The sequence below is a fragment of the Cajanus cajan genome, chromosome 9 (genome assembly GCF_000230855.2).
Source record: "Cajanus cajan strain Asha chromosome 9, NIPB_CcT2T_4, whole genome shotgun sequence".
Taxonomy (NCBI): Eukaryota; Viridiplantae; Streptophyta; class Magnoliopsida; order Fabales; family Fabaceae; genus Cajanus; species Cajanus cajan.
The window spans coordinates 25,052,906-25,124,994 of NC_138525.1; the positions used below are offsets into that span (position 1 = coordinate 25,052,906).

At 30.7% G+C, this 72,089-nt stretch overlaps 5 protein-coding genes and 1 long non-coding RNA gene across 6 annotated transcripts in view; 5 read left to right on the forward strand and 1 right to left on the reverse strand.

Annotated features, from left to right (window-relative positions):
* The window catches only part of LOC109787657 (FAD/NAD(P)-binding oxidoreductase family protein), a 4,722-nt gene extending 1,500 nt beyond the window's left edge, over window positions 1-3,222 (forward strand). Inside the window, exons 1-4 of the mRNA XM_020346199.3 lie at window positions 1-258; window positions 1,030-1,328; window positions 2,035-2,245; window positions 2,495-3,222. The exon at window positions 1-258 is cut by the window's left edge and continues 1,500 nt beyond it. Of these exons, the coding sequence (XP_020201788.1) occupies window positions 13-258; window positions 1,030-1,328; window positions 2,035-2,245; window positions 2,495-3,010 (1,272 nt within the window). The 5' untranslated portion in view covers window positions 1-12 and the 3' untranslated portion in view covers window positions 3,011-3,222. The remainder of the gene's footprint in view (window positions 259-1,029; window positions 1,329-2,034; window positions 2,246-2,494) is intronic.
* A 547-nt stretch (window positions 3,223-3,769) lies between these two features.
* Window positions 3,770-6,126, forward strand: LOC145952035 (uncharacterized). Its single transcript, XM_083064255.1, has 3 exons — window positions 3,770-4,269; window positions 4,561-5,122; window positions 5,959-6,126. The coding sequence occupies exons 1-3, from the start codon at window positions 3,770-3,772 to the stop codon at window positions 6,124-6,126; spliced, it is 1,230 nt and encodes a 409-aa protein (XP_082920381.1).
* A 3,910-nt stretch (window positions 6,127-10,036) lies between these two features.
* LOC109818277 (uncharacterized) lies at window positions 10,037-13,442 on the forward strand. Its single transcript, XM_020383721.3, has 4 exons — window positions 10,037-10,419; window positions 11,693-11,997; window positions 12,086-12,296; window positions 12,745-13,442. Exons 1-4 carry the CDS (start codon window positions 10,168-10,170, stop codon window positions 13,270-13,272), a joined length of 1,296 nt encoding a protein of 431 aa, XP_020239310.1. The 5' UTR covers window positions 10,037-10,167; the 3' UTR covers window positions 13,273-13,442.
* A 1,924-nt stretch (window positions 13,443-15,366) lies between these two features.
* Window positions 15,367-21,008, reverse strand: LOC109792468 (V-type proton ATPase subunit c''2). The gene is made up of 4 exons (XM_020351887.3): window positions 20,761-21,008; window positions 20,601-20,678; window positions 15,964-16,134; window positions 15,367-15,847 (listed from the first exon to the last, which is right to left on the reverse strand). Exons 1-4 carry the CDS (start codon window positions 20,883-20,885, stop codon window positions 15,679-15,681), a joined length of 543 nt encoding a protein of 180 aa, XP_020207476.1. The 5' UTR covers window positions 20,886-21,008; the 3' UTR covers window positions 15,367-15,678.
* Window positions 21,009-24,311: 3,303 nt separating this feature from the next.
* On the forward strand, window positions 24,312-26,973 carry LOC109809096 (HXXXD-type acyl-transferase family protein). The gene is made up of 2 exons (XM_020372323.3): window positions 24,312-25,000; window positions 26,016-26,973. The coding sequence occupies exons 1-2, from the start codon at window positions 24,578-24,580 to the stop codon at window positions 26,907-26,909; spliced, it is 1,317 nt and encodes a 438-aa protein (XP_020227912.1). The 5' UTR covers window positions 24,312-24,577; the 3' UTR covers window positions 26,910-26,973.
* An 8,950-nt stretch (window positions 26,974-35,923) lies between these two features.
* On the forward strand, window positions 35,924-42,790 carry LOC145951827 (uncharacterized). Its single transcript, XR_014429766.1, has 3 exons — window positions 35,924-36,480; window positions 37,441-41,145; window positions 42,106-42,790. It is a non-coding gene; the product is annotated as an uncharacterized LOC145951827 (long non-coding RNA).
* The last annotated feature ends 29,299 nt before the right edge of the window (window positions 42,791-72,089 follow it).

Genomic DNA, 72,089 nt, shown 5'->3' on the forward strand with positions numbered 1-72,089 from the left:
TCAACAGAAGTTATGGTTGAGGAAGGAAAGCCAAGGGCAGTGATTGTTGGTGGTAGCATAGCAGGAATATCAAGTGCACATGCTCTTACTTTAGCTGGTTGGAATGTCCTTGTGCTTGAGAAAACCAATGCACCTCCTTCAGGAAGTCCAACTGGTGCAGGTCTTGGACTTGACCCTCTATCTCAATCAATCATTCAGTCATGGCTTCCACAGCCACAACTCCTCAACAACATCACTGTACCACTAACTATAGATCAGGTACCACCCTCTTGGATTTTGGTTTCCAATTACCTCTATCTTTACCCTTTCTTCATTTGTGTACCTTATCTTGTTGTCTCTAGTGAGGGTGAATTATCTTTAGTCATGTCTTAACTCAAGTATCATTTTGGAGTCCCAAGAAAGTTGTTTAGTTCTGAATCCCCCTTTTCAAAATGTATTATATAGTGGGTCTCTTTTGAGTAAGCTTTTCTATAAGTACTTTCAAGAGAGAAAAATAGGAAAGAAAAATGAAATGAGCTTTTTCATAAGCTAAAATTAACTTATGTATAACCTAAATCGTAGAAACTCTCTCCTATAAATTTCTCTAAAATCTTAATTTTAACTTATACATAAATTAGTTTTAGCTTATGGAGAAACTTATTTTGATTTCCCTTTCCATTTTTACTTCATGGAAGTGCTTATGGAGAAGACTATTCAAATAGGGTCAGTATCTAGTATCTTCTACAACTCCTTCAGTGTTAAATATTATGTCTGTTTTAGTGGATGCACTGAACTAAATCTTGCAATGAACATATGACATGTAAAAGGGACAGAGCAATAGATTGATCTAAATTAACTTATGCTATGTTTGTAACTGTTCTGTGTTTTCTCTCCATTTGTGTGCTGAATGAGTGGTGGATCATAAATTAACCCTTTAGATCTTTATGTTTAGAACCCCTTGATCAGGTGCAATCTTTCTCAAAATGTAAATAGATAGATAAATAAAAGGAAATAGAAGAATAGCTTATTGAATTGTTGTTTCCTGAATAGAATCAGGCAACTGATAGTGAGGTCAGTAGGACATTGGCAAGAGATGAGAGTTTCAACTTCAGAGCAGCACATTGGGCTGATCTTCATGGTCTTCTTTACAATGCACTGCCATCAAATATAATTTTATGGGGCCACCTTTTTCTCTCTTTCCATGTTCAAGATGAAAAGGGTTTTGTTATAGTAAAGGCTAAAGTACTAGAAACTGGCAAGGTTGTAGAGATAGTAGGGGACTTGCTTGTTGCAGCAGATGGTTGTCTCTCTTCCATCCGCCACAAATATCTCCCTCATTTTAAACTCAGGTTTGTATCTCACAATGGTGCTGACTTTAACTTCCTCTTTTCTTCTGAGAAATGTCAGAAACTCATTCTCAAATACACTCTTTTGAATAAACTATTTCTGATCGGTTGAAATTTATTGAAAGTTACAGAAGGGGTTTAATAAAGCTATCTTATGATTTTACAGTTTTTAATGAATTTTAACCAATAAAAGTGTGTTAAGAGGAGTATATCAGATAGGATATTATTAACTCTTGTCTTTCTTCTATTAGGTGCATGGTTCCTCTTCAAACACAAATTGAATATGCATTTAACTTGAAGCTACTTAGAATAGCTTCTACGTTCTTAATGGATTATAAAAAATAAAATAAAAAAAGAATGAGGAGATGCACGTTTAAAATGTCAATCCAAACAAACTAGAGAAGCAAACCAATGGTCTTAGTTATATTAGTTAATAGAAGTGGTAGTTAGTGATAGATAGTTTTGTCACTAACTACCACATCCATTAACTAATGTAACACTGATCAGTGACTTGCTCCTCCAGTATTGTCTTTTGCATGAAGAAGGAATTAAAAATTGTAAGCATTATTATAGTATATAATCCTTTGATGGTTATCTTTATTGATTTTAATTATTCTTAGTTTTATTTTTGAAAACAATTTTGAGTGTCTTCATTTCAATGAAAGTAGTACATATTACAGGTCCTCTAAGGCTCTAGTGTCATTTGTAGATATTCAGGCTATTGTGCTTGGAGAGGGGTCTTTGATTTTTCAGAATCTGAGACTTCAGAAACCATCAAGGGCATGAGAAAGGCCTACCCTGATTTAGGAAAATGCTTGTACTCCGACTTGGGCTCATGTACACACAATGGTTTCTATGAGCTTCTAAACAAAAAGCTCAATTGGATTTGGTATGTGAATCAACCAGAGCCTGAAGTTAAGGTAACTTTGTTCCTCTCATCATCATATACTTTTATTATGAGATGAATTGATTGATAATTTCCCTCAGCTTCTCCTAAATTTAATTTTTATACCCTTTATCATGATTCATGTCAAAACATATTCTCAACATGGTTTAAGTTAAAGTCACTTGTTAGGAAAATAGGAAAGCTTAGTGTTCATTTTTACCTCAAATCTACACTTTCTCTTCCCTTGTCAAATATATTGATATTTGGGAGCAAAAATTTTCAGGGAACCTCAGTGACCATGAAGGTAAGTAGTGACATCCAAAAGATGCATCAAGAAGCAGAAAAGGTTTGGATTCCTGAGTTGTTTAAGGTCATGAAAGAAACACATGACCCTTTCTTAAATGTCATATATGATAGTGAACCCTTGGAAAAGATATTTTGGGACAATGTGGTATTGGTAGGAGATGCAGCTCACCCTACAACTCCTCACTGCCTTAGAAGCACAAACATGTCAATATTAGATGCAGCAGTCTTAGGCAAATGCCTTGAGAAGTTTGGAGCAGAAAAAGTGAGATCAGCTTTGGAAGAATATCAGTTAATTAGGCTACCAGTAACTTCAAAGCAAGTTCTTCATGCAAGGCGTCTAGGTCGTATAAAACAAGGTTTGGTTGTCCCTGATAGAGAACCTTTTAACCCCAAATCAGCCAAGAAAGAGGACTATGAGGAACTTCTACAAAGGAACACTCCTTTTTTCAATGATGTGCCTTTGCTGCTTTCTTCAATTCTGCCCTCCACATAGTTTGTTGTGTTTTGCAGTATTCCAGGCGGCAAGAAGTCTCACATTGTCTATTTTTGCCTTTGTTTATTCGGTTATATATCAACTTGTGATATAAGTATACAAAGTAACTATTAATGGTTGTGAGGTTCATGCACATTAATGTATATGTAGGACAAGTATGCAAGCAGTACCTCTATTTATCTATTTATTTCCTGGTTTTTAACGATTTCTAATATATATCGTCAAGCAGTTCCACTTTAATGCATCCTAAAGAAATTTTCATTATTAAGAGTATGACTGAAATATGTTCTCTGTGAAAGGAACAACTTATGATTTTGTTTTTTTTTTATATTAGATTTATGAGATTTTCCTTTATTTAAATTTTAAATTTTGAATAAATTTTAGATAAAATATTTGTTATTGTTACAGTTTTATTTATTATATTTTATTTTCAGTTATTCAATATAATCTCATCAAGTAGAGTTGTTAGTAGATGAGATTTGTTAGGAATTTTAAATTGATTGTAAGCCTATACATAGGCATCCTCTTCTATGAATTTTAATGTTAATTTAATGATAGTTTTCCATCTTCAATTTTAATTTTAATTTGTCTGCAAGATTCAATTTTTCTATATTTTTTACAAAATATTTTCAACAAGTGGTATCAGAGCTTGCTTCTTACGGGCTGTGAGGAAAAAGTTTATTGAGTGCTAAACACATTGAGGTTGAGTGCAAACACTAAATTGAGTGATTTATTGTTCAAACAATTTTTGGTGCAAGGATGTCTACTTCCACCAATTCACCAGCAATTCCAATGTTTAATAGTGAAAATTATCATATTTGGGTCATCAAGATGAAATTTGTTTTAAGATCTCAAGGTTTATGGAATGTTGTAATTTCTGAAGCTGATCCACCACCATTGAGAGAAAATCCAACCATTGCACAAATCAAAGCTTATGAGGAGGAGAAGCTGAAGAAAGATAAAGCCATCACTTGCCTACATGCAGGACTTGCAGATCATATTTTTACTAAAATCATGGACTTAGAAACACCTAAACAGGTGTGGGACAAGATTCAAGATGAATTTGAAGGCAGTAGCAGAGTCAAATCTGTTAGGCTTCTCACATTGAAGAGAGAATTTGAATTGATGAAGATGAAGGATAATGAATCTGTTAAAGATTATTCTGGCAGATTAATGGATGTTGTGAACCAAATGCGACTTCTTGGTGAAACATCATTTACAGATCAAAAGGTTTCTGCAATTGAAGAGTCTTGTGATTTGTAAACTCTCACAATTACTGAATTGACCAGTAAGCTTCACGCACAAGAGCAAAGAGTCTCCATTAGAAGTGATGAAGCTGTTGAAGGTGCCTTTCGAGCAAAACACAATGGAAGGAATTTTGGAAAGTCACGAACTTTCAATAAGAATAAAGGAAAAGATGAAGGTTCTTCGAGAAAAGAAATTTTTTTGCCTTGTTCTCATTGCCAAAGAACCAACCATTCTAAAGAAGATTGTTGGTTTAAAGATAAACCACTTTTTCACTGTAATTTTTGCAATAAAAATGGTCACAGTGAAAAGTATTGCAGATTTAAGAAGAATCAACCGGAACAACAACCAGAAAAACAGGCAAATGTGATTGAAGAAAAAAATGATGATGAAGATGAATATTTATTTATGGCATCTCAAGAATTCAATTCACATGAAGTGAATACTTGGCTCATTGACAGTGGTTGCACTAGTCACATGACTAAATATTTATCATTTTTTACCTCCATTGACAAATCAATTAAGCCAAAAGTCAAGATGGGAAATGGTGAAATTGTACAAGCCAATGGTACAATTTCTATTGCAACCAAGAAAGGTATGATAATTGTTAAAGATGTTCTCTACATACCAAAATTGGATCAAAATGTTCTTAGTGTTCCACAAATGCTAAGTAATGGTTATGGAGTCTCTTTTAAAGAGAATTATTATTTTATCATGGATGAACATGGTTTAGAAATTGCAAAAATTGAGATGACCAAAAACAGTTTTTATTTGAAATTTGATTTGGTTGAAGATCATGATTTTATTGCTAAAATTGATGAGAGTAATGTTTGGCATGGAAGATTTGGTCACACTTTTATGCATGATGTATTTGATATGACAAATTCCAACAAATTGATGGAGGAGGCCCATGGGCTAAAGGCCCAATTACTAGGACTATGGCAAGGATGATGCATGAAGAGTGGGCCCAAGCCCAAGGAAAGCCCACCACTTTATTTTGTTGGGCTTTGTCTCAAGCCCATTAGATTAAGGTTAGTATAGGATTGGGCCTTAGTGCCTTGTATTTTCTTTTGGGCCTTGTATTTCCGGCCTTGTAGTTTAGGAATTACATTTAGAGGCCATTGAAATTTAGGGATAATTAATGTTACATGTGAATTATCATTAGCATGTAATTAGCTTGGCATTTGATAAGCATTTACGGCCATGTGCACACATGCACATGGTGTGACCTAAATGCAACTCAAATGAAAAGCTAATCACATGCCAAACGACAATCACATGGGAGGTTCCGGGTTTGGCTCCCAAAATTTGAATTTTGAATTCAAATTTTGGGCGCCTAAGGTTAAGTAACCATACCATGGTTACTTAACCTTAGGCTAACCCATGGAACACTTTAACCTAATTTTTTCCTATATATTCTATATGGCCGAGCCTTGTACTCACTTTGGATGATATTGATGAGTTGTATTCTCTCTAGAATTAAACCCTCCGAAGTCACTTGTCTCCTTTCTCTACCCTCCTTGAGTGCTTCTCCTTGTAGAGTTAGGATCTTATTCTTCTTTGGAGTTAGCTACACGCTAGCTTAGGTCACCTTGAGCCTTGTGGAGTCTCCATTCCTTGAAGCCTTTTCCCAAGGAATTCCGTGAAGGCTTGAAGAGTTCATGTGTTTCCAAGAGGAATCACATCACAAATGGTATTCAAAGACAGGAGGAGGAGTTAGACTGAATGACTATGAAGACAATGAGTTGGGTCAAGAAATTGATGTGCAACAACTTGATGACATGGCATTTCAAAACTCAATTTTTGGAGTTCATGAAACTAAAATTTGTGATGTTCATGGCAAATCTCAAGGAGGAGTGTTAGATTTATGAGATTTTCTTTTATTTAAATTTTAAAATTTGAATAAATTTTAGATAAAATATTTGTTATTGTTACAGTTTTATTTATTATATTTTATTTTCAATTATTCAATATAATCTCATCAAGTAGAGTTGTTAGTAGATGAGATTTGTTAGGAATTTTAAATTGATTGTAAGCCTATACATAGGCATCCTCTTCTATGAATTTTAATGTTAATTTAATGATAGTTTTCCATCTTCAATTTTAATTTTAATTTGTATGTAAGATTCAATTTTTCTATATTTTTTACAAAATATTTCCAACACTTTTAATATATATATTTTTTTTCATCCCTTCAAAATGTGGAACTGTATGTAATTCTTTTAGGCTATGTGTTTATTATAAAGTTAAGTAATTAAGTGATATTCATAATTATGTGTGATACTTTATTAGTATTTAACATCTCTAAAATTTCTTATATATCTTTAAAATAAATGTTATTGTTATTTTTTTTTGTTTATAAAAGCAGATTTGTTGAAATGTTAGGTATCAGAGGAAAACAATGAATAAATTGAGATTGCGGAAAATATAGTATTATTCTGATATGGAACAATATATTTATAAAACAAAATAACCAACTCAAGAGCTCTTAATAGATAGATAATCCTATTAGATAACGCCTAAAAAATGCAACTGAAGCAGTTCTTATCTTATCGGTTAACATGACTTATTTTCCTAAAAAATAGCATAGAAATATGATCTTATGCAGTTTGGAAGCAGCTTCCAACAGTCACATTTTCAACAGTTATTTATATACCTAAAAATGATCATTAGGATCAATTATAGTGATTTTAGATGGATGAAAATCAAAGAAAAATATTTTAGAGGGATAGAAACCAAAATGTTCTTATTTTACCTGGAGCAAAAACAATGTTTACAAATTGTAAAAGGATGGAAAACAATTTTTTTTTATATGAACCAAAACTAAAACTAAGTCCATTTTATAAGATTTAAGAACGTTTTTTTTAATAAATTAAATGGCAGATAGAGGATGACACCCTATAATTACTGGATAGAGAGTCAATGACATGTTAAGACCCTCAAACCAAACACCTATGTCTACTTAGTAATTAGGCTATTGGTCTCAGCTTACAAGAATCTAGAAGGGGGTTGAATAGATTCTATCCTAAAATGACTCACTTTTTCGACAATTCTTGATAAAGACCTATCAAGATATCTAAAATACAACTTTTATTCAATACAGAACAGAAGATTACAAGGTTTATTACCAACATATTAGAATATCAATGTTAATGTAGCAAAACAATCACTTGTAACCAAGGTTGATTTTATATTACCTTCTTTTTAATAAATTTTAATTACAAGAATAAAGATCAAAATTGATACTGTAATTGAAATTTCATATCTCATAAATCTTTATATTCTTTAAACAAGAAATTAACAAGATTTTTTAAAAATAGGGTAAGAAGATAAATAACACATAAATTTATACGGGTTTAGCCATCACTTCGCATACATCTAGTTTTCCTTGATTTAGCACCCCACTAAATCAAAGATTATTTACTATAATATTGTTTACAAATACCTTGCACACACAATATTACAAGAATTCAAACAAACATCAATCTTGACACTCCAAGATTGAAAACAAAAAAAATTTATGTACCCCACAGAAATTACTTAAAAAGCCTTACTCAAGATTTCAACATCTCTTATTGAGACACCCTATCTCAAGAAATATACCAATCAAAACGAAAATACAAGTTTAAAGATCAGAAAAATATCACCTAATTTCGTGTAGATATTAATCTTTTACTCTTGAATACACTTCTTGAATTTCTTCTTTCAAGAATTCATGTTCTATTTTTACACTTCTTGAAATTTTAGAAAATTTTTTTGATAAGCCTTGAATCTTGTTTCTGAAAAATAATCTTTTTCTTTCAAAAGATTTTCAAAGTCTTTAAAAGTTCTCTAAAAGATTCTTTTTAATTTCAAAAAGATTGATTTTATAGAGTGCAAGACGTGATTCAGTTATAAAGAGTAATAACAGAGCTAACCTATTAGTTGATATGTTAATCTGCTACTAACTCTTTAAAATGAACCAAAAACACAAATATCTCTAGGGTAATCGATTACGGGATATGGTAATCGATTATCCCGAGCTTTTTAAGATCCAGGATTGCCTTTCATTCTGTGGTAATCGATTATTTCTAGTGGTAATCGATTAATACAACAAAAACTTTGATTCTTTAGCCTTTTCTCGAGCAAGAGAGTCTGTTTTAATTTATTACTAACTTTGATAATCTATTACTTTAGAGAGTACTTGAAAAACATTTTCTAGTAACAAACGTGGTAATCTATTAACACAGAGGACATTTGAATATCTTTTTCCAATAACAGAGTTGGTAATCTATTTTCCTGAACGGTAATTGATTAACAATGTTACCTTGAAGATTATTGTTTGAATCAAGTCATATTTCTATGTTTAAACACTTGGCAGTAAATTACCCTTTTTAAGATAATTTATTACTTTATGTTTACTCATGAAAATACTAAAAAAAATCAAATTCTTGGTTTCTTAAAAAACTTGATTAGTTCTTGAATTAAGCATTCATTATCATCATCAAACATAAACAAACACACATACAAGCCTATATCTATTACAATCAATACAATATCTTTTTGCATAGGCTCAAACATCACCTATACATTAACATCATCAAAACTAAAACTTCTTGAGGAGTTTTCAAGTCATCTTAATGATCTCCATCATCTCAACATAGGTAAGTTCAATACACCTATGTCTACTTAGTGATTAGACAAAGTTCAATAATATTTAGTTTGGCTCAGGATTTTATTTTCCGAACTGATGATCAATAAAGACTCTTACCTTCGGCACCAAAGGGTCTTCTTGAGATAATATACCCATCAATATACGATTCTAATAGTAGTAGGAGTATTAAACTCGCGTTATAAGAACACAAGTTTAGATTGGATCGTAAACTATTTGTGTCGATCTGCGATGACAACTAAAAACATATTTAAGTCTTAAGAGTATTTATAAAAAAAATTAAAAATAATTTTTTTTTATATTAATTCTTATAAAAAAGATAAAGGCAAATTTCTAATTTGATTCTTAATAAAAAAAAAAACTGAAGGGAATAACAACCTTTTTTTTAAATGGGCAAGTAGATACGCCTCATAATATTTTTGCCTCCATGACGATATTTTCTGTCTCCGTCCCTTGCCAAAAAGTGTAAATCAAAATTTTACAAAACAAATAGATGTGTAAATTAGTAGAAGTAATTCACTTTTTAATTAAGAATACAAATTTGATTTCTGAATTGTACATTCATGATTACCAAATATCGAATCCTATAAAAAAAAAGGTAATATTTTCATTTTATTCATATTTCTACGGTTAATTTTGTTGGCATAGAAATAATGTTCAATACAATTGTGAGTTATAAACAAAGTTTCATATAATTGATAGAGATTAAAAAAAAGTCTCACAACGTTAAAATAATAAGAAAAATAAGTTAATAAAATATATATGTTCTAAAAGATTTTTAAAATGATAATAAAAAATAAAACTGTAAAATTCAAAATTCAAAATCAACAATATCTCACTACTATAGAGAATAATTCAATAAAATAATAAAATATAACTCTCGTCAAACAAGTAAAAAATAACCATTACAAATTGTTGATTAAATCAGACTCGAACTTACAAAATATTTAATTTTAATAAACTTCAAATAATAATAATAAAAAATAATGCTAAAAAGAGCTAGCATTTCTCATATAACAATCTGCCAAAAATATAATTTCTCACTGTCAACGATAAATTTTCTATTGGATTGGACTAAACAATGAGCATCATAAATGGGCTTTTGTTAGCCAGGTTCGATCCAGTTAGATCCTCTCCAACTCCAAAAGATCATCAGAAGGGTAGTTCATCACAACTATCTTGTTCAGTAATTTGAGTTATATGGACCATACACATACATGTATGTCATGTGTGTGATAATTTGGTGCTTGAATAGAAAAAAATGGTTGGTGAAGGAGAAAAACCAAAGGCAGTGATTGTTGGAGGAAGCATAGCAGGGATATCAAGTGCACATGCCCTTACCTTAGCTGGTTGGGATGTCCTTGTGCTTGAGAAAACCACCTCACCTCCAACTGGAAGCCCCACTGGTGCAGGTCTTGGACTCAACTCTTTCTCCCAACAAATCATTAACTCATGGCTTCATAACTCACAACAACTCCTACACAACACCACTTTACCACTCACCATTGACCAGGTGCCACCCCTTTTTGGTTTCATCATTTGTATTACTTACTTTTCAACTTATGCTAGATTTATGAGATTTTGCCTTATTTACATTTTGAATAAATTTTAGATAGAATTTCTTATATTTTCAGTTTTATCTTTTATATTTTGATTTCGGTTAGTTAATGTAATCTCAAGAACTAAGGGTGTTAGTATATGAAACTTATGGAGAACTTTAAATTGATTCTAATTCTGCATATAAGCATTCGTTTTTAATGAATTTTAATGACAATTTTTCATCTATAGTCTTAATTTTAATTTTTCTTTGCGAGGTTCAATATTTCTATGTTTTTTACAAAATATTTCCAACAACATCCACCCTTAATTTTCTATTTTTTTAAAAAAAAGATTGTCCTTTTTTTCTTCTTTAAAGCTGTCTCATTGTCTCTAGGTAAGGTATTCTCTTACTCATTTTTTATGCTAGAGTGTGGAGTCCCTAAGCTATGTTTTAATTATGAGTGATCAGCTTGAGTTTCTCAGGTATATGTAATTATCTTGCCAAATATTAAATTAATTCAACTAGTCTCTCTAAATTCTGATAAAGATTTGTTGATGATCTGAAGTGGATATTGTTCTCCACACATGCCATTTAACAGATCAAGGAACAAGAGAATGATGAAATTAACTTGATCATGTGTTTCTCTGAATGAGCGCTAGTACGTTTTGCTAAGGAATTTTCCAAGGATAAGCCAATGAAAGGAGCCCTTTAAATCTTGATGTATGGCTGAAGCAGAAAACCTAAGAGAAGCTGTAGTTTTCCTTGTAGTTATCAGAAAATCTTATTATTAATTTAACAACCTACCAATTCGTGTCTCAAGATCAATAATTTTGTATCTTAAGATACATGAATGAATCTATGTAATTTCGCATCAATGATACGAATCATATGATTCATTATTATTATTATTATTATTATTATTATTATTATTATTATTATTATTTTACCTTTCTTTCACCAATTCTCGTGAAAAATGAAAAGTCATATAAGCTTAAGTTGTTAAATGAAAAGGAACTGAAGGAACACTTCTTATATGTCATATATATATATATATTATTTTTTTTATTATTATTATGAATCTTCTAACTCACATTACGATTCAATTCATGATTCAGAAAATAAGCTTTCTGATGCACCAATTAATGATTCAGAAAATAGGCTTTCAGATGCACAAAATTATATCCCGATTCAACTACCATGGTTTTTCTCACCAAAAAAGGGACTTGTTATTATTTTACCTTGGCAGAACCATGCAACTGATAGTGAGAAGAAGGTTAGCTGCACATTGACAAGAGATGAGAGTTTTAATTTCAGAGCAGCACATTGGGCTGATCTTCATGGCCTTTTGTACAATGCATTGCCATCAAATGTATTTTTATGGGGTCACCTTTTTCTCTCTTTCCATGTTGCTGATGATAAGGGTTCTGTCATAGTAAAGGCTGAGGTTCTAGAAAGTGGCAAGGTTATAGAGATAGTAGGGGATTTGCTTGTTGCAGCAGATGGTTGTCTCTCTTCCATCCGCCACAAATATCTCCCTCATTTTAAACTCAGGTTTGTATTTCAAAATGTAGCTAACATTGTTTTTTTCTCAATCCTTCAATCTGAAAAAGGTCCTCTAAAGCTCTAGTATTTTTTACAGATATTCAGGCTATTGTGCATGGAGAGGGGTTCTTGATTTTTCAAAAATTGAGAATTCAGAAACCATTATTGGTATGAGAAAGGCATATCCTGATCTAGGAAAATGCTTGTACTTTGACTTGGCCTCAGGTACACACAGTGTGTTGTATGAGCTGCTGAACAAAAAGCTCAATTGGATTTGGTATGTGAATCAGCCAGAGCCTGAAGTCAAGGTAACTTTTTTCCTCTCATCCTATACTTTTATTTTGAGATACCCTTCATTGATAATATTCGTGATGTTTTATTTTTATGTCATTTTGCTCCTCAAAACATATTTCTAAACTTCTCTATCAGTACTTTTAGGAGGAAAAAATAGGAAAAAAAATTGAAATAAGTTTCTTCATAAGCTAAAACTAGTTTATGAACAAGTTAAAAATAAGATATTGGGGAAGCTTATAGGAGTAAACTTCTACTAATTAGTTTATGCATAAACTAGGTTTAGTTCATGAAGAAATTTATTTCATTTTTTCTTTGTTTTATCTCTCTTAAAAGTGCTTCTAGAGAAGTTTGTCCAAAAAGACGCTCGATCTCAAATCTAGAGGGTATTCATCATTCCTTTTGTTGCCACATCATCTAGTGCTGATTATATTTTGATATTAGGGGGCATTTTTTTTTTTTCAGGGAACATCAGTGACAATGAAAGTAAACAGTGACATGATCCAAAAGATGCACCAAGAAGCAGAAAAAGTTTGGATTCCTGAGTTGGTAAAGGTCATAAAAGAAACAAGGGACCCTTTCTTAAATTTCATATATGATAGTGATCCTTTAGAGAAGATATTTTGGGACAATGTGGTATTGGTAGGAGATGCAGCTCACCCTACAACTCCTCACTGCCTTAGAAGCACAAACATGTCAATATTAGATGCAGCAGTGTTAGGCAAATGCCTTGAGAAGTTTGGAGCAGAAAAAGTGAGATCAGCTTTGGAAGAATATCAGTTCATTAGACTACCAGAAACTTCAAAGCAAGTTCTTCATGCAAGGCGTCTAGGTCGTATAAAACAAGGTTTGGTTGTGCCTGATAGAGAACCCCTTAACCCCAAATCAGCCAAGAAAGAGGACTGTGAGGAACTTCTACAAAGCAACACTCCTTTTTTCAATGATGTGCCTTCGATACTTGCTTCAATTCTTCCCCAAGTTGATTGCCTATAGTCGTAAATTTTAGCACTGCATTGAAAATACATTTCTTACTTACTATCAATGCAACTATTTGCACACTGATAAAGTGATTCCTATGACTGATGTGTTGCCTTTAAGCTCCAAACTTTATTTTGGTACCTAGAAATAATTTTATTACCAAAGGAAATTTATTTGGCATCTCATCACAAGATTTATTCATAAAGAACAAAATGCATTTAATTTTCAAAACAAAAGCAGAAAATTACTACTTTTAAAATAGAACCAACAGTGGAGTACCCGCATGCAAAATATAAAACAAAAAAATTCTTATCTTCTTAACAAAGTTGATTATGGAAGTATAATGATCAGCAATATTAAGATTATGGAATTGAGGTTATGTACGAGATTCTTATCCCTCACAATTTTATCATGACACCATTCAATACATAGCTTCACTAGTACCACTACATTTCTGCCCCATAGTTTGCTGGAATTGAAAGATTAAAGCACTCTGGATCATTCTTTGATTTGGTTCAAGTATGTAATGCTTAACATTTTCTTAAACTGTTTAATTGATACTGTATTTGTTGATGGCATCATTATGATGGGTATTTCTCTCCAATTCAACCTAACATGTGACACCAGATCTTAAGGAAAGAAAGATCTTAAGCTGTTTGTAGAGGATATTAAAAAGAATGCGTTAAAGATTATATTACTAAAACTGCTCTTTGCATGTAGATCTCATTATATGCTCCAGTTCTATCGAAATTAGTTCATTAGGTGTAAAGACAACTAAATTAATACTCGGATATGCAACTAAATCTAAATTAGTACTAAAACTGTTCATTGTTTATTTCGTGGAAGGAGAATGGAGAGAAGAGATTTTTAAAAAATTTTCTTATTTGGTTCAATTTTTAAAGAGGAGTAGAAAAGGGGATAAAATCTTTCATGACCCAATTTTAACTTACCTCCATTATTGAGGGGTTCTAAAGAGAGATAATTTTAAAACATTTTAATATAATATCCAAAATATCTTTATTTATATTATTAAATTTAAAATTATAAAAATATAAAAATAAATTAATTTTTAAAATTCTTTCCCATCTCCTGTGAACCAAACAATAAAGAATTATTACCTCTCCTTCTCCTCTCCTCTCCTCTCAACCAACCAAATAAACTTTCTAATTTCTTCCATTTCCTCTATTCTCCTTCCTTCCTCTCCATTAAAATCCCTTTTATCTTTTTCCCGCTTTAAACCAAAGGACCCTTAATTACCTTTTAATCATAAGACTCATAAAAGAGTATTAACATTTTAAAAATAAACCAATAATTGAAGTTTACTACAGCCTAAATTATATATCTAAGGGCGGTTAATTGTCATTTAATAATATTATTCAGAAAATCATTATTGGGAACAATATGTTCAGACGAACACTCGTAATAACAACCTTTCTGAAACTATTTCTTCCGCTTGAGTTGCAAAACAAAAACCAATCGCATATTAACGATTGGTGAAACTTATATTTAAAAAAAAATTTCAAATTGTTCATTAAATAACGCTGTGCCAGCAGAGAGAAAAACAACGGATTTAGATTCTCTAGGTTTGAAATATGAAAATTACAATAACTTAATACATTTAAATCATTAAATTTATAAAAATAAATCAGATTGTGACACATGTACAATAAATATTTTAACTTAAATATACACATGCCACAATCTAATTTATTATTACAAATCCAACGGTTTAAATACATTAAGTTATCATAACTTTTTTTCCATAAAATAAGAGTATCCATACATAGGAAAATAAAGGTTTACTTTAATGAGACAATAATTATTAATCAATGCAAACTTTTCAGATGCCATTCTATCAAATTAGTATGGCGCAAACCATTAAACTTGCCCTAACAAATGAAGAGTTACGATAAATACACGAATACTTAAGTTCAATTGAAGAAAACTTTGTGCTTTTTTTACACGTCCCAACATCGTATTGATCTCATACACATCCCTGTTAAACACAAATGCATTTCAATCCCAATATTAAACATGAACGTTGTTCTTACACATCAGAAGAAACGAGCTTCACTGGCACATCTGAGGAACCAAATAGAGACCCCACAATTCCACAAAACTGCTTGTTGACTTTATTCACAAGCCCAAATAAATTCACTTTTCTTATTAATTAATGAAAGATTTAGTCGTCCAAAAATATTGAAATTCAACCAACAGAGCGATATATCTGATGATACACAAGACCTTCTAACAACTCATTGGTAAATAATACAGCCTAAAGTAGTAATGGAGGCAAGCTATTACGCTGGATTTTACATTTCTACCAACAGGAAACAGAAAATTTTAATCCCTGGCAGTACACAAGATACATGGCGCTCTACCATAATTGCATTCCCACACCACATTCTGATACAAGGGAAACTAAACTTTTGATGGCCATGTTGCTTGAGCTGACATAATAATTCCAACAATAACTCCAAATAGCCCAAGTGCGCTACCAAAGATCTCAATCACAAGAATTTTCACAAAGAGGGAAGAGTTCTGGGCATCAGACAATGCACAGCTGCTTCCAATTATTCCTACACACAACCTGCCAGAGGAAAAAAAGTTTAATATGTTAATAGCAGGATGGAAAAATTTGCCCCGTGCATTCATCAGGAGAATTTCCTGCAAAGTCACGAGAGGTAGGTAAAAAAGAATACACACCCACAAACAAGATTTGCGAAGCCCACTATTAGTCCTGAAGCAAAGATTGCATATCCAGCCCTCAGAGACTCTGGTGCATAGATACTTGCTGTAGGAACACTTTCTAATTTTGTTTGAAGAATAATAGCCACAATAACACCATATATAGCAACAGCTTCACAGAAGATTACACTGAAATACCGCAAACATCAAGAACCATATTGTCAAGATGGCACAAATGTTTATACTCGAAATTTGGAACTATATCAGCTATGCCAGGATATTTTATGCAGATAATACATGCAAAAAAAAACATTAACGTTCACAACACAAACATAACAATCTTAAGATCAGACATTCAAAATGACGATTTTGAAGTTCTCATTAAAATCAGGGTGTACCAATGTTATTTTACCATTTAAGTTGAGTCAATGAATCATTATTATATGATCAAGTATGTTTGGATTAGTTTATTGTGCATTCAAAACAGCTTACAATCAAATATTGTTGACAGAGCTTATAAAACTAAAAGCTCTACCATACTTGAGACAAATCGTGCACTATGAAGAAAGCGACAAAAGTATCAGCAATAGCCCCGAAGGTTTTATGGCTAAAATGAACAACCACTAGCTTCGGATTGTATGATCACTTACTACACATGATGAAGAAAGATTATCATTAAATATTAGCCAAAAAATAATGCCCAAACGATAGTAAAATCACATCACACTTACAGCTAAAATCATAGGTATCATAATTGACAAAAGAGCAGTTCTAGTTTGATTCATCATCAAAGACTATTTTATCATACCTTTCTTATTTCCTTTCAGAAGAAAAGAACACAACCCTTCAGAAGAATTAAAAAAAAAAAAAAAAAAAAAAAAAACTGGGGTAAGCAAGCAAAACATATTAAAATTAACACCACCTTTTTTTTTTTTTATATTTTGTGCATGGTTGTCAAACTCGCGAGTCAACTCGTACGAGTCTACGAGTCCAGGGTAACAAAACGAGTTGACTCGCGAATAGACTCGTTTTTGGGTAGACTCGGGTAGACTCGGTCAGAATCGCGAGTCTAAGCCCGAGTCCACGAGTCTGGGTACGTTTTTTTTTTTAGCCCTAAATGGCCCAAAACGACGTCGTTTTTGCCTAGGGTTAGTTAGTGAGAAAACCATTTTCCCTGCGCGCGAGCTTCCTTCACCATTCTCACATTTTTGAGTCTCCCTCCGCACCATTGGAACACCCATCTCTGCAGCAACAAACGCGCAGCTCCGCCTCAACGAACGCGCATCTCCGCCGCTGCGAACGCGCGTCTCCGCCGCTACGAACGCGCGTCTCCGCCGCTACGAACGCACGTCTCCGCCGCTACGAATGCGCGTCTCCGCCGCTGCAAACGCACGTCTCCGCCGCTACGAACGGTGCCGCAATCGAACGCCACCGCATACGAACGTGCATCTGGGAAGGACGCGAGTCTGTTTTCTCTCCCTCCGCCGCATCTTCTGCCGCATACGAACGCCTCATTGCAGCTTCCAGTGTCATCGTGAGTGTTAGTTCTCAGTTCTGACTCTTAACATTTTTTGATTTTTTGGTTTGTTGGTGTTATTCACAATTTACATACTTAGTCTCTTACTCCTATAATTGCAAGATGTCTGAAACCGGTGGTGGCTCAAAGTCTTCAAGCAATGCAATTTCTTCTTCCAGAGCAAGGAAAAATGCCCTTGGAAATAGGACTGACATGGGTTGGAAGCATGGGACAGATGTTCTAGGCAATGGAAAAAAGGTGAAGTGCAACTATTGCACAAAAACTGTCAGTGGGGGAATTTTTAGATTTAAGCGTCACCTTGCTGGCACTAGAGAAGATTCTGAACCATGTGCAGTGGTACTGGAAGAAGTTAAAATTCTAATTATGAAAATTTTTGATTTGTGGACTTATGTGTTTTCGACTTTTGGTTGTTCATGTATGGTTAAGATTTGTATTATGACATTTTATTGTTGTTATTTGACTTATTTCAGACTTAGAATGTTAAAATAGTAATATCATATTGTGTGTGTTTATGTTTTTTAATATCTTTTACTATTAGGTAGATTCTTACGAGTCTACGAGTCGAGTCTACGAGAGCTCCACGAGTTTGTGTAGACTCTCGAGTTTGACAACCTTGATTTTGTGCGTGTGTGAAAATTGTGAACCACTACTATGCAATTGCAATTTGCAAGCTCTAATAATAACACAAATCTGCCCAATCCTCTCCTCTTAACATCAACTAACAAGCCTATGCCTCCATGTCTTTTTCTAGTGTTACATCCCTTTCAAGCCAATGAAACTATGGGAACCATGGATTTCTTTGAACTATGCTTTGAATCTTCACTGATCTTTGTCTCAGTTTAATGTAAAACATATATAAATGTGCAATCATCCTTCAACTGCTGATAAAAATATGGTCGTATTGACATTGTTGTGCATTGTGTCACTGTTTTTGGTGTAATCAAAAGTTTGAATTTTGCAACTATTAGTGGTGAATGAATGTGTCAAAATTATTTCTTCGGTCTTTTGAGTAATAGTAAGTTAATGTGCATTCATATTTTGTTGCATTAAGGTTTAAGATTTGAATTTTTAATGTATTGTCTCATTCATTGTTTCAACTTCCAAGTATTGAAATTTGTAATATCTTATAAAGCTGCTAAGCCCCCCTTGTTCATTGCACCACAGAATGAAGACACTAGTGGAATACTTCAAAATATCTTTAGATTGGGATTTTGCTGTGCGGTTTGTTGTTGGAAATGTATGGATCTTTGGGGGACATTCATCTGCAGATAAAGATCCTAACTTGTACAGGTATACTCTTTCTTTCTTGCAGTTAATCTTCTGATTTTTCAGAATCTTGAAATTATACCTGCTTCATTTCTCTTGGCAGGTTATATATAGTGTTTCTTGCATTTAGCTGTATTGGTCATGCTATGCCCTTCATAATCTGTTCAACAATCTGCTGTTGTCTCTGTCATATAATTTCCATCCTTGGGGTTAATATGTCACAAAACAGAGGGGTAACAACTTATGAATCCGTTAATGCTTTTCCAACTTACTAGTTCACGATGCAGAAAATAAAAGAAATGGCAAAGGCAACTCAGATGCTTCTGAAGGTGGAGTAGTGACTGCAGGAACTGAAAAAGACGTGTGATATCTGGAGAAGATACGGTAAGTACCATCTGATCTTTATAAATATGTATTCAGGGTGCTTCATTAAAATTCTAGAGGGTAAATTACACTCTCCTTTGAGAAATGCATAAATACACTGCCCCTCCCCCCAACTATTTTTCTATAAATAACACTCCCCTTCCTCAGTTAAGAGATACTTTAGAGTCCGTTTTAATATAATTCAGTTTTAGCAGTGGTGAGTGTTAATAATCCCCCACTTAAGTGTATTTAGGTGAAATAGAGGTGAAGAAAGAAGTACAAAGCCTGTGATAGTTTCTGTTAATGCAGTTAATAGTTAGTGACCTCTCTAACTGAACGAGTTGGTATAACGAGGGGAAATGGGGCCTCTAATTGAAGTAGCTGGGAAAAAGAGTGAAATAAGAGAATGGAAATGAGGTGGAGAGTGCATGATATGACAGAGTTTGAGGAAGGAAGAGGGGGGAGCAAACAAGGGAGAGAGACTTTTGTAATTCTCACCAGAACTTTGTCTCTAAGATCAAAATATAGATCCTGGATCGAGAGAAAATTGCAATAAAATTCCATTATTTAGTTATTTCACTTTCATCATTACAACAGCTCACAAATCCTGGGAGATCTCTCATGGTTTACTCAAGAGTGGAAGCATGCCTGTTGCATGTGGAAGGAAGCACACTGACTTTGCCTCCAAGAAGCTGAAATCTGAGCTGAGAGTGACTTGGTGAGCACATCATTAACTTGATCTGCAGCAAGGACATGAGAGACAACCAGAGACTTGTTCCACATCTTTTCAGTTTCACGAACAAAAGGGATGTCTAATTCTATGTTCCTAGTGTGGGCATATAGCACAAGATTATGACATTATTTGGCTTCACTTTGATTGTCGCAATAAACAAACAAAGCTGGAACTAAAAGACCAACTTCAGTATGGGCCATGCTTGTATAATGAGAAATAGAACTTGAGGATTAGATCCTCTGTATTAATTCTTCATTGGAGATTGAAATTGATTAAGTCAAGGTAGTGCCGGAATGGAACTGAAGATAATCATGCGGTGGAAAAACGTAATTCGAAGAAGGATGATGCCGACTCTAAGTTGAGGATATGCCACCACCAAAATTATGATCAAATCGGTGATAACACACTAGAGTATCATTCATGGCAAAACTTATTACAAAGCTGGTCTTAGAATTTGGACTTCAAGGCATAACTAAACTAAAAACTCATCTCCAACTTCCAATCCTCAACCGAAGCAAACTAACTATCCTCTCTAACCAAACACATCTAACATATCCCTACAGAAACCAACGTCAAATCAACATAAACAACGTAAAATTTCTCACCAACCTCATACAGTACAACAAAAATTACTGAAAAGAAAGAACAATAAAAAACCTAAATTAAATATAAATACAAATACAGACTCCGATTTTAAACGCGAAAAGAAAAACATAAACCGTGCAAAAATAAAAAAAATAACACTATTAATTTTACCTAATGAGATTTTTGGAAGTGATTCGAGGAGCCTTAATTGCAGCGCCGATCAAGCTACTACCGGTGATGTAAATCCCCCTGCACGTGTCACCGAAGCGAACTCGCACGTGAGAATACCGGTATCGGAAAAGGAAACGGAAAACGGAGATCGAAGGCTTACCAGGCGGCGCCGAGGACGGAGACGCCGATTGCGACGGCGATGCCGATGGCGGAGAAGGTGTAGGGCGAGATCGCGACGAGCGCTCTGGCCCAAGAACTCGAATGCGCCACCATCGTCGCAGACATAGTGTTCGTTCTTTCTTCGTGTTGCGAACGGTGCAAAAGAATGAAATGAATGAACGTGATTGGATCTCAGGTTGCTCTGTTAACCAGACAGAGAGAAGGAACGAAACGCACTGCCGTTTAATTGCTGCCAAATTATTGAATCGGAAAATAAAAACAAAACATTACGGATTGACAAACTTGCGTTCAAAACGCGCGTCGTTTAGGAGGAGGTGAATGGTTATATATATTCGGTTTAGTGATACTGGAGGCCCAAATGCAGGCCCAGGCCCAAATGCAGGCCCAGGCCCAACTAACATTGGATGGATCTTGCTGGGTGTGAACGAAATAAAGGTTCTTGATATTTACACCTCCTTTTTTCTAAAAGTACACATCCTTTAAAAACAAATAATTAAAATTTTAAAATATTCTTAATTTTTTGTTTTAAATTTTTTAATTTTATATCTACAACATTTAATTTAGTACTTTTTTTTCACATATCTTTCTTTTTTTTTTTTTAATTTTTACATGCACTCTCTTATTTTTCCTTCACTCCACTTATTTTGATAACATGTGAAAATTGAAAGAGAAAAAAAAAAGTGTGTGAATAAGAAGATTAAAGTAACAAATTGAAATTTAAAAGTATAAAATTAAATTTTTTTAAAAAAATTATAATATTTTATAATTTTTTTAAAAGAAAGAGATGTTCTTATAAAAAAATGGAGGTATATATATCATGAACCTAAATCTGTTGGCCTTTGTTTTCATTAGATGATTAAGATCGTGTAGAAGTTTAATAGTCGTAGAATCTAATTTTTTTCCTATTGTTTTTAGTTTCTATATAAATTAAAAAGGATAATATTATTCTCAGTCCCTCAAATCAAAATTAATTTTATTTTGTTGTTCATTTATAAAAATATATTATATGTAAGGTTAAAATATTTTCTTTTCCTATAGTTAAAAATAAATTTTTTTAGTTTTTATATTTATCCTTTTTAATTCTTCGGTCTATGTAGTTTAAAATTAATTTTTTAGTCTTTAAACTTGCAGTTTTGTAATATTTTAGTTTCTATCGTTAATTTTTTTTAACATTGTTTCTTTTATATTTACATAATTTGTGTATTTAATTTTAAATTTATTTTATTAAAATTACTTTAAATTACATCTATCATGCTTCATGCTTCTTTTCTACTTTTATTTACAATATATCATTTTTTTATTAGATCAAAAGTAAATAAGATCTTATGAAAGATACGAATCATATGCAACACATTTTCATAAATGAGAGGCTTGTAGGAGATGATTTATTTTAGGTGTGAAAATGAAATTTGTCCTAGAACTAAAACAATAATTAATCAATTTTTATTATACACAAATAATAAAAAGTATATATATATATATATATATATATATATATATATTAAGTACATTATTATTCTTATTTAATATTATTTTTTGAAATAAAAAATAATTAATACAAAGAGATAATAATATTATTAAAAGGTATAACATTATTATTCGTCTAGCAATGATCCTAACTTGTTAATAATACACTTTTTGGGTGAATTTAGTTTCACTATTTTTATATATTTTTATTATATAACATTTATAAATTAATATATATAATAATGGATTTAATATTTTATTATAATTAATATATATATTAATAATATTATTTTATACACGAATCTTTGATAATGAAAATTCTATTATGAAATCACATAAAGTTAGTTCATGTACATATTTTATCAATTATTTTAATTCCTATACCACAACATACAACATTATTGTGATAATGAAAATACAATATTAATGTCTAATATATAAACTTGTTAAAAAAAAAATACTAATAATCATCTTACAAGAAATAATTACATGACAAAAGTAAAAATATTCGGTTAAATGAAAGATTATATGCATGTTATGCAATCAAAGTCTTATTATTTGGTTTTACTAAAATTGAATGTATTTAAAATTTTTAAATAGTGTTAGATATGAAAAGCTTAGTTATTTAGAAATATTTAATTGACACTAAACTTTTAAAAATATATCTATATATGCCATTGTAAAAACTAAATTATACATTTATTATAGTATAGTGGTTGATGCAACGTGAGAATAACATATTTATAAGGAAATTACGCATTAAATAGTCATCATTTAAGAATAAATTATTCTATATGGAGAATTTAAGAAAAATTATCTGCCGTATTATAAAATAAAATAAGATGTTAACTAAAAGAAATAATTGTAAAAAAAAAAAGGTCTACATTTTAAAAAAAATATTTATCATTTAATAAATTCAAATAATTAATATTTACTTTTTTAAAATTTATTAATTAGTTTCTTAGAATTGTGATTAATGAATCAATCAATAAAAAAAACTTTCATTAAAAACTATGATGGATATAAATTGGAAAGCATAATCAAATTGCATTACTAATACTTTCACTTAAAAAAATCACTTTTAATTCCTTAATAATTTATCGACATTCTCTCTCTATATATATTTTAAATAATTAACATATATAATAAGGCATATTTTCAAGAAAAATAATTTTAATTTTATAATAAAATTACAAGAGTTTAATAACTATGTAATGTGAATATAAAAAGTATCAATCAACTAAAATTTTTAATATAATTAATAGAATAAATTACACTTACACTGAAGTTTTATAAAATTGTATTAACATCCTTTGTTTATTTTAAGATTTACAATAGTCTCCTTTATAAGTGGTCACAATGTAATTTTTCAAATAAGTAAGGAAAATTAAGGTAATGTATAAGAAGTTCTTGTGTAATATTTTTCACACAATTAAGGGAGATTATTATAGGGGTAGAAAAAAATAAGGGATGTTAGTGCAATTTTGTAGAACTTGTGTAATTTATTCTAATTATTATTACTAGAGGAGTCGAAACACTTCGTATCTCTAGTAATTATATATATAGACAAATATTAGAAGGTTACGGATAGTTATTCAGAAAAAGAAAAATATATGAAGATTTTTTTCTTTTATATTTGAGGGGTATAATAACCCACTAAAGTGGAGATAAAAAATAATTATATATCCTAATATCCTTTTTATAATAGATATAAATAAATGTTGATGAGCTATAAATCTCACTAACTTTTAAAGGCTGTATCTCTTCATAAATACTTACAATTATGCATTCCCTCTATATCTCAATGATTGTTTTAGTATTTAAAAAATGTCTTAAAATGAATAATATTTTCACATTTTAATGTAATATTAATTAACTTTTTTTAATTTGTCTCTTGATAAATTATTCAACCACCATGATTCAAATTAATGCATTTATTGAAAAAATAAATTATTTTAGTAAAATTGTATTAAAAGTGATATATTTATTATTCTTTTTAATCTCTATATAAAATGAAAGGAATATGAAAGTATTTATTGTAGTGATACAATTATTTAAAATCATACATTCAACACATCATATTTCCAATTGCACGCATATGTTGTAAACCCCAATTATGCCAACATTCATGGATCATGAAAATATCATTTCCTCATGTATTGATGTGTTGCTTTTCATGGCACACATGAAAATTTTGTTTCCCTAGGAAAACGATTAACTACATGCACCTTTTCATTTCATTTTCACTAATATAATGCTGTGCCTAAAACCAACACATGTATAAAACCCACATAAACATCATTACCATAATATAGTAGCATTAATAGAAAATGGCAACAGAAGTAAGTTATATTTGCAAAAGAACCGTGGTGAGCACCAAGGCAGTGGAGCCAGGAAGGTTCTTCCCCTTATCAGTTTTGGACCATCACATGGAGAAGAACCACATAAGGATGGTGTACTATTACCAAACATCAAGAGAAGTTGAAGTTGGAGGAGTGACCAAGAAGTTGAGAGAGAGCTTGTCAGAGATGCTCACCCATTTTCCCATAGTGAGTGGAAGGTTGGTAAGAGATGATGAGAGAGGGCATTGGAAGATCAAGTGCAATGATGCTGGGGTTAGAATGGTGGAGGCCAAAGCCAAGGGGAGTGTGGAAGGGTGGCTAACAAACCTTGATAGGGAAAAGGAACTCCAACTTGTGCATTGGGAGGAAATGTTTCATAAGCCTTACTATTGGTCCACCTTTTATGTCCAGGTTAGGGTTTTTAAATGATACATTATAAGATATGGTTATGGTGTTCATAATTTTTACATAACATGTTATTAAATTAAGTTTTCTTTTTTTATGTATGTTACACAATGATTGGTTAAAATTATAAATGTGTATTAGTTCTGAATTATGTAATAATTTTATTTTTTTAAAAATTGCTAATCACGTATTTTATTATTTAAAATTTATGTTTGATTTCATTTAATATTGTGCCTAGTGGGGTGGGGACTTAGTGAAATAAGGTTAGTTATCGGAGAATTACTAGATGTACAAATTAGTCATTGATAAAAGCATTCTAAATTTATATATAGTAACTCTTGCACTGTAACTTTTGTCTATTTCCAGGGTTCACTATTTTTTTAATTTAAATTTTAACCAATGACATTAATACGTTGCTTTATAACATTTTATATTTGAATTTTAGTTAATATTATTTAACAGTTCTCTGATTGTTGTTGCTCATTAAATAGTATGAATTTCATTTAAAATTTAAGTGTTTTTTTTTATTCATAAATACTTGTAGAAAAATGAAATAAGTAGGTAAATTCAATTAAACGCCTCTTATAAATTGAAATCAACTTATCAACTTTTAGCAAAATTGGATGAGATAACTTTTAAGTATATAAGTTTATTTTAATTTATGAGAAAAGTTTAATTTATTTTATTTTTAATAAATATATATGAAGAAATTTATTTAAATAGGCGTTAATAAGTTTTATTTTTTTTAACTTTTTTTAAATTATAAAAAGTATATCAAGTAAAAAAAACTTGAGTGTATTAGGGAGTGTATTATGTTTTCTTTTGTGTCATTGAAAAAGATAATTGCTACATGACTATAGTAAGAAATTAAAGATTAAAAAATGAACGAGTTTGTAATAATAAATAAATAGCTAAATTAGTCTTCTTCATTTCAAATTGGTTGATTTTAATCTTATTATTGTCATTGTTATTTTTAATAATAATAAAAATAGTTCATTTGGAATTTTAATCTTAATTTCAGTTGACTGAATTTGAAGAAGGTGGACTAGCAATTGGTCTTAGTTGCATTCATCTCTTGGCAGATTCCACATGTGCAACCACATTCATGAAAGCTTGGGCTGACATTTCATTGTGCAACAAAATGATTACTCCTCCACTATTCCACCCTTTACCTCCTCCAAGACCAAGAAATAGAAACCCTAATCATCACCCCCACATGGAATTAATACATCACTACAAATCCTTAATTGAGAAACCCATTGCTTTGAAAGATGTAAGGTACACTACCATTTCCCTGGGCTTCTCAGACCACATGGTCCAGGCTTGCATGTCCATGGTCCAACCCAATGGCCCAATAACACCATTTGAGGCACTAACAACATTGTTTTGGGTCTCTTTGAGCAAAATCAAGGGATTGGGAAATGGGCTTGTTGACATGTCCATATGTTTGGACATGAGAAAAGTGTTAGGCCTAGATTATGGATTCTTTGGAAATTGCATGGTGTATAATAAGGTGCATGTAGAAGGTAACAAATTTCCACAAGTTGTTAAAGCCATAAGTGATGTTGTGACTAAGATGAATAGTGAGGGAATCATGGATCTAATCGAGTGGCTAGAAAACAATGATACAAGTTCACTTACCATGATGAACGGTCACGATTTGGTTTGTGCTAGCTTAGAGGGTGTGGACCCTTATTTAGCTGTGTTTCAAGATTGGTTCAAACCCATTCATGTTTCATATTATGTGGAACCTGTTTTGGGAGAAGGGCAAGTTTTGATTCTCCCTGGCAAACAAGGGGAGGGTCCCTTAAGCAGGGTGGCCATGGTGACACTTAGGGAAGAGGAAGCAATTAAGCTTTGTGAAGATGATGTCATTTCACAATTCTCTCCCTCTATCTTGATGAAATGTCAATAAACAATATTTGTGTTTTATTTATATATGTCAATAATGGGGGATTAGGTTGAGAGAAATTATTTCATTTGCTTCATGTATTTGGTATGTATCATATATATATATATATATATATATATATATATATATATATATATATATATATATATATATATATATATTATATGGGATAATGAAAGTTATAAGTGAAGCATCTATGTATTTAAAATTTATAAACAAAAATTTAATATAGTGACATATGAATCATATAGAATTGAGTATATTTTAGTAAAGCAATAAACATTTCATCAAGATAGATGGCTACCAAGGATCAGCTTTGAATTTTTTTTAATGCTTTGGAACAAGTTAAAAAATAATATTTTTATCAATATTTGAATATTATTTATATTCTAATTTTTTAAACTTAAAAACATAAACATACAATAGTTAAACATCCAGTTGCATAAAAAATGATTAAATATATGATATATTCGTACGAAATTATGAGTTTAAAAATTATTATATAAAAAAAAATGGATCAGTAATAGTGATATATTACAAAGAAATTAATGAAAAAAAAATTGAAAGCTCATGATTTGATAGCGAGACTTCAATAAAATAAGATAGGTCATAATTTAAAAATAGAAAGAAAATCAAAGAAATTAGAGATGAGGAGGGATCTGTTTACTCCATGAGTAAGTCTATCTAGACTTACTTCGTTCAATAACTCATATACTATATCAAATTTCAACAATTCAATCGTTCAATTTAAAGTTCTTAATGCATAGATCAAATCTATAAGTTTTTTAAAAAATTGAAAATTATTTGATACTTTATTTCATTAATTCAAATTAGTGTATAAAATAATTTTATGATTATTCGTCAATTTGAATTAATGAAATGAAGTATCAAATGATTTTTAAATTTTTTAAAAATTTGCTGACTTTATCTATGCATTAAGAACTTTTAATTGAACAGTTGAATCATTGAAATTTGATGTAAAACATAAGTTATTAAATGGAGTAAGTCTAGATAAACTTACTCTTAGAGTAAATGAATCTCTCCTCCTTAGAGATAAAGGAAAATGATAAAATTAAAAGTAACTTTTATTTATGATTTTATGTTAACTCTTATGGAAATTCACACCAAGAAAGACAAAAATAAGTGAATAACCTATCACACTTTCTTTTTTACATCTAATATTACCAATTTATTTTTATAAAATTATTAGTAGTTTTTATTAACTAATGAAAAAATCAATTATTGATTAATTGTTCATAATTAATTTATTTTATCTAATAAAATTTTAATAATTTAATTACATAATTTTTTAATTATATAAACTAAACAATATTATTTTGGTCTCTCTAAAAATTTTAGGGAATAGAAATTAATGAAGATGATGTTATTTCGCAATTCTCTCCCCCCTATTGGAATGCCAATAGAGAACACTTTAATTATATATTTATACATCAATAATGAGATATTAGGTTGAGAGATCCTTTCATTTACTTCAAGCATTTAATATCCATCTTATATTTTATTGATAATCTTAATTAGATACTGAATTGTATACGTGAAGCACCAAAGTATTTAAAAAAGTAAAAAAAAAAAATCAATATAATTGCATATGAAACAAAGAAGCAAGTATAATATAAAAATATAGGAATATTGTTTATTTTTCTCTAAACATTAAAAAAATGAAAAATTTCAATTTATTTTTCTCTCATTGCTTCAATTCAACCTCACCTTAGCCAACACCTTGCACACATTACTAGGACACTGCACCACGCAGCTCAACTTAGCTACTCAATATGAAAATTCTGAACTAAATCATCACTGGTTTCCTTTTTATTATCATTATATTATCAATATAAAATATTTACTAATTTTATTAATAATTAATTTTCATAAAAAAAAACTTCTTCAATCATTTTAGGGAAATTTTTAATTATATATTTTTTTATATACGAAATTTGAATTCAAATTTTAACCTATAATTTATCGATTAATCCTATTAATTAAGTTAGGTTGGTTCAAGCTGTGAATTGAAAAAAATAGGAAAAATTAATTCATTTTAATTATTATTGTTCCAACTCGTGAGCAACCTATTCTATAATATATATATATATATATATATATATATATATATATATATATATATATAAAATAATAGTATGATTTGTTGTACATATTTTTTTAAATAATTTTACAATTTAATTTTTAAATAATAATAAAAATATTAAAAATTAATTAATCTTACAAATACAAGACTTGAACCTGCAACTTTAAAATTTGAGGACTAAATGTAATATCAATTTGATCAAACAAATGGTTATAATTTTTTAAATATTTTTATTAAATAAAATATATTATTGTACATATTCTTTAGATAATTTTACCTTTAAATTTTTAAATATTAAATTCAAGAACATCAAATTTGAGAACCAAATTTAACATCAGTTGGTCTAATAAATATTAATAGTTCTTGATAACATTCTTATTAAGTAAAATATAGATGCACCAAATATTTCGAACCAACTATATCTCATAATCTTTTATTCAAGGAATTTTTCGAGTTGATTTTTTTTTCTATTTAATTCTCACAATTTAATCATATTAATTTCTTGATACTCTATAAATAGGAAACCTAAAATAAAATTGTACATTTTAAACTGTGTAGATCCACTTTGAAGTATGATGTCGAGGAAAGAGAGAAAATTTGAGTTAGAATATGTTGATAGTGTGCTTGGATGAGGAATTATAAATTCAAGGAATTTTAAATTATTGGTATTTGAATTATTTTGATTTTAATTTCTATCACTTTTAAAATATTTTGTTTGGGTAAGTCAATTCAAATTTCTTAAATTTTAAATTGTTAGGTTGAATATGATAATTTGATTTCACCATAGTAAAATTGATTTTAAAAATATATTTATATGTTGAGACTTTTAAATTAAATTTTATAAAAATAAATATTAATCCATTTTTAAGTATTTAATAATTTTAAAAATTAATATTAGATAATATTTAATAATTTTAAAAATATTTTTGAATATTCAATAATTAAAAGAATGAAGAGATAAGTTAAAATATATAGCTGAAACAAGAAAAACAAATATGAGAAATTTCAAATTCTTACTTTTTTGGAAGAATTTGAAATTCTACTATTTTAAGAAATTTCACAAATACTTGAATTTTAATTTTTTTGTAAATTTCTCATCCAAACAAAACATTTCATCTCAAAGAATTTGAAAATTTTCAAATAGATGAATTACCCTATATAAATTTCCCATCCAAACACACCATGAGACATATTTTTAAAGGAATTATTTTCTTAATAAGCTAATATAAATAATTAGGTAACTATTAATTCTATTTTTAAAAATATTTTTCGTGAATAAAATTACTTTTTAAAGAGTTTAGAAAATATTTTACGTGCTTCCAAATTGGACCTTTTTCCCCCTCTTGTTAGGATATATAAAGAAATTGAAAATCATGAAATTTAAGATCTCTCTATTAATTATGTTATTAGTGATTATGAGTGATTAATATTTTTTTAAATTACAGAATTATTTTTTTAAAATTTAAAAAATCAAAATAATAATTTTATATTTTTAAGAATTAAAAACACATATTTTAAATTTAAAATATACATAAATTAAAGATCTAAAGACATTATTAAGTCATTTTATTATGTATGAGTGCGAGAAAGTATTATATGACTAAGATATCATCATAAGAGCATCTACAATGAGAATTATTTATAAGCAACTCTCATCCACTTTAAATGGATCCCACACTGCCATGTTACTCATAAGCAACTTATATTACATTTTTATAATTTTTACTCTAATAAAAGTTGCTTATAAGCACCTCTACTTTTTAATCACTCATACTTCATTTTTAATAAATTTTAAAAAATTTAATTATTATAGTTATTAGCATCGGTAAAAGAAAGAAATATTAAATTATTTTTTTATTCTTAAACAATCTTCTCTTATATAAGTAACGGTGCTTAAATTTTAACAATTTGACTTGTGATGCCAGCATGCTCCAATGCAGATTTCTTATAAACAATAAGAACTTAAACTTAAGTACTAGATAAAAACCTATCATTGGAAATGCTTATAAACTATAGTACTTTGCTATTATTTTATTTTATTTTAACATTAGGCTGATTTAAGGAATTGAAGTTAGATTCCTTTTGTGAAGCATACACGCATTCTGAAATAATTAAGATTCCTAATGTAAGTTGGTGCGAGTGCCTATAACTATTTTAAAAATATTTTACTTAAAACATATGAGAGGCAAAATCATGAAAGCCATTGTGAGTCGCATTATTATTTTGAATAACATTATTTGAAAACAATTGTACCAAAATAAACAAGTTAAAATACATTCATTTATAATTTTAAGATTACATTATAATTTTGATTCATTTATTTTTGTCAATATGTAATTTTATCTTTAATTTTAAAATATAAAAATTTAGTTTATTTACTTTTAAAGATATAAAATTTCAATTTTATCATTAATTTGATATTTATTAATTATTAAAATTTAATATTAACCTATGATTTATCATAACTTAAGTAATATGATATTTAAATATAAAAAATTTAAGAAAATATAAAAAATATTTATATTTATTTTAATGAGTGTTATTTTATTTTATTAAATTTTACTTGTATATTTTTACTTTTTTTTTATCTCTAAATATTATATTATTAAATATCATATTACTTAAGTGATGGTATATTATGGATCAACATTAAAATTAATAGTTAACAAGTGTCAAATTAGTTATATGACCAAAATTGTTTATTCTTAAAATTACAAAGACTAAATGTCTTTGTTTAAATATAAAGAACTAAACATTTATTACAAAAAAATTATATAATGACACACACTCCATAGTAACACAATATGTGCCATTAAAAGTTATTTTTACCAATATAATAAGTATAATATGTTGGTATATTGTTAAAAAGTATGAGATAGAAATATAAACTATAATGACACATAAAATATGTCGTTAAATTTCATTCAAAATTAACATTAAAATTGTATATTAAAATTGTATGTAACTATATGTCAAATAGATATATACTTGCATATATTATATTTATAGTGACATTTTTTTTATATATATCATATGTAATATTTTTTATAATATATGAATTAAAAAATAGAGAATTAAAAATATAATTTAATTATTTTTGACTTATTTTAAGAATAAATTTGTCTTTTTTATCGGTGGTTAGTTTCTGCTTTTTGATTGTGGGTACCATGTTTGGGAAAGTGCCTAGAGAGAGAGAGATTAATCAATTGGCATCAATAGATTTGTTGATAACATGATATTCTTTTCTATTCCATGCGGACAATAGATATATCAAAATAGATTATTAAAATAATAAAAGGAGTGATTTGTGTGTATAAAAAATTGAAATATTGAACACATGAGTAGACTATAGTTGATTAAAGATTGCATGGAACAACGAATTTGGTACACATAAGTCAATGAATTGGGATCCCACTTGCAAATCATTGACCTTAATGATTTCCCAGGTTACAGATGAGTGGTAAAAATAATTAACTTTAATTTCTATACTTTTTCCTTTATAATGGCCCATATAATAATTTCCACACTTTTGTTTCCATGAATGTTATTACAAACCTCTCACCATGATATATGCATGCTTGGGGTATATTGCTAACCAATATACCCATTTTGATTGGATCAGCAAAAGAAAGTAAAATGTAACAGACTTACTTTAAATTTTTTTCATAAAAAAATATTTCCATTTTTTAAAAATTGACTTTAATAAAAGATTATTGTGTTTACTTAAAAATTTAAAAATCAGGATTTGTAATTTTTTAAAATGTTTATTCGAGTGGTTTGAAAACTGTAGTCATAATAATTACTTTTTAATATAAAAAGCATATTTTTAATTATAAACTAAATAAAGATTTTATTTTAATTTAAAAAACACATAATTTTTAATATATTAAAATTTTAAGTTTACACGTCCTATATATAAATTTTCATTAATTTGTGAAACAATAAAAACTTATTAGATTCACCATAAATGAGGACTTACTAGTGGTGAAAGTAAAGATAAATGCATGAGGATTAGATCTGTGCTCATTTTCATTATCATAATATTTCATAATGATAAAAAAATAACATAAAAAATTTGCATTAAATGAAAAAATCAAATAAAATGTTAAGCTACGTTCATTAACATAACATTTGTTTTATACAACATTAAATTATGTAACGAAAACTAATATGTTAGTATCCACATTATATATTTATTTGTAAGTAAAATGTAATAACCCGTCTTAATCCTTACACTAAGTGACATAGTTACTAAAAACGCACAACAAATAACTTATGATTATATACTTACAGATACTAAAGTATATAATATATCATAAAGATGTAAAGATGAAACAACTAAATAAGTATGTACAATATACACATAGTAATCCAGTAAATGTAAATATATAATTAAGTTGTTGATCAAGTAACTACAACTATCTATACAAATCTACCACACTAGGTAGTCATAAAAGAAATCCAACTCCAAAGTCACTATATAGCCTCTATTGCAACATTATAAACTTATTCCTATCATGCTTTCATACCATGTATGATCATTGTAGTTCAAACCACATGGAAACATGTAAGGGTAAGTTAGAATAAAAGAAATGTATATACAACATTGGAACATCACATCATCATCATCTCATCTCCAACACTGACAATGCAAGACATCCCAATATACAACACATATAAACACAATAACTCGATTTACCATCATAGAATATCAAATCAACATCACAATATTCTCAACACAGATTAATCATCACAACAACAAAATATTTTTAACACAACCACATACATCGTTATGCATTTTAACTAGGAGATCTCCGATAATACAAGGTGAGCAATTTAAGTGGCTTGACCTTATCGAACCGATAACATAGGGTGATCTTTTTGGGTTTGTTAGGCCATTTAAACAAGGAAGTCTAGTACTATTGTCAAGGTGGAATAGCTAGGTATTAGCCTACCAGGTCATTAGATAGCTTAACCAAGCCTCTATGGGATTAGCCTAACGATTACCCTCTAAATACTATGCCCTTCCAATACTCAGTTAGGAACTAATTTTTAAAATTTCATACTTTACTGAATTGATCTCTTGTAATTAGTATAGCTCAACCTGACTCCTATATTGTAGTCACTTCATACATGTGTGTATCGACCTTGCCCACACACGATACCAACAAAGCCCTAGAGGAGAAACAACATAGTTATCTACTTCAAGGGTCAACTTCCCAATAAGGATTTTCAACAAATTGAGCCCTCGGAGCACCATAACACAATATCCACCCAATGAGATATGTGTTAAGTCTCATTTCTACTTACTTTTTGATACAAACTATTGAGCAAATTCAACTCCTTCATTCAATCTTGCAATATAATTGTCCCTTTTTGATTCAATTTTTGTGCATATATAGCTAACCCAAAAATCATCTAACAATACCCTGATACACTAAGTGAGCCTTCACTTAGGCATTTGATTTTAGAAGAGGGCCATAGAAGTAAGCTTAGTTTTCATCTAGGAGCAACTAAGATGTATGAGGACCTTAGGAAGATGTTTTGGTGGCCTGGGATGAAGAAGGACATAACTGAGTTTGTTAATGCTTTTTTAGTTTGTCAGAAGGCTAAAGTAGAACATCAGAGACCTTCAGGGTTACTTCAACCTTTAAGTATAGCCGAGTGGAAATGAGATAGTATTTTTATGGACTTTGTAGTTGTTTTGCCTAGGACCGTTAGGGGACATAACTCGATATGGGTTATTGTGGATAGATTGACTAAGAGTGCTCATTTCCTACCCATTAACATTAAGTATTCCTTAGAGAGACTTGCTAAGTTTTACCACGATGAGATAGTGAGGTTGCATGAGGTACCATCTAGTATAGTGTCAGATAAGGATCCTAGATTTACCTCCAAGTTTTGGGAGAGTTTGTAGCAAGCCTTGGGAACTTAGCTTAGACTTAGTTCGGCTTATCACCCACAAACTGATGTCAAACTGAGAGGACTAACCAATCCTTAAAGGATTTGCTTAGATCTTGTGTGTTCAACCAAGGGGGTAGTTGGGGTAGCTTTTTTCCTTTAATGGAGTTTACTTATAACAATAGTTATCACTTTAGTATAAGCATGACACCCTATGAAGCATTGTATGGTAGGAGGTGTATGACTCCTTTATGTTGGTGTGAGCCGGGAGATAGTATTGCCTTAGGACCCAATGTAGTATAACAAACCACATATAAGGTTAGAGTGACTCAGGAGAGGATGAGAACAACTCGGAGTAGATAGAAGAATTATGCAGATAAGAGGAGGAAGGACTTAGAATTTTAAGATGGAAAGCATGTATTATTGAAAGTCACTCCGTGGACTAGGGTTGGTAGGGCATTGAAGTCCAAGAAGCATGCCTCGATTCATTGGTCCTTGCAAAATTCTCAAAAGAGTTGATAACATTGCATACCAAGTTATTTTACCTCCAAACCTTTAAAATATTCTTAGTGTATTCGATGTTTCTCAACTCCAAAAATACATTTATGATCTTTCACATGTGACTGAGTTGGATCATCTTGAGATTAAGAAGAACCTGACAATGGAAACTATACTGGTGATAGTTAAGGATCGAATGGTGAAACATCTTAGAGGTAAGGAAATTCTTTTGGTTAAGGTGATTTGGGGAGAAGCTACACTTAAGAGTACTACTTGGGAGCAAGAAGAGAAGATGAAGGAGTCATATTCAAACCTCTTCATTCAGGTAATTCAGGGATGAATTTCTTAAAAGGTGGGGGAAATTGTAGCATCCTATTTTCTAAATTAATAATTATTAAATATTATTATATTATATCAAGAATTATTATTTATTTTTACACATGGGGAATCATTTTATTATATATATTTATTTGATTTAATAGGAGAAAGGAAACAAATCAGGTTAACCTAGTTTTGTGGGCTTTTAAGAGAGAGGTCAGACAGAGTTAAACCATGTGCCTCATTTTTGTAACATCCCAAATTTTAGTCAATGAAAAGAAATATTTTTTTATGTATTTATTTTATTTATGTATTTTACTATTCACATATACATATTTTACTATTCATGTATACGTATTTTTACTATTCACATATACGTATTTTACTATTCACGTATACGTATACGTGAATAGTAAATGGCTGCTAAGGGTGGCACGAGGGAAGCAAGGTTCAATTTTATAATTAATTTGAATATTTTAATGAATAGTGCATAGTAACTTATAATATTATTTTAATGAATAGTGCATAGTGCATAGTAACTTCAAAATTTCTATAAATAGGGGCCTAAGGTTTTGAAAATTCAGAATTCTAGAGAGAAGGAAATTCTGGAGAAATAGAGAGAGAAAGTAAGAGAGAGAGAAGGAGAAAGAAAAGGAAGTTATGCTCTAGTGCCTTGTTTAAGGAGAAAGAGGAAGAGATTCTGCCCAAGTTTTTAGAGAGATATTGCACTAGTTTCAACTCCTACTTATCTAGGTAAGGGGGAGGAGAACCTTATCTTTTTAAAATTTTATATACTATTATGTATAATTATTTATGCATTTATTTGATTATATTTATTTAGTGGGGTGCCCCTAACCTCACTATATTTATATATTTATTCAGTGAGGTGTTCCTAACCTCATCTAACTACTTAACTTTTAATTACTATGTTATTGTTATATTTATTCAGTGAGGTGTTCCTAACCTCATCTAACTACTTAACTTTTAATTACTATGTTATTGTTATATTTATTCAGTGAGGTGTTCCTAACCTCATCTAACTACTTAACTTTTAATTACTATGTTATTGTTATATTTATTCAGTGAGGTGTTCCTAACCTCATCTAACTACTTAACTTTTAATTACTATGTTATTGTTATATTTATTCAGTGAGGTGTTCTTAACCTCATCTAACTATTTAACTTTTAATTATTATGTTTATTTATTTACGTTATTATTTAGTGGGGTGTTTCTAACCTCATATATTTGTTTAACCTTTAATTACTATTACTTATTCTATGATTATTCTTAAATCTATTTTGAGTAATTTTTTTTATGATTAATATAATTTGTTAAAATGTCTTTTACTCATTTTAAAGATAATTAATACTCTATGGCCATAGATGATAAAGTTTGAATTATTTGTAGCTGGAGGTTTAACCTTGGGGATTTAAATGAGTAAGAAATGGAGGTGAAATATCTTTTGGTTGGTGTTATAATGATGCTCATTTATCCTGACTAGTCACTACAAGTATAATTCAAATTTTATTGTATCAAGAAAATCTAATATTTAATCTGTATAAATATATAATTATATATATATATATATGTTTAAAATTTTATACATAAATAATTATGTTTATTCGTTCGAATTATTGTATTTATTGGATATTGTTCTTACTCCTTTCTTTTCTTTGTTTTTTTTTTTTTAAAATTAAATATATTATAAATAGATGGATCAACTTGAGATTCCAGATCATTTTGCTGTTATTGTTACTGCTGTCCTACATGGAAGGAAATTGGAATATGGAGGCTATTTGATGGATCTGTTATAACTTTACTTGTCAATCATATTATTTTAATTGTAATTTTCTTTCCGTTATGAATATATATATATTGTATTAAAAGAGTAAGGAAAATGAATAATGTGTAAAATAATACGTTATTCTAAATATTTTAGAACGATATGTTATGTATTAAATTCACAAGATATTCTTTTCTTTACTTTTAAATTTTATTAAATAAATATATAGATATTGTTAATAATATAATTGCGAAAATATTATAATTTTATATTGTATAATTTGGGTATTAGAATTAGGCGTTACATTTAATGGTATCAGAGCGGTCGATCCAATCGGCCGTGAGTTATGAGTTTACTATGCTTGTTTGGTAGATGAAGTCTATAGTTACAGTAATTAAATCCAAAGAGGATGTATGTTGCGAATTGGAGTTTTAAATATTTTTGATAAAAATCAAAGTGTGAATCTTTGTTATTTTTATTATATGATTTAGAATTTATAAATTATTCCTAACTAGGAGGCACTGCCACCTTTACTGGAATTAATTTATATTTCTTTTATTATTTTTAAACCTTATTAAATGATTTATTAAATTTGATATTTACATATTGATTTTTTTATGGGTTAGATTGTAAGAGGATTTTATTTTAGTTTCTAAGTTCTTTGTGCTAAATATGAAAGTTATTTTGGTTCAAGATTGTAGGAAGAAATTTAAATAATGATTTGGAAGTATCTTAAGGTATTTTTGGGGCTTTAGACTTTGGTGCACTCTTTTGCTGATCAATGCAGGGAATGTTTTAGCTGCAGTTTTGTGATGCCAGTACAAGTATTATATTGACAGAGTTGGATTTTATGAATTTCATAAAAGTTGTAAGTTGGATGTTTACTTGTCAAGGGCACCAAAATCAGGTACAATGGAGATCTAGAACTTTCGTTATGAATATTTTAGTGATCAAAAGTCTAGCTGTTAAGTGCTGATTTAATCTACTACAATTTTTTGAAATTTTTAGTTAAGTATATGATCATTTTAGAATTTCAAGTCTTTATAAGAATGATAACTTATCCTGTTAGCTTTCTTTTGGTGATAGGTTTGGGATTATTTGGTGATTGGTTTGAGATCATTTGGTGATAGCCTATATAATTTTCTATGTATCATTTTCTTTGATAGTTGTTAAAGAGATATATATGTTGTCATGATATTTGTGAGTTATTAGGAAATCGATTTTATTCTAATATATTGAGGTGTTATCTTGTGGATCAAAAGTTTCTTTAAGGTTGTATGATGTTATGTGGTAAAGGTTGTTCATGTACAGGCTATACGGAGTAAACAGTAATTGATTCATACATGCTTAAGAATGGTATATATGAAGATTTATAGTAGGTATTCTAATATGATTTGATATGCATGTATGCTGATATGAGGATGGACGACCTTAGGAGTGAATTAATGAAGGTTGTGAGATTGACTTTAGGATGTGATATCATCGTATTATAATTGAGGATGAAAATATATTCAAGACAGCTTATGCCAAGTTATCTAAGTATGAATTTTTATGAGGTGAATTTTCTAGGTTGTGTAATTTCTAGTGGAGATATAACGTAGATCTATTTATGATAGAAGTTGTGGGAGATACCTAGGTCAATTAGTTAGGTTAGGAGCTTTGTTGCATTAATTAATATAGGAGATTTATTGAGATAATTTCTAAGATAGTATTACCTGTGTCTGGATTAACCAAGGAGAGAGAATTGCCTTTATGAAATAGTAAGTGTTATGTGGTAATATAGTAATGCTTTGAAGACAGGTTTGGGTGAATTATTTTCATAATCTTGAATTAGAAATTGTAATAGTTACGCTTGAAATTTTGGAAACATTACTGGTATGATTCTAAGTTTGAGATATTTAGTGATCATAAGAATTTCTCATATTTGTTTGATTTAAAGGGATTAAATATGAGACAGAAGAGATAGTTAGGAACTGTTAAGGATTAAGATTTTAATCTCAGTTGTTATTCAGAAAGAGTCAATGTGATGGTCGATACTTTGAGTAGAAAAACTCTATATATCTCTTCTTATGGTTAAGGGATATCTTTTAGCTCATATTAAGATTGTAAGTTTGATTTGTGAGATTACTTCTAGTAGAGTGAAACTAGGTATGACTTGAGTAGAGAATGGACTATTGAAGGAAATTAGAGAAACATAATTAGTTGATTCATTTTGATGGCAAGACATGAAATTATAAGACAAGATAGTAGATATGAGGTTGCCTTGGATATAGATATGGTGGTAAGACTTAGAGATTGATCATACGTATCTAGTAAACTTACGTTTAAGTACTTTATCCTTGGAGAGGGTCTTAAAAAAAAAAAAAATTTAAGTAATATGGTGACAAATGCCTTAAATAGGATGATCATTCATTTTTCATTTTTGAAAATGTAAAGGTTGAATTTGATTGAGGAGATTAGAAGCTTAAGCATGATGTGTAAGTTCACCCCTAGGAGCATTAAATTGAGTATGTTGAGAGGACTAATAGATTAATGGGTGTGATTAGAGGACTTAAGGGTTAAATCTTTTCTTAATAAGCCAAGTGGAAAAGATTGGTAGAGGTATAGATAACCCTTTACGCTTGGAAGTTGATGGTGTTTTGAGGTTTGAAGATGGAATCTATGTACCTAGTAATTTCGAATTAAGGAAGATGATCTTAGATAAATAACATAAGAGTACTCTTAACATTCAGTTAGAAATACTAAAATATATCAGAGTAGCGCAGGGGAAGCATGATCTAAGGAAAAAAAAAAAATTGTATATTAGTATATAGTATGTCAAAAGTTTAAGGTGGAACATTAGAATCTTTTCATATTTTTACAGTCTTTAGATGTCATAATTTGAAAATAAGATTTTATGAACTTAGTTGTAGTTATATCTGATATGCTTAAGAAATTTGATCTTATTTGGATTATAATGGATAGGTTCGCTCACCTTGTATTTATTAATATTAGATATTTCTTGGTAAGATTGATAGAATTGTACATCAATAAAGTTATATGAGAATTAGGAAGCAAAATGCGAAGAGCATACCTATTTTTATTTTCAAGAAAATTTCGGGGACGAAATTTCTAAAAGGAGGGGAGAATTGTAACATCCCAAATTTTAGTCAATGAAAAGAAATATTTTTTTATGTATTTATTTTATTTATGTATTTTACTATTCACATATACATATTTTACTATTCATGTATACGTATTTTTACTATTCACATATACGTATTTTACTATTCACGTATACGTATACGTGAATAGTAAATGGCTGCTAAGGGTGGCACGAGGGAAGCAAGGTTCAATTTTATAATTAATTTGAATATTTTAATGAATAGTGCATAGTAACTTATAATATTATTTTAATGAATAGTGCATAGTGCATAGTAACTTCAAAATTTCTATAAATAGGGGCCTAAGGTTTTGAAAATTCAGAATTCTAGAGAGAAGGAAATTCTGGAGAAATAGAGAGAGAAAGTAAGAGAGAGAGAAGGAGAAAGAAAAGGAAGTTATGCTCTAGTGCCTTGTTTAAGGAGAAAGAGGAAGAGATTCTGCCCAAGTTTTTAGAGAGATATTGCACTAGTTTCAACTCCTACTTATCTAGGTAAGGGGGAGGAGAACCTTATCTTTTTAAAATTTTATATACTATTATGTATAATTATTTATGCATTTATTTGATTATATTTATTTAGTGGGGTGCCCCTAACCTCACTATATTTATATATTTATTCAGTGAGGTGTTCCTAACCTCATCTAACTACTTAACTTTTAATTACTATGTTATTGTTATATTTATTCAGTGAGGTGTTCCTAACCTCATCTAACTACTTAACTTTTAATTACTATGTTATTGTTATATTTATTCAGTGAGGTGTTCCTAACCTCATCTAACTACTTAACTTTTAATTACTATGTTATTGTTATATTTATTCAGTGAGGTGTTCCTAACCTCATCTAACTACTTAACTTTTAATTACTATGTTATTGTTATATTTATTCAGTGAGGTGTTCTTAACCTCATCTAACTATTTAACTTTTAATTATTATGTTTATTTATTTACGTTATTATTTAGTGGGGTGTTTCTAACCTCATATATTTGTTTAACCTTTAATTACTATTACTTATTCTATGATTATTCTTAAATCTATTTTGAGTAATTTTTTTTATGATTAATATAATTTGTTAAAATGTCTTTTACTCATTTTAAAGATAATTAATACTCTATGGCCATAGATGATAAAGTTTGAATTATTTGTAGCTGGAGGTTTAACCTTGGGGATTTAAATGAGTAAGAAATGGAGGTGAAATATCTTTTGGTTGGTGTTATAATGATGCTCATTTATCCTGACTAGTCACTACAAGTATAATTCAAATTTTATTGTATCAAGAAAATCTAATATTTAATCTGTATAAATATATAATTATATATATATATATATGTTTAAAATTTTATACATAAATAATTATGTTTATTCGTTCGAATTATTGTATTTATTGGATATTGTTCTTACTCCTTTCTTTTCTTTGTTTTTTTTTTTTAAAAATTAAATATATTATAAATAGATGGATCAACTTGAGATTCCAGATCATTTTGCTGTTATTGTTACTGCTGTCCTACATGGAAGGAAATTGGAATATGGAGGCTATTTGATGGATCTGTTATAACTTTACTTGTCAATCATATTATTTTAATTGTAATTTTCTTTCCGTTATGAATATATATATATTGTATTAAAAGAGTAAGGAAAATGAATAATGTGTAAAATAATACGTTATTCTAAATATTTTAGAACGATATGTTATGTATTAAATTCACAAGATATTCTTTTCTTTACTTTTAAATTTTATTAAATAAATATATAGATATTGTTAATAATATAATTGCGAAAATATTATAATTTTATATTGTATAATTTGGGTATTAGAATTAGGCGTTACAATTTTGCATTTTGAAGGACTAAGAAAGGGAAGGAAGAGAAGGAAGGAGCTTTGAGGAGAAGTTCTTAGAATTGTCTCAAGCTACATCAAATTCTTTTTTAGCACAATAAGATACAGGGAGGGAAATGAGTGATTCATGTGTGGGATTACAAGAGAGAATGAGTTGTGAAAGAAACCCCTAAATTCCTAAGATTTTTCTATTTCTATTCTAAAGCTGAAATTGACAATCCAATTAGGTTATATATTGAATTGTGAACATGTTTATTGTATCATTTGGTGAAATTAATGATTTGATAGATAATTGAATTCATTGGAAAGTCCATAATATAATTGAATTGTAAATAATCCTTGGCACTGTAAGGGCAATTACAAAACTAGAAACCAAGTTCAGTGTTTAAAATTAATATCTTGATACCCTAAACATATGATATAAAAGAAACCCATATGCTTTAGCCCCATTGTTACAACTTATCAAAGTGTAACCAAAACATAAACAACAACCTAGAAGGAATAAACCTCTTTTATGTCATTGTTCTCTAGCTAAACTTCACTTGTAAATTGTGATTAGTCTAAACACAAACAAAAACAAATACATGGAGTGAGATACATCTCAAGTCATGCACAAAGTATAACAAGTGTCATGATAGACACATGTAACGCCATGGAAATATCAGGCTATTTGGTATATATATATATATATATATATATATATATATATACTTTATGTATATATATATATATATATATTTGTATGTATGTATATCTATATATCTATTGTTTATATGGATTTGGGTTGGATTCTAGATGTGTGGATTTGAGGTATACTTATCTTTGTGCATGTGGTATATTTATGTGGTTTTGATTAGTTGTTTAGGCATATAGTGATTTTGAAGAATGAGATGAGATGTTGATGTTTTGAGATGTTTATATAGGCATGTGTATGCATGAATGTGGTGAATGATGCATTGTACACCATTATACTGAATTAGTACTAAGAGGGAAGAAGATTGATCACCTTCCTTCTCATCTTAGTTAAGTGAAGTATTGTGGCATGCAACTCATTATTCCAGGAGTATGTATATGAATGTGATGTTTGATTGTATGTTATTACATGTTGCATTTCATATGGTGTTGAGTTGTGAGTATTGCATAGAAAGGAGTAGGAATGGTAAGAAATTGGAGGATAGGAACATAAGATAAATCTTGTCTTTTTGAGTGAATTTGAAGTTGTTTTAGAGCTTAGGGAGTTGAAATACTTCAAGGAGTAGGACATTTGAGGTGAATAGGTGTTAAGGGTGAAATTTGGAAATTTTAGAAAATGACTATATATAGGGACTTAGGACCAGGGGATTTCAATTGTCAAACAAAAATAGTTTCTAGAGAAAGAAAGTAGAGAGAGAAGCTTTGGTCTAGAGGGAAGCTGAGGGGGAAGCTTATCAAGCCGAGATCAATCTTCACAACTAGAGTTTCAAGAGATTTGGTTTCTAAAGCCTTGAAAAGTGAGATTGAAGTTTGAGTTGGGATTTGAGGATCTTATTCAAATCTTGCATTTCTGAGGTTTCTGAGGTAAGGGTAGTACTTATAAGACTTAATCTAGTATGTATGGGTTCAAAATATCACATTGATTCCATGTTTTATGCATGCTTGAGGTTGGGCTGGAGAGGGTTTGGTTAGGGTTCTTCATGATTTCCTATGATTTTCATGGATTAATGGTTAATATTTGATTTTATCGCTTAATATGTTGTTTTTGGATGGTGTTTATACTCTATAATGGTTCAAAATTGTGTAATTTGGTTTGGGATTCTTATTGGGATGGATTTTGGGGGTGAAAATCGAAGTTTTCAAACTTCTGACGCGTTGTCTGATGCATGCGCACTGAGCGCACACGATAACGCGCTGAGCTCACTAAAGAATTAAACTTTATGTCAGGATGCGCGTTGAGCGCATGCGACAACGTGTTGAGAACATTGAAGAATAGGGTTTTCTATCTTGAGCGCGCTGAGCGCACGGGTCTATGTGCTGAGCGAGTAGCTTCTAGTGGCTCTCTGTCTCAAGCATGCTGAGCGCATTAGTCTATGCGTTGAGCGCATATAGCCATGGGATGAGCGCATGTGGTGATGCGCTGAGTGGGCAAAGCCTGATAGGCTCCTAGTTTTAGTTGCGCTAGGCGCAAATACTACTACGCTGGGCGCGTGGTCTCTTTGAGGAAAACCTTTTATAATTGAGTTTTTATGAAACTTTTAAGTGTTGAATCATACCTCTTTTGATGTTATATATTTGGTATGGAATGTGGCATGGTTATGGGAAAGATTGTACGTAATTATGGAATATGGTTATGTGTGTTTGGTTTGGAAAGCTAATAGGACTTAGAGGAGTAAGGTTATGGAATGGATTAGGAGATCTCTTGGTGAGATCAGGATATAGTCTTTGGAAAAATATGGAATTTGGGAGTGCTATGGTGAGGATTCCAATATGGAACTTTTCCAAAAATTATATAATAAACCACTTCAGATGTTAGGTGGATTCTGAAGTACTCCTCTAAGCATTCTATTTGCTACTGGTATGGGGGAAAGGTCGAGTCATACCGATGGATGAAGTGGCCGGGATCACCAGAGTTACGTGACAACGTAATCCACCTGTGTATTTTCCATGAGAGGTTAGGTGTGTGACATGGGCAGGTGACATGTTCACAAACTCAACACTTGGGTTGGAGGTGTTGAGGCCAACATTTGGTTTGGATGTGTTGGCTACTTCATGGGATTATATAGTGGTGTGACTTTGGTTTGGAAATGAAATATGCATTTGGCATGGATTGTATACATTGGTTATGAATTCTTTATTATTATAGAATATGTATGCATTGACATGGATGTGTATACATTGTATTTTGGATTTGTTTATATTTGACATGGAAATGACATGTAATAACGTTGTCATTCCCTTAGTATGGATGAATATTGATGATGAATATCTGGTTTGATGATATTTAATTTATATTGTACTATGGTTGGTTTTATATGTGTTAACCCTTATATTTCCATGATGTGGACTATGATGATCTCACTATGTGGGGGAGCAGATCAGGTGTGAGGCTTTGGGATGACAAGGAGTCTTTTGGTAGCTGCTTTGAGAAGTGGCTAAACTTAGAGCTTGACCAGCACCTAAGGTGTCTTATTTTGATGTTTTCCTGATTTTGTATCTATATTATCTTTTGGATGACTGTATAACCTTATTGGTGACAACTCTCTTATAAAGTTATGTTTTATATGATGAAAACAATCTACACGTTTTTGAATATTTTCACTCTAGTGTAGCTGGCATTTGCTCTCTTTTCTTTATTTTATATTATTCTTATGTGTTGTTCAGTTGGTTGCTGATGTGGTGACCTAAGGCGGGTCATTACAACACACACACAAACATAGAGCTGTCAAAACGGGCCAGCCCGGCCCGTTTGGCCCGGCCCACCTCAACCCACTTTTTAAGTGGGCCAACCCGGCCCGGCCCACCAAGTTTATTATGCAAAACTTTCTAGCCCGGCCCGGCCCACCACGGGTTGGTGGGCTAAACAGGCCGCCCACCAACCCACCTTATTTTTTTAAAAAAATTTATAATTTAAAATAAATTTCAATATAAAATAATATTTAATCTAAAGTAAAAATTATTAAACTAAGTATAATGGGTACAACATTAAAATTAAATTAATAAGTGTGCAACTTTAAAAAGTTAAAACAAAAAAAATAAAAAATCTTTCATGAGAGTGATTATTCATCAATATTAAATTTTATTAGAGGTTTGGATAGATAAATTTATAGTAATTTCATATTATTTAACATTGATTTTATCTTTATCTATAAAAAAAATGATATTTTATTAAAATAATGCATATATAATAATAAATAGTTAAGTGAGTTGTTAGTGGGTTTAGGGGATGGGTTGGTAAGTGGGTCAAGTGGGCCGCCCGGCCCACCACGGGTTCAACCCGGGTGGGCCGGGTCACATTTTTTGACCCATCATAAATTTTTTTCATTTTTTTGGCCCGGCCCGGCCCGTTTTCAAGGTGGGCCGGGTTGACCCACAGGCTGGAGCCCACTTTGACAGCTCTACACAAACACACATACCAACATTCATAAACATATTAATCATCTTATAAGTTAAGCCAATCGCACCCATATAATGCCTGAAGTTAGCCAAAAAACACACAGAAGGGGGGTTGCACGTGTGTGTGTAAACGAAGAAATTTTAAAACTGTTTTCGCAAAGAGACTCTTTTTTGTCTAATGAAAATATTATTTTGAATACTTAAAAACTGTGCAAGGTTGGCTTAACAAAAGATTTTGCATCTGAAAGTTTATCGTCTGCATAAGAAAAATGTTTCTTTAAGCAAGTGTATTTTCCGTCTGAAGATAGTTGTTGTAAAGATAAGTAATGGATAAAGTTTCAGTATGATATATCAGTTAAAAAAAATTGTCTGAAAAATAGATAAAAAGTGCAAATAGTTTTATACTAGTTTGCTCTACCTGAGCTACATCCAGTCTCCTTTAACCAAAGGGTTTCACTAATAATAACGGATTACAAGTATTATCAACCACTTCTGCTTTGCCAACTTCACTCGTCAGCGCTAATATTCTTAAACCACTTCTGGTTCCCCAAGTATTATCAACCACTCCTGGTTCGCCAACTTCACTCATCAGCGCTAGTATTCTTAAACCACTTCTGGTTCCCCAAGTATTCTTTTAACTAGCCTCTTCAGGCTTTATAGCAGATAGATGTTTTTGAGTGTGTGTATAACTCTCACAGAGAGGATAGGAAGGTTTCTACACTCGCTAAGGTATGCAACCTTAGTTTTACAGAGATGTGTTTTGAGTGTGTATATAACTCTCATAGAGAGGATAGGATGGTTTCAACACTTACTAAGATAAGCTATCTTAGATTTACACAAATATACAAGACTGTACAGGGAGAGATGTAAGTTGGCTTTCACGTTTGCTTTTTCTTATTGCTCGTTGCTCACTTCTCTACTTCCTTACCGTGTTAGGTCTTGATATTTATAGTCTCGTGATAAATCTGCATGTTGTTTGAATTTGAACGTATCCGTTGGAGCGGAGCTTCCCGTTGGCGCAAATAGTAGTTCGTTCATGGCCATATAGATCTTTCATTTAAAGCATTTAATCTTGCATTAAATGTTTGCTTACTAGATCTGTGTTACGTGAAGTCTTTTGCGTAATTTGCTCACTTTTATTTCTGACTTCAATCATAACCTAGGTATTTTTGTTCTCTTTCTGTCATTGTAGCTGCAGAGATGTTGTCTTTTTCTAAAAAGTAGGTGTAATTTCTCTGGCACATGCATGCTTTGACTTGCGGATACGTGCTTGTATATCTTTCTTCTTTCTTCTCACAAATTTAATTACTTCGTGTGCTCTTCTTTGAGTGTAGACGATATTTGATATCTCTTGTTGTGAATAGTGGGCTTTAGACGCTTTTCAGTATTCTTCATCTACGTCTGGTAATGCATCTCAAATTTGACTTTGACTTTTCCTTTTGTCTGGTCAGTTGTGAAGATGGACGACTTTAATTCTGCCTGGAACGTTTCTTCGTCTTGTGTTATCCATCATCTGATACTTTGTTGTCCTTCGTCTGGTTGACCACTAAGCTTCATCTAATGTCTATATGGACTTCATCCGGTGCTTAACCAACTTTTGTCTAGTTCTTGATTTAGCCTTGTTTGACACTTGTTTTGGCCTTTAGTCTGATGCCTCAAGACTTCGACTGGTAATACGCCTTGTTTTACATTTGTTGTATTTATGTCTGGCTTTTGATTAGGCTTAGTCTTTATGCTTGATCAATTTGTCTGATGTTTTGTACAGCTCAACCAGGCTTCGTTTGGTTTGACCATAGTATGTGTAATAACACGTACTTCATTTTTCAATTTTTCCTGTTCTTATATTTATCTGAAACACTAACACATGTTAGAAATAACAATATATATTATATTTGTCATATTCAAAACCTTGTTGGGAATTTCTTCGCCTGACTTAACAATGTAATGCAATGCAAGGTCCTAAGTCTTGTAGCTCATTCTCATTTGATACTATTTCAAAATCATAGTGAAAGTGGACTAGGATTAAGTGCAACACATATCACGATTTTCATAGCGTGATTGTTTACCATACCTTCAACTAGTAAGACACCCTCTAATGACTAGTTAGGTTCATTTGACAACCTTGATTTTCATGGTGTGATATATGCTTTGGTCACCGTGGGATCAACACAACCCAATGGAGTTTCCCCACCAAATGTAATATATATCCTTCAAGGTTTAGGGTTAACAACTCTCTACAACCTCCACCAGGTTAGTTCTCTAATTACTTTCTTAAAAACACAACTTCCATCATGAGATGATGTGTGATCACACAAATTCCAATGGTCCCAAAAATACCTTCATAAAATTTGCATGGGAGTTGCCTACCTTTCTAGGCTAGATATTCATATCATTCTCATAGCATAATATGTCAACAACATTCATAGTAATTATTCTCAAGCATAGAAGTTCATATTCATTCAATGATTCTCACTCACATATCATCATGAGTCATTAGAAACAAGTCTCATTCAAATAATGATTGCTCTCTAAAACTCCCTCGCTTAGCACCTTCAACCAATGTTTAGCAACATGATAATGTTGCTTAGTGTTGATAACATAAAGGGAATGGTTGCTCTTTTTAATTATCACTCTAAGCATCAAAGCCATTGGAACACATTGTAGTGCTAAAGCTTAACAAGATTGTGGGAAAAAAGATAAACACTAGAAGGGGGTTGAATAATGTGTATCAAAAACTCGCACTTTTTATGTAGTGAAGTAGTAATACTGGTCAGATGGAGTCCAAAAAGAGGTCAAATGGAACACTAGGTATTTTTATACTGGTTCGTCTCAACCATAGAGACTACATCCAATTCCCAATCCAATCAGATTGAATTCCACTATCTTTCAACAAAAATATAAGTATTCTTTCAACAAACCACTTCTAACTCAACCCTAAGTATTCTTTGCCTTACTTTTTTAGGCAACTACTCAAATATTCTTTTAATAACAAGCCTTTCTAAGCTTAACAACTAAGCATTCTTGCTCATCGTGTCTCTAAGACAAAAAGCTACCATAGCTCTTTAGTTATCTCTTGATTCACAAGATACCTTCTCGCTTAATGTAGAGACGCAAAATAGTAATTATGCAAAAACATGAATTCCCTATGTTTTAATTGGTTTCCAAACCTATCTCATCCTATTACACTTCCTTACCAATTTGGGGATTCACCTACTTAATAAAATTCAATTTTATATTCAATTATGTGTTCAATAACATTATCAATTTACACTATAATATTTTCCTTTTCAAGAATCCTTATCATCAAGACCTAGACTTTCCAATTACCTATATACTAGTACAATTACACAATTGATATTTTCAATCTAATTTCAAAATAGAAAAGCACTAGGTTTTGCAACACAATCATTAATATCATAAAAAATTACTGTAACACATATCAGGATCACAATTTTGTAAACCCTAAAAAAATCAATTAATCCAATATACAACATAACATCCAATTCAACAATTGTATGCTTTAAGATATTCAAATATGATCAGGAAATTAAACATACAGTCAAAATCAAAAAAGACCTACAGGGTCTAAGCCCAACTCCTTTATCCGCAACCCTATTATAGTCATGAATAAAACAAGTTCACTTCCCTTTACATTGATAATAAAACAAGATTCGGGGCAAATAGGCACAATAACAACAATAACCCCCCCTCAAGGTATTCCTTTATGGGATCATAGTTCTCTTAATGAAGGTTCTAAAATGAGGACCCAAATCTAACTATTTTAAAAACAAATTTATTCTTATTTTTTAAAAGTCTTCTTAATTTTTTCTAAAACATATTTTAAATATAAAAGCTCATTTAATACAAATCAACACTTTTCCAAGTCTTTAAATTAATTAAATATTTTATTTTATTTTAATTATAAAAATAGGAGTCTTACATGGTTTTTTTTCCTAATTTTTTTGTATATACTAATTTAGATTTTTATATAATTTGACATCTAGTCTCGCATGTAGTTTAGTATTTATCACTATGACAACTATTTTAGATCGATGTAGTAATTTATTATGCCTTTTCATGTTTTTGCATCATTTTTCACATTTATATTCATGACACAATCTAATAATCCTAACATTTTTTAATATTAAGTAATATCAACTAAGTTGCCACTAATCTTTCTTCTAATGGCCTCTGCTAATATTAGAGTTAACCACATATACTCACACTAGTTAACATTTAGCTTGTGACACTAATGTTATTGTAGCTTGCCTCACAAGAAATACTGTTAGGTTGACTAGTGTGTTAACTATTTTTGTAAATAACATTATTAATTTCTATTTAATGTCGACCACATCAACCTCGTCTATAATCCACTTCAACTTACATAACACAAGCATTAACTTTTTATTCGTAACATTGATTAGTGTTAGCTCGATTGATGGCCATTTTATAATTGACATTAGTTGCTACTTAATGTCAATTGCGTTGGCATCATTTAACATTAAATTCAACTTAACTGACGCAAACATTATCTTCTAACCTTCTAACATTGATTATGTCACTTATAACGTCAACTTTTTTCTTATAAGATTTTATTCTTACTTATGCTTTTCAATGGTTGACAAATAAGGGTTGGACAAGATCTAACCAATCTACTAACATTGTATAGTTTGAGATTGATTTTGACAGATTTGAGTCTTGAAATTAGACTTGGTTCATTTTGAAGATGAATCCGAGTTATGTTATTATCAAAATTCATATTATCATTATTCTTTTTATGTCTTTTTGCATATGCTTTAAATTACTAATAATAAAAAATTTTAATTAAAAAATAATATTTTGTATATTATGATAGCATATTTATAATGATAATATATATTTTTATTTTATAATTTAATTATATAATTTTAAAATCAATATATTAGAGAAAAATGTCAATTGTCACTATTTTAATCTTGATTGGTTTGTATTTAAGCTTAAATAAATAAATTTTAGAAGAACTAAGTAAGGATAAATCCGTCCCGATTCATCTCTTGCTTCCTTAGGGGAATATTATTGTAGTTATTTAAATCACTACGAAAAATTTGTCATATTGACACATAATATTTGTTATTATAAATTAATTTTACATAATTATAGATACAATATATATTAATATATTATTTAAAAAAATGTAAATATAAGTTATAATAATATACAATATATACAATGTTAAATCTCATTCAAAATCAACATTAAAATTATATATAGTTATATATAAAATAAATTTATATTTATATATATTACCCTTATAATCACATTTTTTAAATATCACTTTATATAACATTTTTTGTAATATTTCTTGTAACAAATTGAGAATGAGATAGATTAGTTGCGAATTGAGAATGAGATAGATTAGTTGATTTCATGAATGTTGTTTCACACATGCTTAGATTTAATCGATCATTATCAAATTATATTAAAATCACAATTACATAGTTATTAAGGTTCAAAAGAGGCAATTAAGGTTCCACCTTTCCCAATACTTGATAATGATATATCCTTTGAAATACACGTCGATATGCCGCTAAGGTGTTATACGAAAATATTTGAGACTCAAAGCTCAATCTTATACAACTAAATATACATATACAAAGAGACACTATATGCATGCATGTGGTGTAGTGTTTGCCACATATATGATGTGGGTTTACGATCGTGAGGAGTCCATTTCTAATCCAATTGCTAACCAACCAAAAACTTACAATATTAGGGCACAAGCAATGTATTAATATTTGATAATTGCACGTATGGTTATGCTATGCTCACCAAACCAAAAGCACACAACTTGTACCATATTTCAAGCCTCAAATCATGTCATGGCACACACGCATTACGCATTGCTCGCATAATCTCTTCACAATGAATTGTTTAATAATAAAAAATATTTTTTTTTATGGATTACATATGTAATTTCAAGTTATTTTAAATTAAAGATTTTTCTTTGTGAATTGCTTAGTATTTATATGTGTACATGTAAGAGAAAACGAGATATTGAAGAGAGAGACAAAATATGAATGTGAAGTAAAATTTTTTGGATAAAAACTTCCATTGAAGTGAAAATTAATAATGTGTTTGAAAAAAAAATCTTTTACTTGCAGATATTTTAATAAAAAAAAACTTTTAATAAAATAAGTTTTTTTTTTTTTTTAATGAAACATAAGTTTATTGTATGAGATAATGACTTAAATTTGTAAACATTTTTTTAAATAAACTGTTTTTGAATATTTATGATCATTTTTTAGCAGTTTCTTTTTTTTTTTTTTTCTCTTCTTCTTCTTTTGATGTTAATTTACTAAATAAAAATTGATTTTTTGTTATATATAAATGAAATTAAATATCTCAAAATTATTTTTCTATAAATTTATTTAAACAAAAGTTTGCTTTGATTATAATTAATTATATTATTATTAAAATAGTTTAATTTTTACTGAATTCTCATATACAGCTTAGATATATACTCACTTAAAAGTTTTTTTTTTTTTTTTTTTAAAGAACATTGAAGATTATCTAAGATCATATATAAATATTAGATTGTTGTTTGTACGTTTTGTTTTTGCCCTAGCTTTTGCCATCCGTTGCGCTGTCATTGTATCAGTGGAATAATTGCTTTTCACATGAGAGCAATGGTTATTGGCATCAAAAGATGAGTTACGCTTTACATAGAAGGTTCACTATGCTCCTATATACAGTAATTATGACTATAGCCACAATGCGAATCCACGCAAACGTGATGCATGCATATTCAAGTGTGTTTGTCATTTAACCCTAACTTTTTGGACTTTGTATTCCTTATTCTATTATTTATTTATCTTTTCTTCCTTTGACAGGTATACCAACTCCATACAACACTTTTCTAGTTCTTAATGATTCGGGGTCTCTGTTCCTCTCCCTTTTCTATATTATTGGTCCACCATGCTCCATCATCTAACAACCCTTCTCACACTCACACCTCATGCATGCGTATTAACCTCACATGTTTGTAATATCAAAATAAAATTCTTTTTGGATGGACACTCATAAAAGTGACATTTACATCTAGCTAGGAAAAGAAAACACTCATGAAACTTATGTTAACACCTAGTAAAAGAAAATAAATATATGTACATAGTGGGTGATATGGTATGATTGAAAAGAAATTAAAAAATTAAGTTGTTGATTAAGTTATAAAAAAATTGAGGTGATGAAATATATTTGCTTTTGTATTATCTATTTGAGTTTGAAGAATAAAATGATTTTTTTTATAAAGAGATAAAATATTTTTTAATGAATTAATCTTATAGAAATAAAATAATATTTTTAGTTGAGTATATATCTAAATTAAAGATCAAACACTGATCTTTAGTTAAAGAATACAAATTTAGATCATTTGAAGTAACGATTTTTAATAGTAAAGTAATATTTTTAATTGTGACTTAATGTCTAAGTAAAAGATTAAACTTCAATTTTTAGATAAAAAATACAAATATTGAAACACTTATACCAGTTAATAACTTGGTTAAAAATGTGTTATCATTTTTTTGGGTTATATTAAATATTTTATTTTACTTTTTATATAAAATAAATATTAATAGATAAAATGTTATTTATATTTTTTTTTTCTGTTCTTGAGGCAAGATATTAAATAAATATTTATTGATTCTCAATATGACAAGTAAATTTTTAAGTCAAACCGAATATTATTGAGTTTCGACTAATCATTAGATATTAATATCTAATATGAAAATTTCAAATATATTATTAATTTTTTGTCTAGTAATTATGAGTGTTATCTCTTATTTATTTATCTATCTATCTATTTATCTATCTATTATTATTATTATTATATTATTATTATTATTATTATTATTATTATTATTATTATATATCAACAAATGGGACCAAAACTTTTGCGGGTTTTGTCCTGTTCAAGCTTATAATGACATTGTCTTTTCCCTTTTATCTTCAAGCTCGAGAAAAATAACAAAAATTAGGAAATAGTGAAGAAATGGGTATGAGACCTTTATGGGTTAGGTTCCGTGCAACTAGGGATGGCAACGGGGCGGGGCGGGTACGGGTTTCATGATACCCGTCCCCGTCCCCGCAAGTAAAACTCATCCCCATTCCCGTCCCCATACCCGTTGGGTATGGATTTTCATCCTCATCCCCATCCCCGTCGGGTATCGGGTATACCTGTACCCGTCAATTTTTTTATTTTTTATTTTCTTTTTAAAAATAATATTTTTAAATTATTTTTTTTTATTATATTATAATTATAATTAGGTTATTTTTTATCTCACATTATAATAAATAATCATACATAAAAAAAATATTAAATTTTTTTAATATAATTAAATTAAAAGTGAATATTAAATTAAAAATGAGAACGGGGACGGGTACGGGTACGGGTACGGGGCAGGTAAGTACATACCCGTACCCGTACCCGTACCCGATTCAATATATCGGGTTTTACCCGTACCCGTACCCGTACCCGGTCAAACCAGGTATTCCCCGTCAAAGTCGGGACGGGTTCGGGTATTACCCACGGGTACGGGTATATTTGCCATCCCTACGTGCAACAGATACCTACGTCAAATTTTTTTATATTGTTTTATATGAATTTTTTTTGGGTGAAAGTGTGAAATTAATGTTTGTGTTTGACCACGACGTTTACAAATTATTATATAGTTCATATATTATGTAGTTAATTAATCAGTAAAATAAAATTTTATTAACTCAAGACGACGACGAGTAATGTGTAAATATTATCATAAAATTTAATCATGTCAAAACTTTCCACTTATAGATAATTGTGGATTAAAAAAATAGGTTAAATTATATTTTTGATTTTTTTTTCTTATTTTTAGTTTTTTAAATTTTAAAATATTTATTTTGATCCTTTATTTTGTTAATTTTAAGTTAATTTGATCTCTTTAAAATAATAATTATTTTTATTTTTGAGATAATTTTAAATATTTTTTACTAATTTAAGACTTAAAATTCTTCTCATTAAATTCAATTACATGAAAATTATTGAAAGTAAATGTAATTCAAGCCAATTATTACAAATATGGTAAAAATTGCATAAAAATAAGTTTAAAAATTGAAAAAATTTAAAAATCTAATTTCACATTATTTTTTAGTTTTTTGTGAGATAAAATTTTTACATGATTTTTATTATGTTTATAATTCTTTTGAATTCAAACGTCAATTTAATTTTTATAATTTTCATATACATGAATATGTAACATCTCATTTTTCATAAAATATAATACAAGTATTTTATTAATAGTTTTGGTATTTTTATTTTATTAATAGAAGTTGTTAAATATTTATTAATTATTTAATATATTTTAGAATATAATATATATATGGTATTTTATTAAAGGTTATTATAATATTTTATTAAGAGGAAGTGTTTTGTAACCATGATTAATATGTTTTAACTATAGGGTTAAAGGAAACTTAAGATTTTTGAAAGATGAGTTTTTTGATCAAATTTTTTTACACTTTTATTTTCACGTACGCGCTTTACAACTTTAGAGCTTAAGGAACAAGAGTAGGAAAGAAATTACCCTAGAGCCGTTCACTTATGAGATTAGCCCCAAATCCTATGTATATTGCATGTTCATGTATGAGAGATTTTCTCTAATTATGTCTGTTATACTTCTTTTTTTTTTTTTTGTACGTGATTAATGACATGAACTGTTTGAATGTATGATTAATTTTATGTTTTGGATGGTAATTGTGTGATCTAAGGTCCCTATAAGTTCCTATCAGAAATCCTAAGGGAATTTTGGTGTGATTTTGAGTAAAGATATTAGTGGTATGTGTGAATTGGATGATACTGGATATTAACTACTTAATATAGAACATGTTTACCGATTGAATGGTATGTTTTGGTAATTTGATGCGTGAGTTAGAATTTTGTGTTTCTACTATGCGAGTCATTTTTGATATGTTGTCAGGCTCCACTTGGGGCCGGGGCCGGGTGTGGGAAGTCATCGAGTCCAAGAGCAAGGTTTACTTTTGAGGTCTCTCATGTTGGGCGTGGGATGACCCTCACTAGTTGTGGAAGCTATAGGGGCTTCTTGTGATACTTTTGCCAAACGTGAACTGACTCTCAACGAGCATGAATGCTGCAAGGACTCTCTGTGGTATTTTTGTTAGGCGTGAGCTTAGTCATCCTGAGCATGATTCAAACAAAGTCCAATGTGGTCATCTGGAGGTATTGCATCGGACACGGGGCATGTGTCGCTAGGCACCATTCTGCCTACAAATCTTATTTTATTCTTTTATTAAATTCCATGCTATAATTATGTACTATGATATTGATGTGGATATAAATTGATGTCTATATATGATTGTATGAATATGAATGACAAGTAAAGTGACATGAGGAATATGTGATATGTGAAACTATGGAGTCATATGAATGTAATGCATTGAGTCTGATTGGCATGCATTATAAGCATACAAATGTTTTTTTTTAAAGGGTACGATATGGAATACATCGCTAGAATATGTTCCTTGTGTAAAATCTTGGGAACCAACCTTGGAAATAACTCAGTTTGGAAGTCTCAATCCCACCCTCGTGAGCATGAGATGTATCTTCCATGACTTAACTATCACAATCATACCTTAATAATATGTTCTTCTAGTGAAAGTACGCAAAGAGTGTGACCCAACATGTACTCCTAAACTATTCTAGAACATTGCTAGTGACAATGCACAAGTGTGATGTTTTAATGGCACCACATGTAATGATAATATGTAGCCTGTGTCTATTGCATATGCATTATAATCTTATCTATTGTTGTTTATTATGCTATGAATGAACTAAGTATGATGATGTGTAATTGTATATGTTATAAATTATTATGTGTTGTTGGTGTTTGCCAAGTGGATTTGCATTCTCGCACCTTGAGTTAGAGTGAGACGTTTTTCATTCTTTTTTTTTTGTGTTGTTTTCTTATGGTTTTTGTAGGTAATCTTCAGTGTGATATTGAAGATGTTGGTGATGAGGCTTAATCCTCAATGTTGGGTTTTTCTCTAATAAGAGACGTGACACAAATGATTAATTAGGACTAGTTAGGATTTGATTCATGTTATTTAATTGGAGAAGCTTGATTTTAATTCCTTTGTAATTTCGTTAGTTTCGTTAAGTCTAGTTTATGTTAACAATGTTATCCTCTTTACCTATATGAATTTTGAGTTCATTTATTATATCAAGGTTATTTAGGTTTATATTATATTATATGTTATGACATGCGAGATAAAGTGTCACAAAATCTAATGTTATAATAAATATTTCATTGTTATTAAATGTGTGATCGATTAATATGACATTATTTTTACTTAATATGTGATTTTGAGCTATATTAAATATTTATAAAGAAAACTTTGTCACTCATAATAATTTTACCCAATTTGAACAACATTCTTGTCCATTTAGAGCACTTGAGACTGTAACAAAAAATAAAGGCTAGATCGTCCTTATGGTTCCTCTATTATTGTTGATCTATAATTTTGGTCATCCCTCTATTTTAAAATAGAGACATTTAGTCTTCCTTTTTTTTTAAGATATGAAATTTTGATCCTTTCATCAATTTGATGTTTGTATAGTTAAATTTTGATGCTATTGACTGACTTGTCATAACTTAAGTGATATGATATTTAGTAACACATCATATAAAGATAAAATTTAAAAAAAAAAACATACAAATTTTTTTTATATGTATCTATTTTTACGAGTGATTATTTATTTTATTAATAAAAATCTTATTTGTATGGAAGGACTAAAGTTGCAAATTGATAAAATAAAGGGATCAAAAGTGTAATTTAGCCATATATATATATATATATATATATAACTTAAATTTTGAATTGATAATAAAATGTTTAAATTTTAATATAAGACTTTTAACTATAGATAATTTATTTTAAACAAAATACATTAAAATTTAGATTAAAAAGAAATAAAAGATAGTAAATTAAAAAAGTTAGATACTTAAAAAAAATTACCAATATTTATTGACAAAAGTGATGGAGGTTATTGTATTTTCATTAATCAAGTTGTCTAAAGTTCAAATTTTGGCTTTGAATATAAAATAATTTATATTATGAAAGAAGAATCCACCTCATATGCACTTACGATTCTTAATGAAGATTAGTCTTTAGTAGTAAATATTTTATAACAATATCATAATTATCTAAAAACAATATTTAAAATATTCAAATATACGAATAAAGATTATTTGAAATATTTAGAAAGATTAATTCAAATTTTATACTTAAAAGATACTTAAAATATTTAAATTGACGAATAATTATAAAAATATTTTATACGTTAATTTGAATTAATAAAAAAAAAGTTTCAAATAGATTTCAAATTTTTAATAAAAAAGTTTTTAGACTTGATTTATGAATTAAAATTTTTTAATTTAACAGTTAGAACATTAAAATTTTATATAAAATATGAGTTATTAAATGAAATAAGTTTAAATAGACTTACTGTTATAATAAGTGGATTCCTCCTTGTATATATATATGTGTGTGTGTGTAATTAATTTCTTTTTAGGCTTAAATACAATTTTGGTGCCTCAAGTATAACACTTGTGTGATTTTATTCCCTCAAATTTTAATTGAACAATTTTGATCCCTTAATTTATAGTTGAGAAATTTTAGTCCCTAAAATACCACAATTGTATTTTTAGTATCTCAATTAGTATCACAATTGTTTACAGTTTTTTTACCTATTTAAGTTACATGTATATTAATAATTTTAATGATAATAAATATATCAATACATGAATGAAAATTATAATATATGTAACTTAAATTGATAATATTTTTTTATATAATTGTAATGTTTGAGAGACTAAAATATCTTAATTAAAATATGGGAACTAAAATGACATAATTGAAATACTTAAAAAGACCAAAATTACTTGATTAGAATTATAAAAAAAAAAACAAAATTGTACAATAATAAAAATATACGACAATACATATAAAAATCAAATAAAAAATAATAAAAATAAATGAAACGGGAATAGTAATAAATTCAAATTCATAATAAATGGAATGGAGAGATATAAAAGAAAATCATGTGATAAATTACGATACAAATAAAAATTTAAGAAAAAATATTTGCACTAGAATTATAACAATAATAAATTAAAATAAATGTTAAAATTAAAAACCAAATACATAACAAATAAAAAGAATAAATTAAAAATATATAACAAATAATATGACCGATTGTAATAATATTTCATTCATTAAAGTATTGTTTTCTTATTTAGTCGTTGATCGTTGTAATAAGGTTATATAAGGAGTTCTTAAAATATTATAAATCATGTTATATAATTTAAAAAGTAGAGTTTTATATTTAACTGAACACTATTAAACTCTTTCATTAATCACTAAAGAGACATGATAGGTGAGAAATTTTTTCATATTCAAAAATTTTAATTTTTAAGAATTACAAATTATGAGAGTCATAATTTTTGGAAATAAATAAAATATATTTAATTAATCATAAAAGTTTATGAGAATATTAATATATAATTCTTGAGAATTTAAGATGTTTATGTTTGGTTACAATAATGTATTTATGGATTTATAAATATTTTTTTACAAAAATATTCTTTATTATATATATATATTTACTTAAATCTTATTACAAATATGACATTAAACTATTTTAAAAATTTAAAAATTTATTAAAATTATTTAAATACAGAATTTAATAAAAAAGGAAAAAATAAAAATGTTACGTTATAATTATGAAGAATAAAAATATTATTTTATTTCATTTAAATAAAAAAAATAAAAAAATGTTAACAAATATCATTAAAATGTAGACAAAAATAGATTTTAATAATATTATTAAAATTGACAAGATAAAAAACTAATGAGATACAATAAAGAGAGATAAATAGAGATATGAATGGGAGGGAGAGAAAGGAGGGGGAGAGGGAGAGGCAGAGATAAGGAGAGAGGGTGAGTGAGAGTGAGAGGGACAAAGAGCAAGAAAGAGAAATAGAAGGAGAGAGAGAGAGAGAGAGGGGGGGGGGGAGGGAGAGGGAGAGAGAAAAAAAGAGGGGGAGTGGGAGTGAGAGTGAAAGAGAGAGAGAAAGAAAGGGAGAAAGAAAAATAGAAGGAGAGAGATATATATTTTTTTGTTTTAAAAAATGATACTATGGTTTTTTATATACATAAAACTTTCTCCCTAACTCAAAAAAGTTTGATTTCCACCACCTATAGGAATGTTTTTGTAAGAAAGTGAGATAAAAATGGTTATCAGGAAACTATATTCCTGAGGATATTATTTTTAAAATGTAGTTATCAAACATGGAAAACTATGATTCTCGCTTTAAGATTTCCAAGAATGTAAAAATATTCTACGTATCAAACACCTCGTAAGTGAACTATGGTACTTGGTCTAATGATTTCTAGCATGTTATTGGCTCCCTACTCGATAGTCATAGAGTTGTCATTTTCTGTCTACCATTTTTATTGATAAAAAATATAATATAAAAAAATAATTGATTACTTTTTTCATTTCAAATTAATCCTTAACATTAAGAAAATCAAATATCGTGAACACATATAAAATGAGTTAAAATTTTAGACAACTTAATTAAGAGATACAAGTTACTAGGGATGGTAATGGGATGGGATAAGGATAGGAGCGGGTAGTAGCTCTCTGTCACTTGTCTCATTTAATGCAAATATCATTTAGTAGGTATCCATGATTATTTTAATATATTTGTGTGTGTCCACAAATATCCTTAAATATTTGAGGAAATGTAAAATTTTAAATAAAATGGTAAGAAATAAAATAAAAATAAAGTTAAATATCTTAAAAACATATATTTATATTAAAATTTAATATATATATCATATATTTATACTAAAATAAATAATTATGACATATATATATTTAGTGTAAAAATAAAATAAATCAAACTATTTAATATATAATTAAAAGTATTTTAACATTTTTAAAATGTGGGTACCAACTTATGTGGGTACCTTTTGAGTAAATACCTAATTTAGTCTTTGAAAGATAATTGATAGGTTCTCAAAAGATTTATTGTGGCATCTGAGTTTCTAAATTTTAGTTCCATTTTGCAAGTTAATCTTTTCGATATACTCAATTACTAACTTTATTAGTTTCTTTAACAGTCAACAATTAAGTGTCAGGTTGACACATATTCTCTCTCCCAACTGGTTGTTTTTTCTCCTAATCACATAATATGGATCATAATACAAGATTTTGGTACATTTCGATGAATAATGGATACTTTGTCATGTTTAAATATTCTAGTCATCGGTATTCTAGTCATCGGTACTCTAGTTAAAATGAAAGGTTGTTGGATTTTGTAAGATTTCCTATAGTTGGATTTTTTTTCTTAATCATTCTTAATTTCTTCATCTGTTCTGGCTATATAGGTTTATGATTGAAAACCCTAAAATATTGAATTTAAAGTTTAGCAAAATGAGTGGTTGATATGAAAAATCTCAAACAAGAATTCGTCAATTGAATATGAGTGTTTCAACTATTTTTAATGAATCACAAAACTCCTTCTAGTAGAAGTGGGGAAGAACTTGATGACAATGCTTCTCTTTGTTACTGTGAAAACATGGCTTTGTGTAACTATTGTATGTTAACTGAAAGAAAGAATGCTTACCAACCTAGTCATGAGACTAATAGAATTAGTAACTAAGTCTAATAGAAAGACTAACTTGCCTAACGAAATTAAAATTTAGGAACCTAAATGACACAAAAAAATTTCCAGGGACCTATTGGCCACTTCTACCATGTTTAAAAGACCGAATTGAGTGTTTACTTTATACCTTACTATCCATCCTCATCCTATCATAATGTTAGTAGCCATTCAAAATTTATTGTGAATTTCATCCACAGATATCTACATATACCTTTTTTTTTCCATCCCCTGCTCTTACGATTTTTACAATTAAAGACTAACTTATATTAGTTGATGGTTTATACATACATACATATATATATATATATATATATATATATATATATATATGTGTATGTATGTATGTATGTATGTATGTATGTATGTATGTATGTATGTATGTATGAGGAGACATCCATTTACTTCAAGAATAAATTTACTTAAACTTGCTCTACTCAATAACTCATGTTTTACATTAAATTTTAATGATTCAACCGTTAAATTAAAAGTTTTTAATGCATAGATCAAGTTTACAAATTTTTAGAAAATTTGAAAACTGTTTGATACTCTGTTTCATTAATTCAAATTGATGAATAATCATAAAAGCATTTTATACATTAATTTGAATTAATAAAATAAACTATTAAATAGTTTTCAAATTTTAAAAAAATTTATAGAGTTGATATATGTATTAAGAACTTTTAATTCAATGATTGAATTATTGAAATTTGATGTATAATATGAACTATTGAGTAGAGTAAGTGTAAACTTAATCTTAGGGAGCATTTGGTAAGGAATCATGATTTTTTGGAATTACAAATTCTAGGAATCATGATTCCTGGAAAACTAAAATATATTTGATTACTCATAAGGTTTTGGGAAATATTTATATAGAATTCTCGAAAATTAAAGATTTTCATGTTTGGTTACACTATTATATTCCTAGAAATATAAATATTTTTTTATAAAAATATCTTTTATTAAAAATAAACTTATTAGATATATTTATTTACTCAAATCTTATTACAAATATGACATTAAACTATTTTTTATAAAGATAAAAACTTTTTAAGATTATTTAAATACTGAATTCAACAAAAAAAATAAACAAAGAAAAATGCTACATAATAATTAAGAAGGATAAAAATATATATTTTATTTCACTTAAATTAATTAATTAATTAAAAAGTACTAACAAGTGCCATTAAACTATAGAAACAAAATACTTTAATAATATTATTGAAATTGACGAGGTAAAAAAATAATGAAATACAAGAAAGAAAGAGAGAAATAAAGATATGGGAGGGAGAAGGAGAAGAAGAGAGGGAGAGGGAGAGAGAGAGAGAGAGAGAGAGAGAGAGGAGAGAGAGAGAGAGAGAGGAGAGAGAGAGAGAGAGAGAGAGAGAGAGAGAGAGAGAGAGAGAGAGAGAGAGAGAGAGGAGAGAGAGAGAGAGAGAGAGAGAGAGAGAGAGTGGGGGGGGGGAGAGAGAGAGCAAAAAATGAGAATGAAAGTGAGAGAGAGGGAGAAAGGGAAATAGAAGGGGAGAGAGGGAGAGAGAGAGAGAGAAAGAAAGATTTTATATTTTAAAAAATGACATTGTACTTTTTTATTTGCATTAAAATTTTTCCTTAACTCGAGAAAGTTGAATTTTCACCTCTATGAGAATGTTTTTATGGGAAAGTGAGATAAAAATAATTCCTAGGAAACTACATTCTTGAAAAAACTAGCATTATATACTTCCATTTAGTATATTTATTATGTGAGAGAGTAAATAATTGTTTTAATTGTTTAATCATTATTGTTTTGATTGAGAGTAAAAAATAAATAAATGGAAGGACAAGATTAAAAATAACATTCAAATTAGTTTTAAAAAATTAGGGTTAATATGCTATTTATTATTGTTTACTCTCTCACATAATAAATATACTAAAAAGAAGCATTAGATAGTGGATTTTAATAATTGTTAAAGTATGTCCTAGGGTACACATTAGAAAAACTATTTTTTAAATAACTACCAAACATAAGAAACTAAGATGTTCACTTTAAGACTTTCAAGAATGTAAAAATATATCGCTTACTAAATGTTTCCTTAGAGTAAGTGAATCTCTCTTCTCATACATACACACACGCACTTATATATATAGGAGAGATTTGTTTACTCCAAGAGTTTACCTAGACTTATTTTGTTCAATAACTCATGTTCTACATCAAATTTCAAGAATCCAACTATTGAATTTAAATTTCTTAATGCATATATCAAATCTGCAAATTTTTAAAAAAATTTAAAATCATTTGATATTTGATTTCATTAATTCAAAGAGAAATTCTACGGTACCCACTATAATTGTGGGGTACCGGAATAGTCATTTTATTTATTTATTTATTTTTATTGTAATTACTTGTTTTATTTTTAATTTTAATTTAATATTTTTAATATTTATCTGTATCAAATTTTTTATATCTTTATGTACTATCCGTACTACGTAACCGAGCTCTGAGCTCGGCACCACAAAGCAAGCCGACCTCGGACGCGCACCGCGCGACATCGGCTTCGGCATTTAAGTGAATCATAACTGATTCCCGAGGATCTCGCCCCAGACAAGATCCCTTATCTGATCACATTACATCTTATCTCAGGCCCAAGGCCCAAGACAACCCTAATTCACACTAAGGTACGTGCATTACTTATACGAGACTAGTATACACACAAACACTAACTTTAGCATTGGAGTCTCTTTTGCAGGTATCACCCATGTCTTGGAGCACCAGCGTACCAGTGAAGGAGGCTCATCGATCTTACATGGCGAATCAGCTCTACAGCAGATTTCCGGTAAGAACATTTGGCGCCCACCGTGGGGCCGATCAAGACAGCTCTTATCGGCCACCTGTATGGTTTTCACCAGAAGCCATAGTAGACGCGCAACAGACAACGCAGATCACTCAATTACAATGGACAGCTGTAGACCCCTAAAATTGTCCGGGTCGGAAATAAAGCTTGAAGACTCTCGAAGACTGAAGGATAATCAGCCAGAAGGACTCCGCGAAGGCCCTAGGAGGGTTCTCTGTAGGTCTAGAGGTCTTAGAATAGCTCAAAATAAAGAAGTGGAGGGAAAAAGCCCAATACGGCCGTACTGAACTTAATACGGCCGTATTGAAGCTTCAATACGGCCATACTGAAGTCAGTACGACCGTATTGACACTTCAATACAACCGCAGCGAACTCAATACGGGCGTATTGAAATCTCTGAACTTCAATACGACCGTATTGAACTTCAATACGACCGTATTGAACTTCAATACGACCGTATTGAAGTTCAAAAATTTCAATACGGCCGTATTGCCCCTGTAGGCCGTATTGCGCCTATTCCCTATAAATATGACGTCAATTGGACGTCATTCCACACTTTTTCAGATAGTTTCAACCCTCTCCTTGAGTATTCTGGGGTTTTTGAGCAGTGTTCTGCCCTAGAAACCACTCGGAGAGTTGATCCGACGAAGTTCTTGAGCCCCGAGCCATTTTGCTTGAGGATCGAACCTAGTCGAGGGGAAATCTTTTTGATTCCCTTAGTTAAAATTTTGTTCTAGGAGAGCGAGGAGCGGGCTTGTAGAGCGAGGGAACGCCAAAACGCTTCCCAGTTCTTTGCAATATATATAAAAGCACGCTTCAAGAGGTTTCCCTTCAATCCTTCCTTTTACTGCTTTCTGTGTGCATATTTAAACTGTCATCATGTAGATAGTCAATTTATAATTGCTTAGAATAAATAGGGGTAATTTAGTAATTTTATACTGTTCTTTTAAAAATAATCTGTCATAGGGAACCCGAAAGGGGCGCTGTGGGGTGCTAACACCTTCCCCACGCGTAACCGACTCCCTTACCCAACTCTGGTTGTAGTGGCCAAAGTTGATTTTTAAATCAATTGCCTTATCCCTTTTTCCAATGTTTTGAGTAAAACATTGGTGGCGACTCCACGAACCCTCCCTTTTACGAAAACCACTAATCCATGGAGGGTCCCGCTTGGGATTAATATGGATTGGTGAGCCTTTTAATAAAATTGCTCGTTTGACGAGGTCTCAGTTTGAGAATAAGTCATTCTAGCAATCCACTATTTTTAAACAATTAAACGAGTCCAACCATCCTTCGCGAATGCCGAAAGCCCGTTTCGGGCCGGGTGGGCGACAGATGGCGACTCCACTGGGGAAGCTTCGAGAGTCAGTCCCATTTAGTGACAGATTATTTTTAACAAATAATAGTTAAAATTACTTCATTACCCCTTGCTTGTATGATAACATGATTTATTATATGGCTTTTAATAACTGTTGTTTGTTTAATTCCGCAATTGTTTGAAATAAAAACTGCACACAAACCTTTGCACACAACAGTTCCCTCTATACCCGGGGGGCATGAGTGGTAATCCATAAGGAGTGGATGTTAGTACGGCCGGTTGATGGGTTTATAGGAGCCTATGAGACCGTTGTCGGAAAACATCACTCAAGGTGATAACCATGAACTTGAGTCCGACGGTGCGTTGGAGCTTTCCATCGACCTACGACAAGAGGAATTGGGTCCCTATAATGGGGGCACCTTGGGGGCCTTTGACCAAGTGAGAACAGTTAGATCCTCCTTGAATATGCACTTTTTTGCAGGAGACCCCTACCTCGTAATTTGCTCGTGACTGTTCGTGGATGAGTGAATTGTTTGTGCATTGACTATATGACATTGTATGAGCATACATTTGCATTTGTTAAACAAACAACATCCCTATTCTATTTAAATAAAAAGAATAAACAGAAATAAAGATCTTCTAGTACATGGTGTTAACATCTACCTTCATTTGCATTCATATAGGTAGTTTCCCTTTTCACCCCAAAAAATACAAAAATATACAAAATATTCAAAGGAAAAATATATATTTATCCCAAACCAAGCAATATCATGCATCATATTAGGAAAATCCCGAAAACATGATAATGCTTAGTTCAAATAAACACTATGCATGCATATTCATCTTCATCATCTCATATCATGCATTGTATTGTAGATTATGGAGAGATCTAGGGAGGTGCATGGGCAGTTGAAGAAAGTGGACTTCTTATTGTACCATGCCGAGAGGTTGGATCACCTCTGTACCTTGATGCCACGAGAGGCTCGTTTGGAATTTGAGAAATCCTATGGACGAGTTCTCGACTTGATGAAGATCTGTGTGGATCCAGCCTTTCTGAGAGCCTTGGTCCATTTTTGGAGTCTCAAGCTGCACTGTTTCGAGTTCCCCCAGTTTGACCTAGTTCCTACTCTCGAGGAGTACGAGCTCATGCTACGATGGCCCAAATCAGCTGGGGTCTATATCTTGCATGATAACCATGTGGCCGTGGAGAGAGTTGCCACTCAGGTCAAATTACCATCACGATCAGCTGCCTTAGTGGGGAACGGCAGTATTAAAGGTTGGAAGCTTGCTATGATTGAAGACCACCTTTCTTCCTTGGCTGGTGAGGGAGATTGGTTAGCTTTCAACAAGACTCTAGCGTTAGCTGTATTTGGGATGATCCTTTTCCCCCTTTTACGCTAACACAGTGGACCATGCTGCAATGGACGCTTTCTTCGCTTGGGACGTGCACATGAAGAGTCCCGTGCCTGCCATTCTTGCCGACACCTTGCTGTCTGTTCATCTATCACAACAGAAGCAAGGAAAAATCATCCGATGTTGCACCTCCTTGCTGTATGTATGGGGCATTACGCACTTCTATGCCTCTAGTCATATGGGGACCTTGCCCGATCCATTGAGGAGTTTCTCCAAGATCCCCGTACGCCGCCGATATGCTTCTGAATGGAAGGAAGAGATGGAACAGTGGAGCATTAATCACTTCACATGGGTTTGCCCGTGGTTCCATCCGAGCCATGTATTGACGAGATGCGGCAGTTATCCAAGCATACCATTGATGGGCCTCAGAGGTTGCATAGCCTACTCGCCTAAATTGGTTATGAGACAACTAATGAGGACCCAAATTGTTCCTACTAAAGAGGAGCTTGGAGGGTTGTGTTTCTCCTATGATTCCGAGCATCAAAGGGATATGCACGCTGTCATAAGAGCGTGGGAGAAACCAACCTATGAGGGAGATCTCGAGCTTGGAAAGCTTCGGGTATCCGTCTCCATTGATTATGAGGAATGGAGGAGCAAGAGGGGGGTGCCTCAACCATCCACTTCTTGTGCAACCACAGCAACAAGGAAGGCATTGCAAGAACAAGTCGACGCCTTGACCAAGAAACTGGAAATCCAAGGAGCTCAAATGAGAGCTCTCGAGGAAAAAAACGAAGCATCTAGTTTCCTCATTGATGGTCTTCAAAGGCAATGCAAGAAGAAAGACCACGAGATAGAACGGCTCAAGGATGAGTGTGCTAACCTCAACGAGGAGACTACTCGGGCATCTAAAATACCAAAGGTTGAACCGGGTAGTCAACTCCAAGAAGTCAATGTTAAGATAGCACGCCTTGAAGCCGAGCATGCAAAACAGGCACAGTTGATCAGGGACATGCAAGAGGACTTGCTATCGACTCGATCCGACGCACAGAAATGGCGGGAAGTCGCTCAACGACAAGCCGCAAACCTTTCCGACTTCCGCAAAAAGGAAAGGGAAGGATTGGCACGAATGGCCAAACTCCAAGAGGAGAAGGATCGAGCCGAAGACGAGCTTAACGAGCTGCAGGCCATGATCAACTATCACATTCAGAAAGCGAAGGAGGCTCAGAAGACTTGTGATGATATGAGCCAAGCCATCCACTCGCAAGTTGAAACAATGGCACACCATGTTGAGGAAGCCGAAGAAGAATGGCAACGACGTATGAACCCGCCTGTGGGTTTCTACCGGCTTTTCTCTTTTTGTAAAAAATTGCTTCAAAGCATTGTATAAAAAGTTGTACACTTTCTTCAATGAATAAAATCGAATTCTTGAGATTTATCGCCTTTGCATCTCATAGTCATTCATTTGCATTTATCTCTCCCGGTAATTTAATAATAAATGTTAATAAAAAGAAAGAAATAATCAATGCGTATGTTCAGAATGGATCGCACGCCATTGGTCATTAAATGCAAACCAACAACTGCGCAAAGCGAACACACGACGACGCCGTTGTTGGTAATCAAAACAGACGAAAGGGAAGGTCCGACGCCGTTAAGGATTATCGCTCCAAGGCCTTTCCCCTACAAAACAAATAAGGCTGTGCCATGGATATACGACATCCGTTCTTCTGCCGACAGCGATATCTCTAACATCGCTGGACTTGGGGGCATGACTAGGAGTGGCAGGATCTACACTCCCGAAGATCTGCACGATAAAGCTCCCAAGAATAAAGGAAAAGAAAAGGAGAAAACCGAGGAAGATAGAGAATCCGAGGAGGAGACTGATGAGTTGTTAAAATTCATCAAACAAAGCGAGTACTCCATCGTGGATCAACTTCACAAGACACCAGCAAAAATCACTTTGTTGTCGTTGATCCTAAGCTCCGAACCGCATCGGCAAGCTCTGTTGAAGGTCTTGAACGAGGCGTATGTGTCGCATACCATCTCCCAAGACAAGTTTGAGGGAATTGTTAGCCACATCACGGCTAATGATCACCTCACTTTCACCGATGAAGAAATCCCCGCCGAGGGACCTAATCACAACAAGCCCTTGCATATCTCTGTAAAGTGCAAGGAGTATCACATCGCAAAAGTCTTGGTGGATAACGGATCTTCCTTGAATGTGATGCCCAAAAGAACTCTTGATCAAGTGGCAATCAAGGGAGTCCAAATGCGCCCGAGCAACATGATCGTTCGAGCTTTCGACGGTTCTAAAAGAGAAGTGGTGGGAGAAGTCAATCTTCCAATCCAAATTGGACCCACCATCTTCAACGTCGAATTCCAAGTGATGGATATTACTCCTGCATACAGCTGTCTCCTAGGCCGACCTTGGATTCATGATGCGAAAGCTGTACCCTCTACGCTCCACCAAAAAGTCAAATTCATTGTGGGTGACAAACTGGTGACCGTGCAAGCTGAAGACGACATACTCGTCAGTAAGCCATCCAACATACCTTATGTGGATGCAGCAGAGGAAGCTTTGGAAACCGCCTTCCAAGCATTGGAAATTGCCAATGTCGAAACGTTTCCCCGAGAAATGAAGAAGGTAGCCCATATGCTTTCAAAGAACGGATACTTGCCAGGACAAGGATTGGGCAAGTACTCCCAAGGAATCCCGGAGCTACCTATTATCAAGGACAATCCGGGGAAACAAGGATTAGGATACAACCATGTTAAAGATCAAAGAACGAAGAGGAATCAAGATCCTTCTCGACGTTCTTTAAGCCAGATCTTTAGGAAGGCTGGTTCACAAATGTCAAGGCCAGCTGTTGTCATCAAGTGTCTTTCTCCTTCCAATAGGGATGTATAGACTCAGTGACTATTAGAGATCACTCCTCGGGGACAGCCCGACCCCCGAGCCTCGATAGGGCACATGTTTCCATTATGATTATAATAAAATCATTCTTCATTATTTCTTATTGCTTCTTTTCTTGCTTACAATAAAATTCTAGACCACATTATTTAACCCTGTTTGAACGAACATAAGTGAGGTTAAAATCGTCTTAATAATCAATAAACCCGCATCATTTTTATGTGGAAATGTGCATGACAGCTTGGAGCACCTTTTCTTGGCATCAATAAATGCCATCATGGATAAAGAAATCCTAAAGATAATAAGCTCGGCAGGAAACCCAAAAGGGGACTGCGCAAAATAAGAGCAAAAGACCCGCTAGGAATCCCACAAAAGGGTGACCTAGGCAAAAATTAGGGTTACAAAATAATGAACAAAAACAAAAGCCCGCTAAGACATCACAAATGGGTGTTTTAGGCAAAAGTTAGGGCCGTCAAAAAAGGAAAAACAAAATAAATCCATGATGGTACCATCAATCGAATTCAACAAGGGGCTCAAGAAAAGCTATCCAAGTTGTCAAAACACAATCATTAATAACGAAGATGTGCTTAACTTCATGAGTGTTTAATCGAACAAACCTAAACACAATAAGCCTGCCATTGGCCAGCCATTCTTACAAAATCCATTTTTCAAAAATAAAACAATCCCCTCTAAAACACAAACTTTTGAAAAATATACCTTTTCCTTCTTTTCTCTCTTGTCCCCAACGATTTTTGAATAATCTAGTGGAAACATGGAGATATAGTGGTCAATAAGAGGGTTGACACATCTTCTAAAGGAAGGGAGAATCATTTGGTTGATAACACCAAAAATCAAACACGCATCGTTCCTCGGTTACAGAAATCGGCAAAGCACAGTCTGTATGGAGGAATGACAAGATCCAAACAAAGAACGCATCGATTAATTCTTTTGAAAAACTGAATCAAATAGAATTAGGTGCATCTCATTTGCATACATGCATACAGATGATAGGTGTACTAGAAGATCACTTATTCTCTGTTTATCTAAAAAAAAAAAAAAAAAAAAAAAAAAAAAAAAAAAAAAAAAATCATCATAAAATCAGAAAAATCCAATACGCCCGTATTGGTATTAATACGGTCGTATTGGAGTTAACGTTAAGCACAACGTTTCAACTCCAATACGGGCGTATTAAAATCCAGTACGATCGTATTGAATCCCAATACGATCGTATTGAACCCAATACGGTCCGTATTGGTTGTAAATTTTGTACATCAACGGAAAGGCCAATACGGCCGTATTGAATCCAATACGGGCCGTATTGGCGGAATTTTGCCTATAAATAAAGGCTT

Coding starts and splice junctions, on each gene's coding strand:
- LOC109818277 (XM_020383721.3), top strand. CDS start 10,168: ATGGTTGGTGAAGGAGAAAAACCAAAGGCAGTGATTGTTGGAGGAAGC. Junction 10,420..11,692: donor TACCACTCACCATTGACCAG/GTGCCACCCCTT, acceptor TTACCTTGGCAG/AACCATGCAACTGATAGTGA. Junction 12,297..12,744: donor AGCCAGAGCCTGAAGTCAAG/GTAACTTTTTTC, acceptor TTTTTTTTTCAG/GGAACATCAGTGACAATGAA.
- LOC145952035 (XM_083064255.1), top strand. CDS start 3,770: ATGTCTACTTCCACCAATTCACCAGCAATTCCAATGTTTAATAGTGAA. Junction 4,270..4,560: donor ATTGAAGAGTCTTGTGATTT/GTAAACTCTCAC, acceptor AAATGGTCACAG/TGAAAAGTATTGCAGATTTA. Junction 5,123..5,958: donor GTCACACTTTTATGCATGAT/GTATTTGATATG, acceptor TGGTATTCAAAG/ACAGGAGGAGGAGTTAGACT.
- LOC109792468 (XM_020351887.3), bottom strand. CDS start 20,885: ATGTCTGCGACGATGGTGGCGCATTCGAGTTCTTGGGCCAGAGCGCTC. Junction 16,135..20,600: donor ACTTCCAAAAATCTCATTAG/GTAAAATTAATA, acceptor GCGGTATTTCAG/TGTAATCTTCTGTGAAGCTG. Junction 15,848..15,963: donor TTCGCAAATCTTGTTTGTGG/GTGTGTATTCTT, acceptor TTCCTCTGGCAG/GTTGTGTGTAGGAATAATTG.
- LOC109809096 (XM_020372323.3), top strand. CDS start 24,578: ATGGCAACAGAAGTAAGTTATATTTGCAAAAGAACCGTGGTGAGCACC. Junction 25,001..26,015: donor GGTCCACCTTTTATGTCCAG/GTTAGGGTTTTT, acceptor TCTTAATTTCAG/TTGACTGAATTTGAAGAAGG.